The sequence below is a fragment of the Medicago sativa genome, chromosome 6, assembly GCF_051527215.1.
Source record: "Medicago sativa cultivar Bolivia chromosome 6, Bolivia_mono, whole genome shotgun sequence".
NCBI lineage: Eukaryota > Viridiplantae > Streptophyta > Magnoliopsida > Fabales > Fabaceae > Medicago > Medicago sativa.
The window spans coordinates 96507796-96560192 of NC_140754.1; the positions used below are offsets into that span (position 1 = coordinate 96507796).

Below are 52397 nucleotides of genomic sequence, written 5' to 3' on the forward strand. Positions count from 1 at the left end.
AGTAACCACTCCCTTTGTTTAACATTGCTTTATGCCAAGCTCCATACATGTTTCAAGAGTTGAGCTGAACCTTTTCAATGATTTCTTCTCACCTACATACAATAAACAGTTTGAACAAATGAAATTTCATGTTCTGCTATACCACCAGAAAATCCGAAAGCATCCTTCATTTTACCACTCGGCTCTTTCACAACCTTTGCAAATATGAGTGGCTGGCAAGATCATCATGATTGAAAATGGAAAAGAAGCTACTGCAAGTATCCAAGATTAGGAAGAGTGTCGCTATAAACTAGAGAAAATGCTAAGGTGAACCAAACAAAAACTAGTCTGATATCTGCTTCACTGTGCTTGAGGATGATAATTTGCCACATGATTCTCAAATGACTTTTACAACAATAGAGATAAAGCTCAATTATTAGTAATGATAAATATTACAACATTATAGCTCATGACACAACACTGATTGACCGAAGTACTACAAGAAAAATTGAAACCATGCCAAAAAGTAATGACACTAACTCTGGCAGGCATAGTCAGGTTGTTGTTTGAAAAGAACAGTATAGAGAACATAATTAAGTGATGAGAAAACTACATTGGGAGACTGGTGAAGTAAATTAGGAAATCCATATGCCATCTTGTTCAATACCTCATGTGAACCTTAGCAAGGCCAGTTTATTAATTTGGATATGGGATGTAAAGGAAAATATAAAGCAGAAAGCTAAACATAGTGGATACAAGCAAAATGTAATCAAAGTTCAAGCAGATATCATTCTTTCCATATAGAAGTTATTTCTACATAAAACTAGAGGGCATCTGGTGAAACTAAAAGATCATTCTTTTCATTGATATAAAACAAAGATACAAAGATTACAAGAAACCATAACAAACTAGCACATCCAACACTTACTACATAACACTACCACTACTAATCACTAGAAACAAGATACAACTATGATCCTAAGATTTGTTAGAATTGCTGCGGAAGAATGAGATCACCCTCTCCACCATAAAGCTAACAAAGCGCTAGAAGGAAAGTACCAGATGCTAGCAAAACACAAAGAAGTCTCCACTAGACAGTAAATACATACTGTTGAGGCACAACAAACACATATCAAAGTGCCCAGGACAAGGATACCCTTAACCACAATCATATACTCATTGTCATTTAATTATTTATTCCTTCAAGTGGAAGAATGCTTTCCTTGTAAATTGTTATCCGACATTCAGGTTCATCCACTTTAAAACCAAGCTCCTCAATCATTTGGGTACTCAAATCAAACCAAGCTAGTTCTTCATCTTTTCTTATGAAGAATATTTCCCCCTTCGTACCCACTCCAATAGGACGTTCAACACAAGGCAATGGTCCAATAGTGAAGAGATTGATCCATGATTCCTTCACACCAAGCTCACCCATAATTGATACGTGAAAAGTAGTCGTCTTTTCATAATATGAGATCAATGCAATGGTCCCATTTAGCACTGCCAAGTTTCTCCAATTTGTTTCAACATCAAAACAATCATCTACATCTGAGGGTATGGGTGTTATGAAGAACACTTCGTTGCTCAAGTAAAACGATACCAAACTAGGTTGAAATGGGATATTATGTTTTTTCCAATATCCATAATCCTTCTGACACAACCAATGACACACTCCATCCATGAAGACATGAGCTCCCTCACTATAGTCGAAAGAAGGCGGCATTTCAACATCAAGTTTCCTCCACGAGTTACTTCTTAGGCTATATATCTCCCATAAGGGTTCGAAATATTTGTTTCCCAGGCATCTGCAGTGCTGACTGTTAAGATCTGGAAAGAATAAATAACGAATGACTTTACAGTCATTTGCAACACGGTCATAACCAAATCCATGAAGATAAGACACAAAGGTAAAAGAACGCTTAACATCATACGGGACATATGAATCAACCGAAACTTGGAGGAAGGAGGTTGTATTTCTGAGTAGATGGGTACCATAATACATGTTCGTAACCACAACATTGATGGAGCAAGATTATGCCATTAATACTACCAAAACCAAAAAGATGAAAATAGGTTTTGAAATCAAATGGATTTGAGAAATCTAATTTGACCATATTCTGAAACCTGTCACCAGAAAGATTTATACAAAACTTGTTGCGGCTGGTAATGTGGCCAGGGCGTAACCTTTAGGAATAGAGATGATCTGTCATCATAACGAGAATTAGATGATAAGAAATTGTTGCGGAACATGTTCATGAAATGAGTATTTTCAAATAAGAGAGACCATGATTTGTGAACGCATTCAAAACGCTTAAAAGATTTAAGAAGCAATTTAGATAGAATGGAAAACGCAATATCATCAGGTATATAGGTGTTGCTCACCGTTGCAGACACTGATTTCTTCTGCTTCTTCATCTTCTCCATTGATTCAATTTTGGAATGTTAGGGTTTTGATTTTGGAATGTGGATTCGACTTTGGAGTGTCAGGGGTTTTGAGTCGAAACAGAGACAATCCGCTGAGATGAGACTGGACTAAATATACTAAGGCTCTATAACTGATAAGCTTATACTTATAGCGGATGACCGATGATAGCTTTTGGTTGCTGACTGATAGTCAAGCCGATAAGCTGATTAAGGTGTTTTGGTAAAATTAGTAGTTCAACTAACGGATAAATGTAAAATGACATAAAAAGACATTATTAATTCATAATAAAGTTTATTAAGTATTTAAAATTAATAATTTAAGTTTATTAAATTCATATATCTTTTATATATTATTATTAAATTAATTTGTATTCACAAAAAAAAAAAAAATTAATATAATTTTTTTATTTTATGGATTGCAGAAGCCCAATCATTTTAATATTTTGCAAAAAATTAAATGTAACAATAAAATTTACTTAACTGATATAATAGTAAAGAAAAGAAATAACGTAACAAAAAAAAAAGCTCAAACATTAATTTTTTTGAGTGGCTGGTACCCAACACCCACTGAAAATAAATACACTCGCTGTCAAGTATAAAAAGTTTAAACATTACTTTGGATTTTAATTTAAATAATAAGGGTAAAAATGAAATAAAAAATTATAAGCTTTAAGTTATAAGCTCAAACGCTACTTCGAATAGCGTCTGAAAAATAGCTTATAAGCTCGTGAAATAAGCTATAAGCTCGTGAAATAGCTTTTTTGGTCAAACGAGCTTATAAGCTATTCGCTATTCAATATAAGCTCATTTTTTGGTGTTACAAAACAGACCCTAAATAGTACTTGAATTATACTCCCCCGTTTCAAAAGACATAGTCGCAGACAACCACTTCAGTGGCGGAGCCAAAAAAAATAATTTGGGTGGGCCATTTAAAGTTTGACTAAAAAGTTCGGGTGCATTAAAAAAATAAATTATATAGTTTACTACTGTTATAAATTACGTATCTTTTTTTTTTTATAATACAACTGTTGATTGGAGGAATTTTCAGTTGACAAAACAATATAAAGGAGATTTGAAACCCCAAAAAATAAAAAGGTGTGTAAACCTCCGCTATCCAACCAAGTATAAGCATGACAAAAATCACATGTCACTTTTAGAACCGCCGAAAACCCAAATCATTGAATTTTTTTTTAAAAATTCGTAAAATAGACCTATGACTTTTAATTTTTTTAATTTTTCAGGTGGGCCGCTACACCAATTAATAGGGATTTAGATCAGTCAAATACTAAAACCGCAACAAAATTGTTTAAAATCTCGCAAAATAGACCTACGGTCGTTAATTTTTAAAATTTTCCGGGTGGGCTATGGCCCACCCCAGCCCATGAAGGGCTCCGTCCTTGAACCACTTCACTTTGACCGTTAATATCTTTAATTATCTAAAGTAAAAAATTATTAAAATTTAATAATTTGTAAATATTTATCGAACAACATCTTACATGTTAGCTTTTGTATTTGTATCTTAGTTAAAAAGTATGGTCAAAGTAAGTCCTGTGAATAGTGTATATTCCAAAAATGCGACATGTATTTAGAAAAAGGGGAGTATAAAATTCATCTATTTAGTCCTTGACATTTAGATGTTGTATACTTTAGGGACTAATTTGAAGGATTTTTATATACTTTAAGGACTGGTCTGACAAATTTTGTATAGTTTAAGGATTATTTAGTATATTTTTATAGTTTATGGATCAAATTGACGAGAGATTTATAGTTTAGGGTCTTAATTGATGATTTGTTCTTACTTCTTTGGGGTGTTAGGAACAATATCTTTTTAACACTCGTTATTTTATTAGATAGATTCTTCACTTTAAAAATAGATCAAATATAAAGTGGTGGATCTAAATAAATTTTACGATAAAAGAGTATGTGTTTGATAAATTATGAGCAAGAAAGTATTCTTACTATAAAAAAAAAAAAAAAAAATATTGAATGAACCATTAATTTAGTATATGAAATATCAGTCTCTCACCAGATTAGTCTAAAGACTATCAAAACATACTAAGTTGTCCCCAAACTATTTGAAATCCATCAAATTAGTCTGTAACATTAAGATGTTGTGGGCTAAATTAATTATAGATTTTCATATACTTAAAGGACTAAATTTACGGATTTCATGTAATTTAAAGAATTTTGTATACTTGTATTGTTTAGAAACTAAATTGAAAATACAATGATAGTTTTGAGATTAAATTGATAGTTTATTTATAATAAATTTCATAGTGACTAAGTGCATTTCTTTCAGCCTTTCTATTGCATTTAAATGTATCTTATCTTTGAAGTTAGGATTTATAACTTTGGATTTTAGAATTGATTTTCAAACACAAGTTTATAATTCAACTCACTTTTAGATGAATCTATTAAAAAAAAATAACTTTTAAACAAAATTAATAATACAAAATTAATTCTCCTCACCGCACAATCAAACACGCTAAGGTGTTTGTTTAGTTTACCTTGAAAATTAATTTTGGTTCTTTAGTTTACCTTGAAAACTAATTTTGGGTATTGAAAACTAATTTTGGGTATAGTAGAAAAAGTAGTATTTTTTTTTTTTGGTAGATAGACGAGACGAAATGGCAAAAGTATTTTTTTTTTTTTTACCTTGAAAACTAATTTTGGGTATAGTAGAAAAAGTAGTATTTTTTTTTTTTGGTAGATAGACGAGACGAAATGGCAAAAGTATTTTTTTTTTTTGGTAGGTAGATAGACGAGACGAAATTTTTTTTTTTGGTAGATAGACGAGACGAAATGGCAAAGCCATTATAAACTCACACACACAAGTGGAGGTACCAGGGTTCGAACCCTGGTCATGGCATCCGGCCTAACAATTTCGGCATTTTGCCAATTGAGCTAGGACTTCTGGATAGAAAATGTAGTATTTAATGTTTCATTTGTATTATAAAGCAATTTATAAGTTGTGACAAATTTGGGACTGAGTACTATTTACTCGATTATACAATTAAATAATTAACTTTTTTTGTTTTTATACTTTTTGAAAGAATTTTTTGTTTTTAGCTATGAAATTGACAAAAGTTAAATAAGTGGTTAAATAGTTTTGTATACTTTTTCGAAAATTCCATTAACACTAATAATTATAAACGGCCTGTTTCAATTATGTTTAAAAAAACAATTTCAATTATATTTTTAAAATAAATGAATAAATAAAATGCTAACGAGTGTCCCGGTCACACTTTTAGGACTTTAAACAATAAGCTTTTCACAAAAAAAATAAAAATAAGTTTTTATAAAAATATTTTATATTATAAAGAAAAATAAACCCAAAGCCTTATTCATTCTATTTTTCCATATTTTTTAATTACTTTTATCTTAAAGTCGAATTCGAGTTGGCACGCTATCTCTATATCTCTACAAATACGCCACAATAAATTCTTCACATTTGGCAGAATTTTAGCACGCTAAATACTCCCGTTGTGTCCTCCTTGGACAACAAATTTCACACTCTAAATTCTTCGACACAAATAGCTTAGGTTGTGGCCAATGCTCGAATCAAGAGAGTTGCTGTTTGGAAAGAGAAATAATATTTTGACAACCACTTTTTCACAACTTTTGGACAACTTTCTCTCTCATACTCACATGATGTTGTTATCCTCTCTCTTCCTTTTTCTCTCTCCATTGTTTTTGACCAATAAGAAGTGAGAAAAACAAGTTTGTCAACAAAGCTGTCATCAAATGGATGTCAAAATATCATTACTCGTTTGGAAAATATTTAGCTTTGAAAATCATTGTGATCAAACCTTTTGCATCAGTCATGAACTTCCAAGCATGTTTACAAAGCATTGCATTGTTAAGCTAACTAAGGCTCTTCTTGAACCCCAAGCCTCTGCCCTTGTGCATGGACAACCGATCCCAAGATAGCCAATGGATACCTTTGGATTTATTACGGTTATGATCCCAAAATTGTAAAATTCATAATAAAAAAAACCTAAGTAAAAAAAATTATTTCTTCAATCAGTTTGCTACGAGAACTCATATTTACAATCAATTTTAGAGATCATAAAATCACTACAGAGAAGTGAAGCAAAGGAACTAATTCCTGGAGCCAATATTTGGACAAAAAAGCAATTGGAAACCACATAAGTTTAAAACTAGAGGTCATTCGGTAAAGGCAAAAGATTAATCTTTTTATTGATATAGAAACTTGATTTTTAGTTTGAATACTTTCATTTTAAATGAGAGTAAACATTCAAAATAAAAATGCAAAAGCAAGATAAAAACCTGTTTCTTGGTTTACGTGACAATAATTGTGATAACCACAATCATATACTACTTTGTGAAAACAAGCTAAGAAAAACAATTAACTACTTATTCCTCCAATCGGAAATATGCTTTTGTTGTAAATTATTATCCGACAGTTAAGCCACATTGGTTTATAAGCAAGCTCCTCAATTGTTTGGGTGCTCAAATCAAACCAAGCTAGTTTTTTTTATCTTTTCTTATGAAGAATATTTCCCCCTTTGTCCCCATTCCAATGGGGTACTTAACGCAAGACATCGATCCAATAACGAAGATTTTTGTCCATGATTCTTTCACGCTGAGTTCGTTCAAAATTGATATGTGAAAAGTTGTAGTTTTTTCATTATATGAGAGTAAGGCAATGAACCCATTTAACACCGCCGAGTTTATCCACTTTGCTTTAACATCAAAACAATCATCAACGTCTGAGGGTATCGGTGTTTTGAAGAACACATCATTGCTTAAGTCAAATGATACCAAACATGGTATCATTTGACATCTATGTACGCACAACCAATGACAGAACCCATCCATGTACGCTTGGATGCCCTCCTCACAATATAAATAACCCGACATGTCAAAATCAAGTTTCTTCCATGAATTACTTCTTAAGCTATATATCTCCCATATGGGGTCTAAAGGTGCATCTCCAAGTATATCTTTGGATGGCACGTATTCAAGATTGTCATCACATCGTAAGTGTACACGACGAATGACCTTATAGTCACATGTACCACGGTCATCACCAAAGTCATGAAGACAAGAAACAACAGTGAAAATAACCTTAGCAGCGTCTGGAAGAGAAGACTCAACCGGACTGGGAGGAATGGGATTGAATAGATTGGTAATTGGGTTCCACAATGTAATTTTGCAAGAATTTAGATCAATTAGTTCATGAAGACAAAGAGTGCCATCGCTACTCCCCAGACCAAAAATCTGAAAATTGTTAAAATCTTCTTCAAATAGATTTGGGCAGTCTAATTTGATATTATTCTCAAATCTCTGACCAGAAAAAGTATACAAAACATCTTGATCTGATTGATCGGCATCATAAACCCTTAGCATGATAGGTGCTCCGTCGTGATAACGGTGAGAGTTAGATATGAAATTGTTGCGGAACATGTTCATGAAACGAGTGTCTTGTAATAAGAGAGACCATGATTTACGAACGCATCCAAATCGCTTTAAAGACTTAAGAGGTAGTTTGTGTAGAATAGAGAAGGCAATATCATGAGGTATATACTTGCTTACCTTTTCATTCGTGGCAGATTTCTTCTTATTCTCCATCAAGATGAAACGAAACGAATTACTGTGCAATGGTAAAGCTAAATAAAAAACAAAAACAGCGAATTAAAATTAGGAGGAATTTGGATCAAACCACAAAAAATAGTAAAAAAGAAAAACACACTAACCAGGAAGGGGAAGAATGAGATTTGTTGGAATGCTGCGGAAGAATGAGATTAAAAGCGTGTTTTTTGACGTAGTAGTTAAACAAATGGACTTGATTGGTCATCATTTGTTTTGTTTGTTTGTTAGGTTTTTTTTTTTTTTTAAAGAAAATAATTATTTGTTTTTTGTTCTAAACAATGGGATACTCATGGCACTTGTTCCTATGCAGACTACAACCAGTATCAATTTTTTGATTTGGATTTACTTTCGACACCCAATCTTAAAATCAAACCTGGTCCAACGGCCAAATATGTAACAAGGACGGTTTCTTATCGACTAAAGAGAAAAACTGGTTTATTCCCACGACTTAATTGCTATAATAATGGCCACTTGACAGAAATTGGCTTCTTTGTGGATGTAAATGGATATGAGATAGATTGTAACCCAATCAGTAGTAACTGTGGAAAAGAATTTTGTTGGTGGGCGCCGGCTTAACATGGTGTAATATCTTCTATGCAATGATTGGTAGAGTTTGTTACCAACTTGCATTTAGAATTGAATAATAATCATGGAATTCATGACAAAATTCTTTATTTAATTTTCTCATTCAATATTCTACTTGCATAATCTCTTGTATTCTAATTCATTAGAATTCCTACTTGAGACTTTGAGTTTTATTGGTTCGTCTCTAGAATATGTTTTTCTGTCTCAAAATGCAAGAAAATAAATCACTCTTGAATGTTGAATTAGAAAGTGATACAAATCAAAACTTATGTTTTGTTTATTGTACTCATGAATGTTGGATTAGAAAGTGAAACAAATGAAAACTTATGTTTTTGCTTCAACCTAAAAACATCATCAACTCTTTAGGTCATATCATGATGGGATTGATATTATCATATATAGAAGTTCAATATACCTTACACATTAACAAAGATACTCTGTACACAGTTAATAGGATCAATTAACTGCATTGCATTTTAAAACAGTCTTGTGAAGTTCACCAGCGGCGAAGCTAGCGATAATTTTATGAGGTGGCCACATATAATTTTTTTTTTTAAACTAATCTAATGCAGTAGGCAAAAAAATTCACAATAACTATTACTTATATAAAATGTTCTTAATAAAATATACACTTGATTCAACAAGAACGGATTATACCAAAAAATGCGGCAATAAACTATTTTGTACCAAAAAAGCCACATTAGAATAATAGATCAAATAAACATAAGAATTTTTGTTGTTTAAATCAAATATCACAACAAAAAAAATAATAAGAACCGGAAGTAAAATTCAGTATACGTATAACACAAATAACCTAATTTGTTTTTCCTCACCTAAATTCCAAAGCAAAATAGTGGTTTGTATCAATTCCTAACCTAATATGTATCAATTCCTAATTTGTATAACACAAATTTTAGTGGTTTGTGTTGCTATCTCTAAATTCCAAAGCAAAACATAAAAAATTGATTTCAAACTAAATGAGATTATTGTGAAATGTGAATTGAGATCATACCTGATAACCTGAGTGAACTGAGAATCTAATTAATGTTGCTTGTAGTTAACATGTAACTTTTAGGTCACCATGGCAGTGTTGCTATCACATGGATTGTTTGTTTCTCTCGTGTACTGTGTATTGTGTTGCCTGTGTATTGTGTTGCTATCGCATGGCAGTGTTAATTTTAGTGATTTGTGTGTTGTGTTGTGACTGAAGAGATAAAATGCACTTTACCTTGTTTTGTTTATTAATAATAATTCTGTGGTGAGATGTGGGTATGGGCCCACTTTGTATTAGATAAACTATAAAGATCACTTTTATTTATCTCTTTTGGGTGTTAATCTTCAGGTTCCTATACGACACGATTAAATAATTTGAAGTTCAATTGAAAGTTAAATAAAGATAGAAAAAATTAGTTCATTTAAAATAAAACTTGGGGTAGCTAAATATATATTATTAGGGGTAGTTAAATATAAAAATATACCTACTCACTCAAAAAAATATTTTTTTTTGGGGTAGCAAGGGCTACCCCTCCCTTATACTACCATTCGCCCCTGAAGTTCACACCAATTACGACATGCTTTATATCCTGCTATGTAAATACACAGTTCGCAAGTGTTGAATAACAAAAAAATAATATATACTTGATCAATAGGAAGTTTATTGAGTAACTTTATCCAAGTTCATAGACAACTATGAGTGTTTGGATTCTTTAAGTTTATAACCTTCTATGCTATGAAAGAATCAAATTCATGACTCAACTTAATTATCTCGTAACAATCCAAATAACTCTGTTTGAAATGTCTATATAATTATGTAACCATTCAAACAGTTATGTCTATAACTCATAAGTATATTTATCATATTGGTGGCTAGCATAGTGTTTCCATTAAACAATGTTTGTGATGTTGATTAATCAAGTTAACTAATAATGCCAACATTTTGTTGTATGATTGATTGATTGATTATGAATTTATAACATTTTTAAATATTTCTATTCAATTTTTGGAGGTTAGAAGTGATCAAATCATGAAGAGACTTATAATTTGATATTGTAAAACGATTTATAATTTGTGATAAAAAATTTCTCCAAAGATAATTATAATTTGAGACGGATGAAGTAATAATATATAGTATTTAATTAACACTCGATCTCAATTTTTTTCCAAAGAAATTATAAATTTGAGACAAATGAATTAATAATATATAGTGCTTCATTTACGCTCGATCTCTTCAATCTAGCACCTTTACAAAGTAAAGAAAGATAATGAGATCCCATTTTGTATTGGTCTAAAACTTGGATGAAATTCGAAATAACCATCCGACATTAATAAGTGATGTAATGCTAAAACTAAAGCTACTTATATGAAATCATAGGTGCCATTTAGAATGGACCATGATATGTATTGGTCCATGATGAACCAATGTGTGAGAGTCCTTTGATAAAGTACACTATATGATCTTATGATGCACTCTCTCTACCGTATACCATTCTCTTTTAACTAAAACTCATCTTCACATAAAAGGGCATTAGAAATTCATATAAATTAATATTTAGGATATTTGTTAATTTAATTTTTTTAGTTATATAAATGTTAAATTAATTTTTTTTGATAAAATTTTAGTTTCAGTTTCCAATTCTTATACTTTTAAAAAAAAAACTAAAATCTACAAATTTATTTGAAAAATAAAATTAATCAATTCATAGGATTAAGAAAATTGGTAAAAACAACGACGGATAAAAAAAAACAACAACGAAAAAATATATATACATAATACGTAGGAGTAGCCTAATGGAAAATAAAAGGTAAAATAAATTAGTCAATAGAATTCCTTTTTGTATGAGTAGTCTAATCCTTATTTATTAATTTTGTTACGTCTGCAGATATTTAACCTAATTTTTTCCGCTCATTTGCTTTATTTGGTTTGCAATTATTTAACCTAACAAATTCCATCTAAAAAAATGCATCGCACCAATTTCGTTCATATCCTCTTGATTTTTTTCTTTTTTTTTTTTGAAGAAAATATTTTCTACACATATTTGATGTTGCACGTTTGTTCTAGAAACTATGAGCATATCAATGATCACGTTTGATGCCTTCTATTTTATACTTTTTTTTTCGGCTAACCTAATTCTATTGTCACCTCTTAAAAAATTTGTATTTTTCCTGATAAAAATTAGTATTACAGCGTCACTCAAGTCATTTATTTTATTTTATAAAATCAACTAGTTTAGAGACCCGGCGTTGCCCGGGTTAGATATTAAATAAGTTTTATAAGTTTGTGTGCACGAATACACATGTCAGTATATTAGATTGAATTTATTTAAATTTACAATTATAATAATATCATAAAAATAAATATAAATATTTCAAAAAAAAATTAAAAATAAATATAAATGATGAGATGAATGTCCAATGCAAGAATAAAAAGTGTAACAAAATCAATAATGAATTAGTCCAAGTGGTAATAGTTTTGGGTCCTTTAAACATGGACTATTACTTTCCCACCCTATTGCCTTCTCCCGCGCCCTGTAAAATTTCTAAAAATGCCCTTGTGCATTCCGGATTTTAAAATTCGGATTCATGTTTACTATTTCGGATTTTATAATCCGGACAATTCTTATGTATAATCAGTCATCAGACTCTCTCACATTTCAATAGTTTTGAGTTTTCCTTTTAAAAACAAAAAAAAACTAAGTAAAAAATGCTAAAAACCTGTCAAATAAAATCATAAAAATATAAAATAGTACCAAAAAATTCTAAAAACCAAATAAAACTAATGGAAATTTTTTCGGATTTTTCTGAGAATATGAAAAATTAATAAAAATGAAAAATGGGTCTAAACGATGGAATTTTGGATTTTGAGGGGCGGAGTCCCGTAAGAAGTCCCTTCTAAGGGAGTCATGGTCCTTGAATTTTTTCTGATTTTCTGGGGATGTTTCGGAGCAATCCGATCAAGTAGCCCGAAAACCCGATTTTTGTTAAATAAAATATTGGTTTTTAAAAATAATAAAAATATTGAGAATGAATGTGGAAGTGACATGTGACATAAAAAACCTTACTTTATATATATACTATTGATTGATTGATGTGTAGTTTGTTGAGATATTTATGTTAAATAAAATAGAAAAAATAATAAAAAAATTGAGAATGAATGTGGAAGTGACATGTGGCATAAAAAAACCTTACATTATATATATACTATTGATTGATTGATTAATTGATTGATGTGTAGTTTGTTGAGATAAAAAATACTGAGTGCATAAGATCAAAAGTTTGTTGAGATATTTATGTTAAATAAAATAGAAAAAATAATAAAAATATTGAGAATGAATGTGGAAGTGACATGTGGCATAAAAAACCTTACTTTATATATACTATTGATTGATTGATGTGTAGTTTGTTGAGATATTTATGTTAAATAAAATAGAAAAAATAATAAAAAAATTGAGAATGAATGTGGAAGTGACATGTGGCATAAAAAACCTTACTTTATATATATATACTATTGATTGATTGATTGATGTGTAGTTTGTTGAGATAAAAAATACTGAGTGCATAAGATCAAAAGTTTGTTGAGATATTTATGTTAAATAAAATAGAAAAAATAATAAAAATATTGAGAATGAATGTGGAAGTGACATGTGGCATAAAAAACCTTACTTTATATATACTATTGATTGATTGATTGATGTGTAGTTTGTTGAGATATTTATGTTAAATAAAATAGAAAAAATAATAAAAAAATTGAGAATGAATGTGGAAGTGACATGTGGCATAAAAAACCTTACTTTATATATATACTATTGATTGATTGATTGATGTGTAGTTTGTTGAGATAAAAAATACTGAGTGCATAAGATCAAAAGTTTGTTGAGATATTTATGTTAAATAAAATAGAAAAAATAATAAAAATATTGAGAATGAATGTGGAAGTGACATGTGGCATAAAAAACCTTACTTTATATATATACTATTGATTGATTGATGTGTAGTTTGTTGAGATATTTATGTTAAATAAAATAGAAAAAATAATAAAAATATTGAGAATGAATGTGGAAGTGACATGTGGCATAAAAAACCTTACTTTATATATATACTATTGATTGATTGATGTGTAGTTTGTTGAGATATTTATGTTAAATAAAATAGAAAAAATAATAAAAAAATTGAGAATGAATGTGGAAGTGACATGTGGGATAAAAAACCTTACTTTATATATATACTATTGATTGATTGATTGATTGATTGATGTGTAGTTTGTTGAGATAAAAAATACTGAGTGCATAAGATAAAAAGTTTGTTGAGATATTTATGTTAAATAAAATAGAAAAAATAATAAAAATATTGAGAATGAATGTGGAAGTGACATGTGGCATAAAAAACCTTACTTTATATATATATTATTGATTGATTGATGTGTAGTTTGTTGAGATAAAAAATACTGAGTGCATAAGATCAAAAGTTTGTTGAGATATTTATGTTAAATAAAATAGAAAAAATAATAAAAATATTGAGAATGAATGTGGAAGTGACATGTGGCATAAAAAACCTTACTTTATATATATACTATTGATTGATGTATTTGTGTAGTGGACGTGTACAATGTATAAACTTCCCTCAAAAAAATGTAGAATGTATCCTTATTTATTAATTTTGTTACGTCTGCAGCAATTTAACCTAATTTTTTCCCGCTCAATTGCTTTATTAGGTTTGCAATTATTTAACCTAACAAATTCCATCTAAAAAAATGCATCGCACCAATTTCATTCATATCCTCTTGCCTTTTTTTCTAAATATTTTCTACACTAATTTGATGCTGCACGTTTGTTCTAGAAACTATGAGCATATCAATGATCACGTTTGATGCCTTCTATTTTATACTTTTTTTTAGGCTACCGTAATTTCCATGTAAACTTGGTTATATATACCTAAATTATTGATAGGATTACCGAATTTTCTTTTATAATATTTTTAGATTTCATATATTTTATGAAGTGTTTTATTTTGTCTACTATGGATTATCACATGTTATTTTTTCACCGTCACCTATTATATATTGCATTTTATTTTTCGTATATCAATCCCTTTACAATAAACCCGAGCGGAGCACGGGTCAAAAATCTAGTTGAAAATAAAAGGTAAAAGAAATTTGTCAATATAATTCCTTTTTGTATATACATAGCAGTAACCTAATAAAAAATGTATGTACCGTTCCTAAAAAAAAATATATGTATCGATTCGTATATGTCCTACAATAGAATTTTTTTTGGTTTTGTTTGAAGATTTTTTCCGGGTAATGATGATTTTTTTTTATTTAAGAAATAAAGGAACAATAATGGAAGGGAATAGTGTGTGGAATATGCATAGTATTATTTGGATGATTAAACCAATCTAACCATTGAAAAAATTGGCCCATCATAGACCAATATTTGCATGGGTTCATTTTATACGCGAAAACTAAAGCTACTTATATGAAATCACATTCTCAAAGACTAAGAGCAAAAGAAAATGCTTCTTTAGACATTTTTTTTAAGGAATGTTTCTTTAGACTTTTATGAAGTCCAAAAATAGAAATCATAAATTGGAAGCCAATAACAACCGAAAATCTTTTAAAACAAGCAAATTAGAAAACCAACATTCTGCCACAATCCAAGAAAATTTAAACACAAAGACAACTTTTGTTCCTTGTCAGATTATTAAGTTTCCTATAAATAACTAGTTACAAACCTGTGCTTCGCACGGGTTTAATAATGTATCTTGTAAAAAAAATTGTTTCAAAGGAAAAATGAGCAAATTAATGAATATTTCACAAACATTATAAATCTTTATCAAAATATTTATGAAAGTTTTACCAAGTCTTGAATAGAGATTAATATTTGTGAAATTGTGATGATTGATAAAATAATTAAAAAGGGTAAAGGATATAGAAATAAATTTATTAAAGAATTAAAAATTTGTTTAAACTTATTTTTGTTACAATTTAGGCCTAAAAAAAATATTGGACTTGGTTAAGTTTCTCTCTAATTTTGTTTTTATTATCAGGCTTAAAGCTATGACTCTGAGTTTGAAAACTGCAAAATTCACGAAAATTATTGAAGAAACACAGAAAAAAATAAACGACATCATAAAAAATTAAATCATATTTGGCTATAGTGATCAAACAAACAAAAAAAGCAACCATATTAAATACCTATAATCAATGGATTCTAATTGCATAGAGGTGGCACTTATACTTCACTACAAGAATTCCTCTATTTACTAACCAATTCAAAACTGCATTACTGAGGGATTTATTCCCTCAGTAATTACTGGCGGACTAAACCTTCAGTAGTGCAGAAAAAACCCTCAATAATATTACTGACGGAATAAACCCTCAATAATTCTGAAAATTACGTTACTGACGGATTTAATCCGTCAGTATTGTTAATGACCAATATGCCTTACATTAGTGACGGATTGTTTCCGCCAATAACGATGATTGCACATGAGATTGAACCAATGATCCGTCAATAATGTTATTACAGATTACAAAAACCGACAGTAAGATATAGGGATTACCCTTTTCTTTCTTTTTTAACACATAAACATATCACACCCTCACTTTTCTCTCAGTAGCTCTCATCTTCTCTTCACCTTCGCAATTCTCTCTCTCGTCGCCCATCTTTCAACCTCGACGCCATCTCTCCTCTCAAGCCTCATTTCGTCTCTGCCTCTCGTCCTTGACCTATCTGAAGACTCGATCTACTCGCTGCTGCCTCAAGTAAGCCAATTGGTTCTCCTTCCTTCCTCGTATTTTTCGATATGATGGATAATCAAAGCTATATATTTCTTTGGTAGAAAATGTGTGTGTTTGTTGATTTTGAAGAAATAATTTTTCCACGATCATCGAAGAAGCAAAATAGAAGATATTCATAACTAAAGTTTAAACTATATATATTTTATAATTTTTTTCCCAAATTTGAAAAATAATAATATGATTACTAAAATTTTAGAATTTTATCAAACTTGTATTTACCTGAACTAGTTCAAATGTGAGTCTAACCTGGATCAATATGATGAAAATCAAAGTGGTTTGTAACCTATCTAACATGGTCTAAAACTTTAATGTGTTGTCTAGAGTTGTCTAGAGTCTTTTAATTTAAAATTTACACAAAACTTTAATCTGTTGTCTAGAGTCTTTTAATTTAAAATTTAAACTGTAGAATAAAGTTTAATGTTGGATTATTTAATTTTTATAATGTCATTTAATTATATCAATTTTTAGCAATCTTTTAAATATTATATGTATCATGACTCGATGACCAAACATGGAATAAATTGCTCATCATCATAATGGGTTAGTTTTTGTGCAAAATAATTGAGTTTTTTTATATCACTTTTTCATTTTGGCCTACGCGTATTTGTTAAACAACAATTACTCAAGCATCAATTAGATGAAGAAGATAAACCAAACATTTACAATTACTCAAGTATACTTTAATTTCCATTTTCTTCAACAAATAATTCAATTCCCAAATCTAAAATAAAATTAATCATACTTCTATGCCAGAGAAATAAACAACAATAATCAACAAAATAAGAGAAGAGATGAAACTTATCGAAATTGATCAAAGCATGAATTAACACCGCGCATGAATTAGTAAGCTAGCCACTTTTGGATTCTCAAGAGAACTTGACTATATTATGCTTCTGCCATATTCTCTTTTGCTCTTCTGTAACTCGTCGTATCTCTTTTATGCACCATTGTCCTTTTATAAGCAAGAATAAGATACATATGTTAACCTTAAATGGTTTCTTAAGAATGAATCAATAGCTATGGAGCCTTGTTGCATGTGTTTTCTACAAAAAGTAGGTAATGAGTAGTTGAGAGTGCAACAAAACATTTGAGAGTTAGGAAGAGTGAAAACAATATTCATTGAGTCTTTTATCTACTCCCCAAAATCACCAATAGTTTAGTTTATCCACTTCAATAATTTGTTAGCCAGCAAAAACATAAGGTTAGTGTAACAATGAAGTACATAACTTAAAAAGTATGTGTTGGTTGGTGTCATAGAGATCACTTCATTATTGTGCAATGTGAATTCATTAGGAACTTGTTATATTATTTTGTAGCACAGACCCCTTGTATGCACAAAAAAAGTATGTGTTGTGTACTAAATTATTTATTACATGATAAGATGAATGAAGTCAACAATATAGTTGACTAAGTTAGCTTAGAGTACAAGTAACTCTATATTAGCTTAGTTTAATCTAGTTTACATGGATATGCTGCTTGCTACCTTAGAGTTTCTTTTTGTACAGCATCAACAATCTATAAATACCTATATTAATTACATCAATAATTTGTTAAAAGTACAAAACCAATATTTTGTATGCTACATCAATTATTTTTAATTGAATATACATTAGACTTATTTGCAATTATTTTTTTCAATTTATGCTTGTTAAACACGATAACAAAAATTATTATTAATAATTAGTGACATTAATAATCATTTTATGAATTGTTTCAGATAAAATTTGAATATGTCATTTGAAATTATAAAATCAAATTCTTATCACTAAGTTCTTTTTTTTGGTTACAAAAAGTTTAGGTGAGTTCGGCTCCGGTCACCACCAGGGTCAGGGCACGCCTCCGGACCCAAAGGGCACTTATAGAGGTACTTACAGATCACCCACCAACACTGCCCTCACATCGGCAGAGGAAATCGAACACACAACCTTCTTCAAGGAAGTGGCCCGTTGTAACACCCATACTAGACGTATCTAGAAAGTCTAGCACGTGCTTATTATTAGTACTGGATACATTGAAATTTACAACAATAAAACTTCGAATGAATGTTTATACAACAACATGGGTTCGTACAAGAGATTACATCTTAACTTTCCTAATACATAATGTATACATCCTTGAAGGTCCACATCATCCGGCATCGGGTACGAACCAACACTTGTCGCAGCATCCATTCGGCTACTATCTTGCAAACCATCCTGATATCTGAAACAAATAAGGATTGGGATGAGACATAATGTCTCAGTGAATTCCACCTAACCCTAGGCTATAGGCAACCTCGGGGGAAAACCTATAGTCGCCACGTGTCTACAATACAACCTGGCGGTTGATTATACGTGTGTGGAGTCTTGCTTTCCTAGACGGTAGTGCATACTAAACCCGTCATAGGCTTATCTTACTTGTTATAGGCTTCTCATCTTACGCGTGTCATGGCAGTTAAGGGAAAACTAAAACCGCAATGCCAAGATACGATCTACGCATCAAGGCCTTCACTTGCTAAAGTCATGACACAACACTAAACTGGACGATTAGGGGAAGCCTATGATCGTCGTCGGTATAACTCTCTTAACTTGCTTACTTGAATATGTTGCATCTAACAACATATCATCTCTTGTCACAAAAGTGACTCTTTCTAGCTTGCTAGTTCTTGACTATTTACTTCTAAATTCTTTCTAGTTCTTGACGGTCTATGCCAAGGCTCTATGACATAACACATAAATGTATGATGAATATGCATAGTCAGCTTCATTGATTATGTTAGCGTGTAACAAACAATTATCTTGAATTCATTTTATGGATTAGTCCCGAGTGGAGTAACCCCGGAAGATAATCCCTTACTACCGGTGAAATGCTTAGCAAGAGCACACCGGACTCCCTTAGTGAACGTGCGGGTCCCTTACGGCTTACCTCGTTCCCCTTGGAGAACCTTTTGTACCCAACCTTGGATGGAATACAAAAGACACGGCACCTTAGCTTAGTGAAATGCGGCTCCCTTGCGGCTTAACCATTCCCCTTGGGGAACCCCTTGAATCCAATTTGGATAACAAGAGACATGACACTCTTTCTTTCTTGAAAGTCTTAGTCTTATGCATGAAAATTAACTTAAACATGCTAACTCTTTTACCTCAGATCCCTAGACGATCCCACTAGAGGTAACTATGTGCTTGCTTAACTTACTTTGTGAATGGATATAAATCGATTCACACCTTACCATACTCGTATGGCACTTAACTTCTATGTGAAGATAATACTCACATTACCTCGCGTCTATTGAGCATATTACCAATGCAAAGCATTCTATTACTTTCTAACTATTCTAGTTCTCAATAACTATACCGAGGCTCTAGTTCTTCCCTTTCTTAATGGTTGACTTGCTACCCGTTCTTATCTTACTATTCTTTCTTTGCCATGCTTTGCTAACTATGCCAAATACTTGCTTCTTCTCAAGAAAACTTTACTCAAAATTAGCCAATAGAATCTTGGATTGAGGGGTTTATTTCATAAAAGATTGCTCGGGTAACACCGGCTTAAAGGACGTCAACAAGACCTGAGGCGAGCAAACAATGTCGTAAGCACTGTCTTGCTCGCGAGGCGAGCAGCATTACTCGCCGTGGCAAATTGGTTTGCTCGCGAGGCGAGCTAGAGGCGAGCAGTACCCCTGGTTCGACAGTCTTGCTCGCCATGGCGAGCTCACTTGCTCGCGAGGCGAGCTATGACAGTCCAGCCCTGCATAAAAGGTGTTCTTGACCCAAAAGCCTCAAAACCAAATATCTTTATGCATAGTATGATTCTAGAGGTCACAGGAAACTTGTAAAACATTTGAATTGCAAGTATTGGCAAGTATAGCAAGCATAACATAAAAAGGGGTGCTTACACACTATATGCAAATTCTAAAAATCCATTTCTTATCTTACAAGTCAATAACATAAACTCAAGGTGGGAAATCTATCTAAGGAACTCACCTAAAAGATTACACTTGATTCCCAAAAGCTTCCAAGCATCAACTTCCCTTCATGCCTCAAAACCCTAGCTTTGTGGTCCTTATTGCTTTCTTGATCAAGCCATCTCACTCTTGTTGTTTTCTTGCAATCCATAACATCTTCATCCTTGCTATCTCATCTCAAATCCAACCCAAAGTTTTATTCAACAAACCCTAGTTCTTGATTTGTTCACATCCATGGCCTTAGCTTACTAATCAATCTTCAATCATCTTCCTCTTTGTTTCTTAACCATGAATCAACCCTAGCTTACACCAAAGCATGCTTCAACTTCCAACTTGATCAAAACCCTAACTTGAATCCATTCTTGAAAGGAAGAAAAGAAGAATCAAACAAAACCCCAAGCTTATGAGATGTTGAGAAACATAATCTAGAAGCATGCCATGACAGGAAGTAGTTTTGATGAAGTGGTGAGGTGAGGAGAAGGAGGGAGAACCGATGGAGAGAAAGAGAGGAAGAAGAGAAGTTTTTTCCAAAGGCTAGGAGAGAGAAAGAAAATGGAAAATGAGATATTTTTGGGGTTATCCCAATTAAATATCCCCTTCTTGGGAAATTACCAAACTGCCCTTGCCTGTAGCGTGTTAAATCCGTCTATAACACTTACTCCGTAATAAGCTGATATTACGTAATGAATATTCTCCATTAAACTATCTTTCAAAATAAGTTATCTGGGACGATCGACTGATACAGTTCAAACACTGACAGGCGGGATGTTACATTATACCCCCCTTAAAGAAATTTCGTCTTCGAAATTTAGAGATCACCCACTAATTCTCATAACAGATTCTAACCAAGCCCACTCTAAAGATCTCGAAGTATACTTTCTTCGTTAGATCACTTAACTTGACTTCTTTCTTTATCCGCATTAAAACGAATAAAATCTCTCACTCTTATTATCTTTCTAAAATCACTGAGCTATCTCAAAACATCGCATTTGAACTACATCTTTACTGGATGCAACTTGGTCATCTTGTATCCACAACTTAGTTACTTGGAATATACCATTAATTTGAATAACCCTCATCGACTAAAATACTCGGACTTTACCCTGCAGTGCTCCTTTGCATCAAAACATCTTATCATGAACACATCTTACTATGCATACATAACCTTTCTCACTGTACTTCGAGTCACAAGCCTCTTACTTACGTTACTTACCTTAAAGATGCTACAAATTTCTTGTCTTTTCTCAGAGTCTTAAAGAGAACTTACAATCTCATTGCACCCGAACTCTTGGGTAACTCAATAACTTGTCTTGGAGAAATGTAAACAATTACACCGATTCCTCGGACAAACTACTAACCAGTCTGCTGGTTCACTTGCTCTTAAATTCTTGCCAAGTCCATTTGCACAGGTACTTGAACACTCTTGGCGTAAATTACATACATCCCAAATATTAATGTCATCAACGAACATCGTCGCCTCTTCATGAAATCTCATCTCCATAGCATTTGCATGCCTTCTAATACCTCTCCTTGTTAATTAACAACGATACTTGTTCTAGTATTTTGCTTCTAGAAATTCTAAACATTGGTACATAGGTTCTTGGAACGAACGATTACTTGATGAAAAGTAAATCTCATTTTGAAACCAAGTCTACAATAGTACCGCAGAACCACAGGACGAGTCTCTATAAATTTTAAGAAAAAGTTTTACATCTCGCCCCAAACTTGACTATAGCAAGTCGGTCCTGAAGTCTGTACACCTTAAGTGAGCTTGTTCACTTACGACATATCTCATCGGTCTCAACAATGTGAAATATTTTATTTTCTAGAATATACATCGTTTCCAAGTTCCTTAATACCCATTTCAGCTTTTAAAGCTATGAAATCATGACTTAAAAAAAAAATTTCTAGCAAGTATCGTTATCTTTCAACAAGTATGGTACAAGATGATATATACTTCCTCATGCTTATCTCATGAACCGTATCCTTACGGGATAAAACTCTTGAACTCCAGAAGCGAATGCTTCCCTATCCTTTCCTATCTTACTTATATATCTCAGGTACACTTCTCTAAATACATAAATCATACAAGATCCTTTTGTTTTCTTTACTCCCAGTACACGGAACCTGATTTCCTTAACGAAACATATTTCTCTTAACATAGTACTTACTTTTCTTGAACACATTCAACTTTACCAAGTGGGCAAACTGATTACTTCACTAGTGATATCTCTACTCTTCCTTATCATATTGAAAACTCCTTGCTCATTTCTAGATACTTCCCACTGAATTTGCATTACTATCTCAAACATTCTTCACAAAGATTCTTCTTATCAAATCCGCATTCCATGACTACCAATTGATTTCTGTTGCGCTACTCTGATTTCCACCGGTTAGCTTAAACCAATATCCTATTCCGTTGTGACGAGTGAAACACCACAATCCTGTTTACCTCATGGATTCTATCTTCTTGAACTATTTTCAGGATCTTCCATGATGCAACCTTTCTCTAACTCTTACCACTGCTTTGTAAGATCAAATCTCACGGTGAACTTATCTTATACTCTTAACACTTTACTTGGGAATAGACCTTACGTTCTTACTGGTTGTTTTTACCTTCCGATATACTCATTATTCTGAAACTTATTTCCGAGCAACCTTGACTTAAAAAGCTTATCTTGATTCTTGGTGTACCTCCTTGCTACTACATACCTGCTATTCTCATGAGTCGTCTTCACGACTTCCCATGGTAGACTCCTCTTGCTCTCGGCATATCTTCCTCGAACATTTAACCTTGTATCTTAGTATTCTCGCATACTATATTCTGCTTAAGCGTGCCTATGCTTGCTCGTTGGTTTTTCTTTTTAAGAAAACTTCATAAACTAGCACACGGGTCATTGACGTTGACGATTTTCCATTAAATAATATCTATACTGTATTTAGGTCCAAGTCGTCACTCTAAAATCATAGAACGAGTCGATAACACATATGTGCCATCAAATCTTAGTTCTAGTGAATTTAGCCCACTTTACGTGAGTCGTAACAATCTGGTACCTACAAAATTTTCTTTTGAATTTCGAAAATGTCAACCTCTATCACCCATATGCATATATCTTTCTAAAATCATATTAACTTTACACTTTAACATCGTAACGAGCCTTAGCAAGTCAATTAAACAAAACATAGATTCGGGGGATACTCTTAGTTCCACAAATGAGAACCTTGCGCGTTCAAGTAACCCTTCGCCACTTAACTTCTTACTTCATGTCTTCACATCCGTGACGTCCAATCATATTACCGAAACCTCTATATTCTTGGTCTAAGCTCATTCTTGACTCCTGACGCATTAACTTCCAAGGTTACCTCAAGCCGAATCAATTTCATTAATGGTTGCCCATGCCTTTTTCCTTGGAAACCTTAGAGTGTGATATGCATTTATTACTTGACGTCATAAAAGATTTTCGTAGCACAAAAGGATTATGAAAACAACCCTCCAATAGTTAAAGAAACCCTGGAGATGAAATAACGGTTTTCGGAAAATATGAAATCTCATTCCAGGTTTGCTATTGGCGAGTTTCTTCAGTTCAATTATCCGGAAAATATACTTGTTATACAATTATCATTTATCAAGTAATCCAATGCACATCAGTCACTCCTACCTTCATAAAATACTTTATCATCTATGCATGGAAAGCATCAACTTGATTCAATACAATTTTCAGTACGTTGGAAATTGATGCATTAGTCCCGATGACATAAAATTATCGCTTAAATTTTTAGCCTCTTCCGCTACAAGTAGCTTTCCTCTCTGCATGTTGCTTGACACAATCTTCCGAACGCTAAAACCTTGTCCACTCTGAGCACACAAGCTCTTAATTTCCATCATATAACTACTTCTTGGGAGCTCACTAACTCCGTCAACATACGTCGACTTCTCCTTATCTTAAAGCCTTGCGCTTACATCTCATAATACAATTCCTTCCTACCAACGCCATCAGAACGTTCCTTCTCTTCACTATCTTACATTTTCGGAGGATCCATACATCTACTACTTAGTTCACCAACCACCTTCTGACACGATAAACCTCTTACTAGCACTCATTCTGAGTTCTTACTTCTGATTTTACACTTTCCAGTGCATCTCCATCATATACTTCGTTCCTCCTTGGTCTTATTCAGCTCTCAGGCATCCGTTCTAATCGTCGAATGTTAAATTGAGTTGATCAGGCTCAACTAACATCAACAACTAGAACATTTACCCGGAACCCAATGGTCCCACTACCTTTGTTGTAACTTAATGACCCAAGGCACGATCTGAATCGACCTGCTCTGATACCAAATGTAACACCCATACTAGACGTATCTAGAAAGTCTAGTACGTGCGTTATTATTAGTACTGGATACATTGAAATTTACAACAATAAAACTTCGAATGAATGTTTATACAACAACATGGGTTCGTACAAGAGATTACATCTTAACTTTCCTAATACATAATGTATACATCCTTGAAGGTCCACATCATCCGGCATCGGGTACGAACCAACACTTGTCACAGCATCCATTCGGCTACTATCTTGCAAACCATCCTGATATCTGAAACAAATAAGGATTGGGATGAGACATAATGTCTCAGTGAATTCCACCTAACCCTAGGCTATAGGCAACCTCGGGGGAAACCTATAGTCGCCACGTGTCTACAATACAACCTGCGGTTGATTATACGTGTGTGGAGTCTTGCTTTCCTAGACGGTAGTGCATACTAAACCCGTCATAGGCTTATCTTACTTGTTATAGGCTTCTCATCTTACGCGTGTCATGGCAGTTAAGGGAAAACTAAAACCGCAATGCCAAGATACGATCTACGCATCAAGGCCTTCACTTGCTAAAGTCATGACACAACACTAAACTGGACGATTAGGGGAAGCCTATGATCGTCGTCGGTATAACTCTCTTAACTTGCTTACTTGAATATGTTGCATCTAACAACATATCATCTATTGTCACAAAAGTGACTCTTTCTAGCTTGCCAGTTCTTGACTATTTACTTCTAAATTCTTTCTAGTTCTTGACGGTCTATGCCAAGGCTCTATGACATAACACATAAATGTATGATGAATATGCATAGTCAGCTTTATTGATTATGTTAGCGTGTAACAAACAATTATCTTGAATTCATTTTATGGATTAGTCCCGAGTGGAGTAACCCCGGAAGATAATCCCTTACTACCGGTGAAATGCTTAGCAAGAGCACACCGGACTCCCTTAGTGAACGTGCGGGTCCCTTACGGCTTACCTCGTTCCCCTTGGAGAACCTTTTGTACCCAACCTTGGATGGAATACAAAAGACACGGCACCTTAGCTTAGTGAAATGCGGCTCCCTTGCGGCTTAACCATTCCCCTTGGGGAACCCCTTGAATCCAATTTGGATAACAAGAGACATGACACTCTTTCTTTCTTGAAAGTCTTAGTCTTATGCATGAAAATTAACTTAAACATGCTAACTCTTTTACCTCAGATCCCTAGACGATCCCACTAGAGGTAACTATGTGCTTGCTTAACTTACTTTGTGAATGGATATAAATCAATTCACACCTTACCATACTCGTATGGCACTTAACTTCTATGCGAAGATAATACTCACATTACCTCGCGTCTATCGAGCATATTACCAATGCAAAGCATTCTATTACTTTCTAACTATTCTAGTTCTCGATAACTATACCGAGGCTCTAGTTCTTCCCTTTCTTAATGGTTGACTTGCTACCCGTTCTTATCTTACTATTCTTTCTTTGCCATGCTTTGCTAACTATGCCAAATACTTGCTTCTTCTCAAGAAAACTTTACTCAAAATTAGCCAATATAATCTTGGATTGAGGGGTTTATTTCATAAAAGATTGCTCGGGTAACACCGGCTTAAAGGACGTCAACAAGACCTGAGGCGAGCAAACAATGCCGTAAGCACTGTCTTGCTCGCTAGGCGAGCAGCATTACTCGCCGTGGCGATTTGCTTTGCTCGCGAGGCGAGCTAGAGGCGAGCAGTACCCCTGGTTCGACAGTCTTGCTCGCCATGGCGAGCTCACTTGCTCGCGAGGCGAGCTATGACATTCCAGCCCTGCATAAAAGGTGTTCTTGACCCAAAAGCCTCAAAACCAAATATCTTTATGCATAGTATGATTCTAGAGGTCACAGGAAACTTGTAAAACATTTGAATTGCAAGTATTGGCAAGTATAGCAAGCATAACATAAAAAGGGGTGCTTACACACTATATGCAAATTCTAAAAATCCATTTCTTATCTTACAAGTCAATAACATAAACTCAAGGTGGGAAATCTATCTAAGGAACTCACCTAAAAGATTACACTTGATTCCCAAAAGCTTCCAAGCATCAACTTCCCTTCATGCCTCAAAACCCTAGCTTTGTGGTCCTTATTGCTTTCTTGATCAAACCATCTCACTCTTGTTGTTTTCTTGCAATCCATAACATCTTCATCCTTGCTATCTCATCTCAAATCCAACCCAAAGTTTTATTCAACAAACCCTAGTTCTTGATTTGTTCACATCCATGGCCTTAGCTTACTAATCAATCTTCAATCATCTTCCTCTTTGTTTCTTAACCATGAATCAACCCTAGCTTACACCAAAACATGCTTCAACTTCCAACTTGATCAAAACCCTAACTTGAATCCATTCTTGAAAGGAAGAAAAGAAGAATCAAACAAAACCCCAAGCTTATGAGATGTTGAGAAACATAATCTAGAAGCATGCCATGACAGGAAGTAGTTTTGATGAAGTGGTGAGGTGAGGAGAAGGAGGGAGAACCGATGGAGAGAAAGAGAGGAAGAAGAGAAGTTTTTTCCAAAGGCTAGGAGAGAGAAAGAAAATGGAAAATGAGATATTTTTGGGGTTATCCCAATTAAATATCCCCTTCTTGGGAAATTACCAAACTGCCCTTGCCTGTAGCGTGTTAAATCCGTCTATAACACTTACTCCGTAATAAGCTGATATTACGTAATGAATATTCTCCATTAAACTATCTTTCAAAATAAGTTCTCTGGGACGATCGACTGATACAGTTCAAACACTGACAGGTGGGATGTTACACCCGTTCCTTACCAACTGAGCCAACATGTGTTGGTTTATCACTAAGTTCTTTAACCCCAAGAACTTTGTATGCTTTTGAAAATATATTAGCAATAATTAATAAGAGTTAAATATTAGAAAGTTCGCAACTGTTTAGGTTTATTCCTTACGTAAATTTATTTTAACTTAATTTTAGTCCCTTTTATACATTATAGGAACTGTCAACACTTTTTTTTTTTTTGCTAATAATAATAACAATCATTTTATCTAAAAAGAATTCAATATACGGACTAAAGTTAAATAAAATGTATGTAGAGTCTAAACTTTAAAAATTGTTAAGGAAAGCTCGCGAACTTCTGCACACACTTGCAGGTTTTAAAGAGTGGCTGGTTGGTTGCCTTCTGTTATAAATACCTAATGTATTCACTGATTTACAGATCAATAATACATATTTTCTATTCTTCATAATATTATTATTAGTTTGAAAAGAGTGTATTAATTTTTTACTACGCTATATGTTTTAAATATAAATAAATAAGAGAGAAACTAAAAGTTAAAACATATTTTTAATACAATTGACTAAATGTAATTATTTTTTGGACAAAACAAAATGTAAATTTTTTTTTTTTAAAGGAAAATGTAAATTTTTAGTAAAGGTTAAAATTATGAGAAAATATTTTTTATTGATTATGACTATCTTCTCATATTTTGACCATCATCCTCTCCCAATAGTAAGGAGAAAATGTAAACTTTTTTTCTGTCTGATGTTCTCTCATGTGTATTCAATCTCACATTTAAACTTTTAATTTACTCCTATTTTTTATATTAAAAACTCATTTCAGCAGTTTCTACTTAGGTCTAAGAGAAAGTTAGTTGGTAATGGGGTTTAGGATACGTTTTTTGTCTTCGCCGCTTGTTTGTAGTGACAAATATGAGATGGTGAAATTGTGATAGACTGAAGCTTGTGCAGCAGGTGATGGAATTAGAAAAACGCTACTTCGAGTCGTGTGTTACTATTTGACTACCTTCATATAAAAACAACTAAAAGAAGTTTATAATTTCAATTGATATATCAATTTGTTCAATCAAAAGCGAGTAAACATTCTAATCTAAATTGATCAAGCAAGATCAAATGGTTTCTTATGTTACTTGACAAATAGTTTCTTAATGATAGGTGTAGGAATTGTTAAAACATGAACAAGAATAGGTTCACTATTCTTAATGATAAGTGACTTGAACAAGAATAAGCTTGTCTATAATATTCATAGTTTTTCCCTTGATGAATATATATCTCGTTCTCAGCACGAATGCAGATTCCTATTCCAAACCTACAGTCACTTTACTTGTAAAAATCGTAGCGTCAATGTTGCTATCTGGTACTATCTGGCTACGGTTTATGCCAGTTTTACTATCTGGCAGCAGTCCCCACGCAACTATCATCTGATCTGTTATATGTGCTGTTTCCCAATCGCGCCACAAACAAATTCAGCTGCTACTAAAATCTGAATCAGTTTCCTTCACTCCCAAGTACACTAGATTTGCGTAGGTAGCAGACTGCGATGCATAACAGACCATAAGTTCGCTTCTTTCTAGAACTGTTGATCGTGATTAAAACCAAAAAATAAATGTCACTGATTCTCATAGGCATGGTCACAGAAAGGACAGTGACGAGGACAGTTTACATGCCTGTTTTGCTGATTCATTTGCAAAGGTAAACACCCTCCAGCCTAATCGCACTCTGACAGTTTACATAATAATTTGAATGGATTATGCTTTGTTCAGAGATGTACACAGCATAATCCATTCAAATTATTGATCATACAAGTCATAAAACGAAAAATAATGAACTTATAACTATTATATTGATCAAGGCTAAGTTTAAGACACAGCACTAGTAGACGGGTGTGGTTATGGTTATGGCTTATCTTACTTGTTATAGGCTTCTCATCTTACGCGTGTCATGGCAGTTAAGGGAAAACTAAAACCGCAATGCCAAGATACGATCTACGCATCAAGGCCTTCACTTGCTAAAGTCATGACACAACACTAAACTGGACGATTAGGGGAAGCCTATGATCGTCGTCGGTATAACTCTCTTAACTTGCTTACTTGAATATGTTGCATCTAACAACATATCATCTATTGTCACAAAAGTGACTCTTTCTAGCTTGCTAGTTCTTGACTATTTACTTCTAAATTCTTTCTAGTTCTTGACGGTCTATGCCAAGGCTCTATGACATAACACATAAATGTATGATGAATATGCATAGTCAGCTTTATTGATTATGTTAGCGTGTAACAAACAATTATCTTGAATTCATTTTATGGATTAGTCCCGAGTGGAGTAACCCCGGAAGATAATCCCTTACTACCGGTGAAATGCTTAGCAAGAGCACACCGGACTCCCTTAGTGAATGTGCGGGTCCCTTACGGCTTACCTCGTTCCCCTTGGAGAACCTTTTGTACCCAACCTTGGATGGAATACAAAAGACACGGCACCTTAGCTTAGTGAAATGCGGCTCCCTTGCGGCTTAACCATTCCCCTTGGGGAACCCCTTGAATCCAATTTGGATAACAAGAGACATGACACTCTTTCTTTCTTGAAAGTCTTAGTCTTATGCATGAAAATTAACTTAAACATGCTAACTCTTTTACCTCAGATCCCTAGACGATCCCACTAGAGGTAACTATGTGCTTGCTTAACTTACTTTGTGAATGGATATAAATCGATTCACACCTTACCATACTCGTATGGCACTTAACTTCTATGCGAAGATAATACTCACATTACCTCGCGTCTATCGAGCATATTACCAATGCAAAGCATTCTATTACTTTCTAACTATTCTAGTTCTCGATAACTATACCGAGGCTCTAGTTCTTCCCTTTCTTAATGGTTGACTTGCTACCCGTTCTTATCTTACTATTCTTTCTTTGCCATGCTTTGCTAACTATGCCAAATACTTGCTTCTTCTCAAGAAAACTTTACTCAAAATTAGCCAATATAATCTTGGATTGAGGGGTTTATTTCATAAAAGATTGCTCGGGTAACACCGGCTTAAAGGACGTCAACAAGACCTGAGGCGAGCAAACAATGCCGTAAGCACTGTCTTGCTCGCTAGGCGAGCAGCATTACTCGCCGTGGCGATTTGCTTTGCTCGCGAGGCGAGCTAGAGGCGAGCAGTACCCCTGGTTCGACAGTCTTGCTCGCCATGGCGAGCTCACTTGCTCGCGAGGCGAGCTATGACATTCCAGCCCTGCATAAAAGGTGTTCTTGACCCAAAAGCCTCAAAACCAAATATCTTTATGCATAGTATGATTCTAGAGGTCACAGGAAACTTGTAAAACATTTGAATTGCAAGTATTGGCAAGTATAGCAAGCATAACATAAAAAGGGGTGCTTACACACTATATGCAAATTCTAAAAATCCATTTCTTATCTTACAAGTCAATAACATAAACTCAAGGTGGGAAATCTATCTAAGGAACTCACCTAAAAGATTACACTTGATTCCCAAAAGCTTCCAAGCATCAACTTCCCTTCATGCCTCAAAACCCTAGCTTTGTGGTCCTTATTGCTTTCTTGATCAAACCATCTCACTCTTGTTGTTTTCTTGCAATCCATAACATCTTCATCCTTGCTATCTCATCTCAAATCCAACCCAAAGTTTTATTCAACAAACCCTAGTTCTTGATTTGTTCACATCCATGGCCTTAGCTTACTAATCAATCTTCAATCATCTTCCTCTTTGTTTCTTAACCATGAATCAACCCTAGCTTACACCAAAACATGCTTCAACTTCCAACTTGATCAAAACCCTAACTTGAATCCATTCTTGAAAGGAAGAAAAGAAGAATCAAACAAAACCCCAAGCTTATGAGATGTTGAGAAACATAATCTAGAAGCATGCCATGACAGGAAGTAGTTTTGATGAAGTGGTGAGGTGAGGAGAAGGAGGGAGAACCGATGGAGAGAAAGAGAGGAAGAAGAGAAGTTTTTTCCAAAGGCTAGGAGAGAGAAAGAAAATGGAAAATGAGATATTTTTGGGGTTATCCCAATTAAATATCCCCTTCTTGGGAAATTACCAAACTGCCCTTGCCTGTAGCGTGTTAAATCCGTCTATAACACTTACTCCGTAATAAGCTGATATTACGTAATGAATATTCTCCATTAAACTATCTTTCAAAATAAGTTCTCTGGGACGATCGACTGATACAGTTCAAACACTGACAGGTGGGATGTTACACCCGTTCCTTACCAACTGAGCCAACATGTGTTGGTTTATCACTAAGTTCTTTAACCCCAAGAACTTTATATGCTTTTGAAAATATATTAGCAATAATTAATAAGAGTTAAATATTAGAAAGTTCGCAACTGTTTAGGTTTATTCCTTACGTAAATTTATTTTAACTTAATTTTAGTCCCTTTTATACATTATAGGAACTGTCAACACTTTTTTTTTTTTTTGCTAATAATAATAACAATCATTTTATCTAAAAGGAATTCAATATACGGACTAAAGTTAAATAAAATGTATGTAGAGTCTAAACTTTAAAAATTGTTAAGGAAAGCTCGCGAACTTCTGCACACACTTGCAGGTTTTAAAGAGTGGCTGGTTGGTTGCCTTCTGTTATAAATACCTAATGTATTCACTGATTTACAGATCAATAATACATATTTTCTATTCTTCATAATATTATTATTAGTTTGAAAAGAGTGTATTAATTTTTTACTACGCTATATGTTTTAAATATAAATAAATAAGAGAGAAACTAAAAGTTAAAACATATTTTTAATACAATTGACTAAATGTAATTATTTTTTGGACAAAACAAAATGTAAATTTTTTTTTTTTAAAGGAAAATGTAAATTTTTAGTAAAGGTTAAAATTATGAGAAAATATTTTTTATTGATTATGACTATCTTCTCATATTTTGACCATCATCCTCTCCCAATAGTAAGGAGAAAATGTAAACTTTTTTTCTGTCTGATGTTCTCTCATGTGTATTCAATCTCACATTTAAACTTTTAATTTACTCCTATTTTTTATATTAAAAACTCATTTCAGCAGTTTCTACTTAGGTCTAAGAGAAAGTTAGTTGGTAATGGGGTTTAGGATACGTTTTTTGTCTTCGCCGCTTGTTTGTAGTGACAAATATGAGATGGTGAAATTGTGATAGACTGAAGCTTGTGCAGCAGGTGATGGAATTAGAAAAACGCTACTTCGAGTCGTGTGTTACTATTTGACTACCTTCATATAAAAACAACTAAAAGAAGTTTATAATTTCAATTGATATATCAATTTGTTCAATCAAAAGCGAGTAAACATTCTAATCTAAATTGATCAAGCAAGATCAAATGGTTTCTTATGTTACTTGACAAATAGTTTCTTAATGATAGGTGTAGGAATTGTTAAAACATGAACAAGAATAGGTTCACTATTCTTAATGATAAGTGACTTGAACAAGAATAAGCTTGTCTATAATATTCATAGTTTTTCCCTTGATGAATATATATCTCGTTCTCAGCACGAATGCAGATTCCTATTCCAAACCTACAGTCACTTTACTTGTAAAAATCGTAGCGTCAATGTTGCTATCTGGTACTATCTGGCTACGGTTTATGCCAGTTTTACTATCTGGCAGCAGTCCCCACGCAACTATCATCTGATCTGTTATATGTGCTGTTTCCCAATCGCGCCACAAACAAATTCAGCTGCTACTAAAATCTGAATCAGTTTCCTTCACTCCCAAGTACACTAGATTTGCGTAGGTAGCAGACTGCGATGCATAACAGACCATAAGTTCGCTTCTTTCTAGAACTGTTGATCGTGATTAAAACCAAAAAATAAATGTCACTGATTCTCATAGGCATGGTCACAGAAAGGACAGTGACGAGGACAGTTTACATGCCTGTTTTGCTGATTCATTTGCAAAGGTAAACACCCTCCAGCCTAATCGCACTCTGACAGTTTACATAATAATTTGAATGGATTATGCTTTGTTCAGAGATGTACACAGCATAATCCATTCAAATTATTGATCATACAAGTCATAAAACGAAAAATAATGAACTTATAACTATTATATTGATCAAGGCTAAGTTTAAGACACAGCACTTTCTAGAATTTAAAACCTTCAACAACTTATCATAGAAATTCAATGCCAAAAAAATTTACATACAGTTATATATAAGCTTAGTTCCTCACCAACCTCTCCGGTATAATTTAACCTAGAACAATATAACAGATAGAACATTTCTACGCAAACAATTTTGTTCCTCATCAGATTATAAAATTTTCCTTACATAAGCTATTTCTACAAAAAACTAGAGGTCATTCAATAAAGGCAAAAGACCATTCATTTTATTGGATGTAGACGTGAGAAATAAAACAAGCAAAACATTCAAAATAAAAATGAAAAAGCAAGATCAAATAGTTTCTTAGTTTACTTGACAATAATTGTGACATCCCAACGAGCAAAAACAAGAAAAACAATTTACTACCTATTCCTTAATTGGAAGAATGATTTCCTTGTAATTTATTATCCTACAACGAAGAAAACTTCCTGCTTCATAACCAAGCTCCTCAATCATCTGGGTACTCAAATCAAGCCAAGCTAGTTCTTCATCATTTCTAATGAAGAATATTTCCCCCTTCGTACCCACTCCAATAGGACGATCAACACAAGGCAATGGTCCAATAGTGAAGAGATTGGTCCATGATTCCTTCACACCAATCTCACCCATGATTGATATGTGAAAAGTACTCATCTTTTCATAATATGATATCAATGCAATGGTCCCATTTAACACTGCCAAGTTTCTCCAATTTGTTTTAACATCAAAACAATCATCTACATCTGAGGGTATGGGTGTTATGAAGAACACTTCGTTGCTCAAGTAAAACGATACCAAACTAGGTTGAAATGGGATATTATGTCTTTTCCAATATCCAAAATGTCCATTATCCTTTTGACACAACCAATGACACACTTCATCCATATAGACTTGGGTGCCCTCAGTACGATCCAAAGAATAAGGCATGTCAACATAAATCTCTCTCCACGAGTCACTTCTTAGGCTATATATCTCCCATGATGGCCCGAAGTTTTTCCCCGTAATATGGTCTAATATAACTTCTTCAATGGCACGTCTACCTGAGGATTCTATAATAACTTCTATATGTCGAATGACCTTATAGTCATTTATAACATGGTCATAACCAAATCCATGAAGAGAAGACTTAACATAAATGCTAAGAGAATCCCTATGTTTATCAGGTATAGACGACTCATCTAACTCAACCTCACTAGGAGGAAGTAGCTTGAATGTTTGGGTAGCTGGATTCCACAATACAATTTTGTCACGATCGTCATCATCAGAATGATGGAGGCAAAGTGTGTCACCAATACTACCAAAACCAAAAATACCAACATCATTTTCTATAAACGGATTTGATAAATCTAATTTGACTTTGTTCTCAAACCTCTCACCAGTAAAAGAATAGAAAACTTCTTTCCAGTTAATGAAAACTTTTAGGATGATGGATCCTCCATCGTAACATGAACAACGGGGAGAGTTAGACAATAAATTGTTGCGGAACATGTTCATGAAGGGTTGGTTTTCAGATAAGAGAGACCATGATTTACGAACACATTGAAAACGCTTGAAAGATTTAAGAGGCAATTTTGATAGAATGGAGAAGGAAAGATCATCAGATATATATATGTGCTCACCTTTTCATTCATGACAGCAGACACTGATTTCTTCTTCTCCATTGATTCAAGATGAGAAATGCTTTGATTAGCGTTCATAGCTATGAAGAAATTTTAAATACTGGTGTTTGTTAGGGTTTTGAGTGAACAAGCCGCCACTGGTGTATGTTAGGGTTTCAACTAATACTACAACCTTCTGTTTTCAATCTCTCTGTTTTTTTTTCTTTCATTTATTTTTTCAATCCCTGTTAGAGTGAAGTTCCACTTTTGACCTTTTATATATATCTATACTGTATATAAAGAAAACTACCCCTTTCAGCACACTTTTGGGTTGGAATTTTCTTTCCAAAAATACCCTTAATTTTAAATACAAATAGCAATTATAAAATAACACATGGATTAATAATCAATGTCACTAATCGTAAACGTTAACTTTCTTTTACCACAGTTAACAACAGATCAAACTCACAAAAAGTTTAAAAATTATATTTGCATTCTTTATGTCTCTTCTCATGAATTCAAATCGATCCAGAATTCATCATAGTACCCTCTGATCACATCTCATCACCTCTAAAAATTAGAAAGTTCCAAGGCTCATGAACTTAATTAATACTTCTGAAGCACCATTGAATGGAATATCTTTAAGGTCCACTTCATGAATTGAATATCTTTCTGTTTTAACCTTCGAGCAATTTACTTTCCGCCAACATTACAATTCAAGCTTTGTTTTTACTTTTTTTTGTTAGAAGAATGAATGAATCAGAATTTGAGAAAATCAAAGTTGAACAATAATCACTTATGAAAAAAAATAATCCAAAGTTTATGTTTTTTCCTTCTTTATTTCTCACGAGTCTATTAGTTATTTTAATTTTTTATTAAACAAAAATAATAGCTGATGAGGATTGGACTATAAATCCTATAAAAAAATTAGTAACAAACGTGAGCAAAAAATATTGTGAGAGATTGGACTTTAAATCCTCTAAAAAACGATTAGAAGATTAGTAACAAACGTGAGCAAAAAAAAAAGATTAGTAACAAGCTAAGCAAAAAATAATGTTAAAAATTGGACTTTAAATCCTCTAAAAAAAAATTAATAACAAACGTGAGTAAAAAATATTGTTAAAGATTTGATTTTAAATCCTCTAAAAAAAGATTAGTAACAAACATGAGTAAAAAATAATGTTAAAGATTAGACTTTAAATCCTCTAATAAAAAATTAGTAATAAACGTGAGCAAAAAAAAAGATTAGTAACAAACTAAGCAAAAAATAATGTTAAAAATTGGACTTTAAATCCTCTGATAAAAATATTAGTAACAAACGTGAGCAAAATATTATGATTCAAAATCTTTTAGAAAAAGATTTGTTAGCACTATATTAAATGGACTATAAATCCTCTAAAAAAAGATTGGTAACAAATGTGAGCAAAAAATATTGTTAAAGATTGGACTTTAAATCCTCTAAAAAAATATTAGTAACAAACATGAGCAAAAAATAATGTTAAATATTAGACTTTAAATCCTCTAATAAAAGATTAGTAACAAACGTGAGCAAAAAAAAAAGATTAGTAACAAACATGAGAAAAAAATAATGTTAAAAATTGGACTTTAAATCCTATGATAAAAATATTATTAATAAATGTGAGCAAAATATTATGATTCAAAATCTTTTAGAAAAAGATTTGTTAGCACTATATTAAAAATATTAATAAGTAGGGTTCTCACAGTTCATAGTTCGTTCCCGCATTGTTTAGTTTTTCTCAACCTCTCTCCGCCCTCTGCATCAGAATTCAGTTTATTTCTTTGATGTTACAACTAATCAAAGTTGATTAATTTTATGGATTATTTGACTTTGCTGGTTTATAAGTGATTATGATTCAAATTATTTACGATTAATTTTAAGAATTATTTGACTTTGCTGGTTTATAATTGCTTATACAAACTATGATAGTGTGCTTTTTTTTATTTATTTATCTATAAGCACACCTTTGGGTTGGATTTTTTTTTCAAAAATACCCTTAATTTTAAATACAAATAGCCAATTATAAAATAATACGTGGATTAGTAATCCATGTCACTAATCGTCATCGTTAACCCTCTTTTACCTATGTTAACCAAAGATCAAACTCACAAAAAAACTAGCACAAAACAATAACTCATGTTACTTTTTTATCAGCCGCTTTTATGTTGTACATCTGTGTTGTTCCCCTCAATACAACCGACAAAGATTGTCAAGTATTTTCATATCCCTTCCACAAAAAACAGTATTCCATATTATTTTATTGACATAAATTACTCATCCTTAGTCTTTGATCAGTTGTAACAAACGTGAGTAAAAAATAATGGAAAAGATTGGACTTTAAATCCTCTAAAAAAAAAGATTAGTAACAAACGTGAGCAATAATGTTAAATATTGGAATTTAAATCCTCTAAAAAAAAATTAGTAACAAACGTGAGCAAAAAATATTGTTAAAGATTGGACTTTAAATCCTCTAAAAAAAGATTAGTAATAGACTTGAGCAAAAAATATTGTTGAAGATTGGACTATAAATTCTCTAAAAAAAGATTAGTAACAAACGTGAGCAAAAAATAATGTTAAAGATTGGACTTTAAATACTCTAAAAAAAGACTCTAAAAAAAATATTAGTAACAAACGTGAGCAAAAAATAATGTTAAAGATTGAACTTTAAATCCTATGAAAAAAAATATTAGTAACAAACGTGAGCAAAAATTAATGTTAAAGGGCAGACCGTTCCCAATATCAGAATCTATCTTCCACGACATGTTTTCAGTCATGGTCAATTATATGTAGCTTTATCGAGAGGAGTTTCTCAAAATTCAACAAAAATTCTCATTAATGAAGGGAAAATAGAAGGAGAAGATGGAGACTTTACGAAAAATGTAGTTTTTAAAGATATTCTTTTATCCCAATCATAACAATGTTCCTTTTACATAAAATGTCATTTATACATTTATGTTATGATTTTACTAATTACTATTAGAATAAACAATAAAAGATCATTATTTTTTCTTTATTTTATATGCAGACAAACTAAAATATGTTGTGTTCATAAATAATTGTTATATAACTTGACAATATTTTGTTTATAAATCAATATATCAATAATTTCCATTAATATTTAAAAATTTAAAAAATTTAATCAAAATTATACAAACAAACATAATAAAATAATCACATGCGTTAGCGCAGTAGAAAGAGCGGACAGACGGGCACGATAGTGCCCGTCTTTCCGCTAGTATATATAAAAATACCAACTCGAGTTTAGTCTGAAAAAAATAAATAGGATTTTAATTCTGTCACAAAAAAAAAAAAAATACAAACACATTAGTAATTTTATCACATTTTACACTTAGTTTTTTTGTGTTATTGAACACTGGCAAGGTTAATGTGATGCTCTACTTTGTCATGTGGTTGATCACATATATTTAAGTTCTTCCTATAAAAATATATGGGGAAGTTTGGTCCCAATTTATTTATAAAAAAAATAAAAAAAATCCTTAAATCTCAATATTATATACTTCATTCGAGGTTCGTACACATTTGCTCAATACATGCGTTTTCAATTCATTTTTTTTCTTTCACATTTGTATGGTTCAGATTTTGGAATCCAAAATGTATGCATCATGTTTTCATATTGTAGAATTTGAAAAAAATTGGAGTAGCAAAGTTGTTGATTTTTCATTCATTTTCATGATTTTCTTAGCCATATGTTCAAATTATGGACATGGAAGGACGAAAATGATAACTCTAAAATATATACTTCTTATAACGTATTAGAAGATAACAGGGAGAGAATAAAGATTAACAAGCAATTGCGGAGAAATTGCGGCTAATGTCATCAACGGACGTCTCTACTGAAACAATGAGTTATCACAAATTTACACAAGTATATAAGCTTAGATCATCTGAAACTGTTCCTGTCAAATTTCAAAAGTTAGATTAACCTAACAGATAATAATATTATATCACGATCATTATATTAGTCGAACAGACAAAATTAGAAGAAACTGTAAATCTACACCATCACAATTCATTACTATTTCCCACAGATTTACAGACTTCAAATTAACAGATTACAACCAAGCCACCAGGCTTGAACAGGCGCAGTTTGTTAATTTCGATTTGGAATGCAAAAGAAAATGATACTATGTTTATGGGTTGAACTCTCTAAACCATCACTGCCACAAGTTGTCTTCTGACAACGTGTGCTTCACACTTACAGCTCAAAATGTTGTTCAGTGGAAGACAAACTTATATACCCTTCTAGATACAGACATTTATTGGTTCCTATAGATACAGACGAGTTATTGCAGCTTTGATCTCATTCGGGCTGCATGAATTGTACGGTTGCTCACTCATATTTTGTTGCATTGATATGCAGAAAAGCACAAAGAAACTTAATCACAGCTAAGAGCATAAGACATAAGACATAAACTTCAAAAAGAACAAATAACAATCAAACCTTAATCTTTTGGAAAATTCATAGCCCAAATAGAACAAACCTCCATCAAACCTGTTTCCAGAAGTGATCAAAGGCTGATTACAGGCTCATCACTGCATTCTAGAAAACCCATTATTTGCACTTATTGCCTATGGTGAATTCTGTTCATAGAAGAAACTACAGATTAAGCAAAAGTGACGCTCCCTACCCTACAAACCTACAGATTAACCATGATAAATGCAAAGTCTGAATAATTTACTCTTAATAACATAAGAAATCCAAGGTATTTTCCATTTATGGACATTTAGCTTAAGGTCAAAAGCATGGTGAAATTGATGTAGAACTTCTTAGACAATTACGCATAAGAGGATTTTGCTCGAGTGAACAAGAGAAATTCATCGACAAAGACAAGTGGGAAATAGCTAGCCCATTCTTAGAAATACAAATTAACTTGTGTTGATTGGATTTCACCTTTTCCTGTATCATAAGAGAAATCTTTTCCACAAATGGCACAGAGAGGTAAGGATACATTGAGCCACCTTTTCTCGGTCAAACCCTTTCGAGGAGTGAAACTCCGCAATTTCTCATTGTTGTTTTTGGATTTCCAAACTATTGTATTTGGATTTCCAAATTCTATTATCTACCGAAGTTGTTACTAGGTTGAGTCACGACCAGGTCGCTCTCTTTAAGACGTTTCGTGGCACTACCCAAAGTTGTGCAAGGTAGACTATCAACCACGCCGCCTCCAGGATAAAACAAGCCCAGCTACAACTGTGCGGTTAACTACTGCACCGTAGAAAACCGTTCGAGATTTACACCTTCAAATATGGTACTAAGACCACTCTTTAATATTGAAACCACTCAAATTAATATGGTATTATTACCATTCTATTATGGTGCTGAGACCACTCAAATATGGTGTTACCACCATTCTAACTTTAACTTCTCCAAAACATCAATATGGCACTACGACCACTCAAATATGGTGTTACCACCATTCTAATTAAATAGAAAATTATTGAAATAATTTATATATTGTTAAGATCATTCTTAATTCCGACGGGACATTAGTATTACGAAAAGGGACTATCACTAGTACAAAAAACACTTATTAAATCAGAGATTTTAAATGGGTGGCTATCCACCTGATTTAAAAACAGTCATTGTGATGAGCATATTGACTAAAAACAAATTTAAATCGGGTTGTTTGACTTAAAAAGTATTTTAATTAAATTAAAATAAAAATAAAAAGAAACACGGTGGCAATTTGGTAAATAAAAGAAACTTTATTCTATGATAACTTTACTCTATGTCTTCTCTCTCTTGAATCAATCTGAAGCCCATCTCTTTCTCTCTCGCGACCACAATGTTTTGCACCGTCCAGGTCGCGTTGTGTTGTTCCATTGTCGCCGTTATGGTTCTATCCATCTCCGGGGGTGAGTTTCCTTCTTTTTTTTCTCTTGTCTTTCATTTCTCATATGAGTATTAGGGTTCATGGATTCCTAAGCTTAAAACCTAATTTCAAATCTCTCAAACATTGGAAGTGATTCGTATGACATATGAAAAATGTTGCTAGTTTCAAATTTCACTTGTTAATTTTCTGATTTCATCTCCAAGTTGCATTTTCTTTCAATTTTTCATCCAAACCCTATTACTCATGAACCCAAAATCCGAATTTGTTCTCATTTGTTAAAATTTCGGAAGTTTGTGGTCGTACAGGTGGCACAATCACTAGATCTGATATTGATGAAGAGGATACTTACGAGACTAGAGAAATTGAAGCATGAAAGAAGGTGAATATGACCATAGAGAGCAGGGCAGTTGAAAATATGTAATTTTAGAATGTCAAGGCAGTATTGAAGAACTCTCAAGCAATATACTTCTGTTATGGTTACATTGGTATAGGTGAGTATCATTACCATGTTGTATACTTGAAGAGTTTATTATTACTAAAGTCAATTGGATATTTACTTCATTATCACACACAATTACACGTGACACGAAACTTTGACAGCACTTGTTTGCTTGTTACCTGTCTACATATTTTTTGAACCCTTGGTACACCAGATGAGAAAATATAAATATTGCCAGGATTATCCTAAAGAAAATTTTGTTAAACAATGGTAAACTTGTCTTTTCTATTATCATTTTTATTGGGAGTACTTTATTTCATTACTGATAATAATAATACTTATGTTAATTTACAAATTTCTAGTATATAGAGATTCAGTTTAGTCTTTGCATATGATTTGATTCACGTAATCCAATTTATATGTGGATATCATCTACTACAAGTCTACATCTAATGAAGCCATATCGATGCTTGTGGGTTCTCTTTTTAAACCATTGGATCCAAGTTCTTTTTTTCTTTTTTTGGGTGAAAAGTACAAATTTCTATACTTGTAAATGTTAATGATCTAACATCCTTTTCTATACGGGTATTCCATTTATTATAAGGTGTTGAACAAGTTTTTTTACTTTAATTTTCTCATGTCTGAAGCTTTGTGTGGTTGGAAATTAAGTAATTCAATGTTAGTAAGTTATTACATGTCTTAATTACATCTTTGTCTCTGAATCATGAAAATTGTACCTTCTCTTTTGTGACAAGTAGTATTATTTTTTGGCATTATTCCATTAACTTGATAATGATGACTTTATTTTGGAAAAATGGTTTTGGAGTAAGATTTTATTTTATTCAATTTGGTTTGCGTGTACTTGAAAGTATGAAGTACCACTCACTGCGAGCTTAAGGACCGAATTTAATTAAATCTAACAAAATCTGGATTTTCTTGATTAGTTATATTTTGAACCGTTTGCGTAGTTACTTTTTGAACCTATTATATGTTCATCTTGAACTGTAAGTTGTTTGGTCTCAATGCAAAAAATGCGTGATTTAGCTATTGCGTGAAAGCTGATTATAAAATTGCAAATAGTATTAATATTTTTAGGTATTGCGTGAAAATTTTAAATGGTAATGTTTGTGTCATGATTACTAAATTGAATGGATCCTAGTACCAAAAACACTTATTGCTGCTATGAATGAATGAATTAATGAGTATTGTCTACTACAACTCCACAAGTAGTATTAGTAAGCAAGATTATGTTGTGAAAGAGCAGATGCATCCTGAGACTTAAATTGGTGAGCAAGATTAGAGTCAATGAATGGTTGAACCATATTAATTCTTATTCTATCAGCTTTGAAAATGTCCTGCTGAATGATGAACTTAGTGGATCATGCTAAAAGAATTAGCAACATTAGTATGTTGCAAAGCTTGCTTTGATAAATGATAATGCATTGGTCTGTTGAAAGTAGTTGATCCTTACTTGCGTATGTTTTAACACAATGTTACATTCTAAAGGTTCAACAGTGTTGCATTATTAGAAAGTCTTGCTTTAATAATTGATAATACATTAGTTTGTTGAAGGATCATTTTATCTAATGGTTTTTGTAAATTGCAGATATTGACTACTTGCCTTTTATATGAAGTGGTTAAGGGAATGACTTCAAGATGAAATCCTTACCTCGTGCATTTGCCGCAATGTTACAATTTTTGGTAAATTTGAGAAACTTGCCCTGCATGTTTCTTTCATGATTTTTTGAGGTGAGTTGCTGTTATAATGCTCAATATATGAGTTTTCCTTTCTATGGAATCTATTTGAAGGTAATATCTATTTGAAGATTGAGTTCTTTATATGGAATCTGTTGTTTTCATATCAGCTTGATCCTCTTTTTGTAGGTTTATGCCCATTTTTAAGGCCGTTTTCATGTATGTATGTGTGCCATGCATGTTAGACATATATGTTATAATTGTACCTCATGTTAAGCTTATAGGATTCACAAGTTTTCTGAAGCAAAGTGGTAAATGGTTGCTTGAATGGATTGTAAATGGCAATTTGAACACAAACCTTAGCTCAATTTGAACACAAATTTTGATGTTTCAGATACTCTTTACTTTTCAGGTTCTTACATGAATAAGTTTCAGCCTTTGAATGATCTATAATTAAACAAAAAGCTGCAATTACTTGGAGGGGCAGACCTAAGTCTCTCTTGCGCTAGGAAAAGTGTTGTAATACCAACATTAAATAGGCATTTTTAATCTCATACCAGGAGGAGGCTAAGGTTCATTTTGACAAGGCAATTGTACATGCACTTTTAACAAGTTGTTTAAGGTATGTTTTTTATCTTCTTCTTCAATGAGATAATCCATATATCATTACTTATTGCATATTGTTAGTAATTATTGTTACGGTATTGCTAATAATGGAGACTATTATGAATCTATTCAATTTTTAATAATGTGTTGCATTTCTTCATACCTTGAAAGTCCACCACCTATTATTCAAGGCTATTAAAATGATATTAATTTGTGCATGGTAACCAAAGAAAGAAGCTATGTTAGCAAAATACAAAATGACATCAAATTCAGTTGCTGGAAAATCACTTGTGTGATCCTTGACGACCTTAAAATCACATGTCCATGTTCACGAATGCACTTTAAGTATCAGTTAGTTAGGTTATGTTAAGTGTTAATTTTACTTGAATGTGAAATGATTATTTTTTAGCAGTAGTGGATGACAAGTGTGTGAGAATGGCGACAGATGAACTGAATTTATAGATTAGACGCATCAATTGTTCTACTCACAAAATATAAGTAGAATCTAAAACATGTTTTCTTTTTGTACAGGTTCAGGTAATGATTATTGGCAAGGAGCAAAAATTGAAGGTTGTTGATAACAAATTCTAGGTTCTAAAGCTAGTGAATTGATTTCTTCTAGTTGTGAATTGATATGTAATGAATGAAATGATTAGATTGAAATTATAATTTTGACAGTTGGACGGTTTTCAATATTTTGTGCAAAACTAATGAATTTGAGATTTGAGAATTTCTTGTCTTAATTATGTGTATGTAGAAACGTTGTAGATGCAATACAAGATGGATAGTGATTTTGGATGAGCTTGCTCAATTTATTAATGCATGATACTGATTTTTTTTATCCCTTTTGAGACTTTTTAAGTGGGTTCATCCGATTTAAATTAAAAGATTTTAGATGGGTTCATCCGATTTAAATTAAACGATTTTAGATGGGTTCAACCGATTTAAATTAAACGATTTTAAATCGGGTAAAGGGGGCTGACTTAAAATCAAATCCACTTTTTAAATCGGCTACCTATAAATCGGATGTTCACCCGATTTAAAAAGTCATATTCACCTGATTTAAAAAGTGTTTTCTGCACTAGTGTATGATCTTAATAGTACTCTATATTCCGAAGGGACTATGAACTTAAGACCACTCTTAATTCCGAAGGGGCATTAAACCGAAAAAGGGACTATGGTCTTAAGAACACTCTTAAAATATGGTTCAATCGATTGATCGAAGCCACTCGATACGGTACGTAACCGCTCTATTTGATACCGAAAGGGACAGAAAGGAGTAGAAGTAGAAGAAACTTGTTAACACAAGTCGGAGGGAGAAGAGAAGAAAAGAATTCCCGACAACTCAATGAAATTCTTTTCGGTGTGTGGAATGCACTGTGTGAGCTCTCTATTTATAGAGAAAATTCACACCTAATAAGTGAGAAACTTTGGGAACAAGTAATATGAGAAACTTTGGGAACAAGTAACATATTACTTTGCGATTAAGTAATTCACATATTAGATCTAGTACAAAAATATCTTAATTGAGTACTAAAATATATTAAATTTAGTACAAAAATATATTATATTATGTACCAAAATATTTTAGCAAAACTTGGGGACTAAGAAAGCACTTTCTAATAATGATTAAATTAATTATTTAATTTATCATTTCCAAATAATAAAATATATATCAATATATATTTTTTCTCTAGTGCTTACTTCGTTCACACAATTATGTACCCCCATTAATTAGAGGTACACCCCCAGTATATAAACACTACTAATGTGTGTGTTCCATCCGATGTGGGACTTCCACTTTTTTCAATTCACACAACACTAGTTCTACCCAACATGGGAATTTGTGTTTAGTCTTTTAACTCAATTTCCACACATGTTCCAACACTCATTATTCCGCTTTAAGGTCAAAGAAGAATTTATACAATTCATGATAAGATTTATAATAGAATAACAAAAATAAATTCTTTGAATTAAGCTACTTTGAAGTCAATATAGAATCTGGAAGCCAAAAACAGATGGAAACATTTCTTAATCGCGAAAACAGAAATCAATAAGTTGTCACAATCCTAGAATATAAAACGTCTTGATCGGCTTCAAAAACACTTAACATGATAGATGCTCCGTCGTGATAGCGGTAAGCATTCCCAAAATCCTGGTTTTTGCGACTTTGCGTAGCTTCAACGACTCAAATTCATAGCAAAGTCCCAAAAACAAGCAAAATCCTATCAAAATCGCACAAAATAGTGAAATCCTTTCAAAATTGCAGGATTTTGATAGATTTTGAAGGATTTTGTTCATTTTTTGATAAGGGTCAAAAAATTCCATGACTCGGTTCTATAAATACCCAAAAGGGCCAAAAAATTTCATTATTTCGCTTCCCACACTTCCTCAATATTTACACGGGATTGTTCATTTTTCATCTAGTTCAAAATGAACTAAACCTAACTAGACTGCCTCCTTCCTTCAATCCATCATCCCTTCCTTTAATCCATCATCGTTTCATCTACTAAAGAATATTTGCATCTAGGCTTTGAGTCATTTATGTATATGTATTTTGTGGACTTTGAACTTAGTGATTTATGACTATATGCAATTTATAACATATATTTAACATTATTTTTGTTTTGGTAGAATCCTCGATTTGCTATCCTATATCGATTATACAAAAGTCCTTAAGTAAAATCCTTCGGTTTTGATTGCAATTTTACAAGTCCCGATTTTGCTACTCCCTTTCGACTTGAGAAAGTAAAAAGAAACACTCACACTAACTAGGAAACAAAAGAATGAGATTTAGAAAGAACGAAACTGTTCTTTTTTTTTTTTTGTGGTGGCCGAGGCTAGAAACTGGACCTTGCACATTGTCCTTAACGTCACGAGAACACGAAACTGTCCTATTTGAAAGTGATTCGGTTGTGCAGTTATCATTTTTTTTAGAATCATTCGTTTTTTGTTTACAACTTGTTAATAAATGCGTCAAAAAAAGTAAGGTTATCGATTTGTTTGTAGTCTATTTTTTTTTTTTTTTACAAACCATTTGTTTGTAGTTATCATTTAACACTACCTTTTGGTTGAACTCTTCTTTTATTTTTTCTGAAAATTATTATAAAAATCTGAAAATTAATTGTTATTTTTAGTTGAATATTTAGGTTAATTGTTCAAATTGATCGTGCAATATACGCGACGTCTAACAAATGATCTTAATGAAAAATAAAAAGAAACACATATTCTATTTTGTAATTTGAGATTCCTCCTATTCTGACCCTATAATATATACATAGTGTTAAAACGTGACCAGGTTCATTTTTTTCATGATTTTTTTGGTCATGTTTAGAACGTTAATTTTTTGGTCATGTTTAGAACGTTAAAATATAACTTTAGACAAAAAATAGATTTTCCAACAAATGACAGATTAATTATAAATCTTTATTCCTCATAATTATGAATTTCTTAAGCAATTTGTAATTAATTTGTTTGTTGTTTTAAAATTCAAAAATGTCATGGTGACTGTTCTTATGATGTCCTAACCATACCTATAAAATTGGGAACATAATTTGACCCGTAAGTATACCTAACTCATAAGAAAATTGCAATTTTATCTCTTCTTTATCTAATTCAATAAAATTTATGTTTGGTCACGAGGGGAGCCCGGGCGACCACCCACATCCAGGCCAGAGTAACTATACAACCGAGAGAGACCCCACATGTACACTCTTACCCAAAACCTTAAGGCAACGGATTTATGGGTCCTCTCACTTATAAAGTGTTCAACCTCCAATTTTCTATCCGATGACATATAACTCACACTTGCACACAACAATTTACTCATTCTCGCTTTCTCTAATCCATAGTTTTTTATTATGTAGAAAAGGTTGAAACCCAAGTATCCATAATTTAGGAACTAGATTACAAATCTTTTAGATTAGGGGACCTATTTGAAATTTCTCAAATAGTTTAGGTACCTACACATTAATTAAATATATCAAATAGTTTAGGTACCTGCAAATTATTTAAATATAGATGTATATTTTTGCCTAAAAATATGTATCGTTTGTTTTTAAGAAGGATTGAGGATTTAAGTTCTTTTATTCAGAATATTATGAATCTTAGTAAATATTAATTAAAAATTAATTAAAATAATATAGCGATGTGAAAACTAAGTTAACATGTCATTTTCCACACCAATGTTGACGAACAGTTTTTTGACGGTAGAATCTAGTTGAAAAAAATTATTAATTTAGGAACTAGATTAAAAATCTTTTAGATTATGGGACCTATTTGAAATTTCTCAACTAGTTTAGGTACCTACATATTAATTAAATATCAAATAGTTTAGGTACCTGCAAATTAATTAAATATTCTCCTTTTCTCATACTATTAATAAATTATACTTTTTATAAGATAGTCACAAATTCTCTTTCTCATATAAAATGAAGTATATATTTTTTATATATAAGTGAAAAATGTGTAGAATTAAGTGTATTTTTTTTTATTCGGTTGCAAATTCTTTTTGGTTATTCATTGCCTCTGCCAACTGAACTAAGGGATATGAGACATTCGGATGCAATTTGCTAAAGTGGCAAAATTAAGTAAAATTATTAGATTTCCTTCAAAAAAAAAAAAAGTAAAATTATTAGATAAGGATTAACTAAAGGAAAAAACAAAGTCTATATCGTAATAAAACCTATATATTATGAGATTGAAGAAACAAACAGAACCCAAAACCCTATAGTGGCCGCTTGTTCACTACTACTCTTTCCCTTGCGAAATCCTAATAAACAAACAGCAGTCTTCAAAATTTCTTCAAAGCAATGAACACTAATCACAAGCGAAGAAGCTCTTCTCATCTTGAATCAACGGAGAAGAAGAAGAAATCAGTGGTTGTTGCGACGAAGGAAAAGGTTAGCACCTATATATCTAATGATATTGCTTTCTCCGTTCTCTCAAAATTTGCCTCTTAAATCTTTCAAGCGTTTTGAATGTGTGTGTAAATCATGGTCTCTCTTATCTGAAAACTATCACTTCATGAACATGTTCCGCTACAATTTCTTATCCAATTTTCACCGTGAAGGTGCATCTCTCCTACTCTTTGTTATTGAACACCACCAAAGAGCCTTGTATTCTTTTTCTGGTGAAATGTTCGAGAATAAAATCAAATCTATGTAAAATTTATAACCATTTTCGTATTTGTGGTAGTATTGATGGGACACTTTGTCTCCATCAAATTGAATATGATAATTATGGCAGGACTGTATTGTACAACCCAACTACCCAAACAATCAAGCTCCTTCCAGCCAGTGAGGATGAGTTTTCTATCACTTTTGATTCTACAGAGAATTATTTTTATTATTTTGTTACATCTCGTCTTCATGGATTTGGTTATGACCATGTTATAAATGACTATAATGTCATTCGATATGTAAAAGTTTCAATAGAACCAAAACCATTTTTGGACTACCCTGATGACTTTGAAGAAACTATAAATCACCGGTTTGGAGATATTGTTTTAGGGCCTCTATGGGAGATATATAGCCTAAGGAGTAATTTGTGGCGAAAACTTCATGTTGACATGCCTTTTTCTGAGAACTGTACTGAAGGCACCCAAGTCTACATGGATGGTGTGTGTCATTGGTTGTGTGAAAAACATGAAGATAACCCCATTGGACCATGTTTGGTATCATTTTACTTGAGCAATGAGGTGTCCTTCACAACACCCATACCCTCGGACGTTGATGATTGTTTTGATGTTGGAGCAGAGTGGATAAACTTGGTGGTGTTAAATGGGTCCATAGCATTGATTTCATATCATGAAGAGAGGACTACTTTTCATGTATCAATTTTGGGTCAACTCGGTTTCAAAGAATCATGGATCAAACTCTTCATGGTTGGACCTTTGCCTTGCGTTGAGCGTCTTATCAGAGTGGGAACAAAGGGGGAAATATTCTTCATAAAAAAAGATAAAGAAATAGCTTGGTTTGATTTGAGTAAGCAAATGATTGAGGAGCTTGGTTATACAGCAGAGAATCTTCGTTGTAGAATAATAAATTACAAGGAAAACATTCTTCCCATTGAGGAATAAGTAGTTTTTTTTCACAAAGAAAGTATATGACTGTGATTGTTGGGATTTCACAATTATTGTCAAGTAAACTAAGAAACTACTTGATCTTGCTTTTGCTTTTTTATTTTGAATATTTACTTTCGTTTTATTTTCAAACTTACCTTTCCTCTATATCAATAAAATGAATGATCGTTTGCCTTTGTCGAATGACCTTTAGTTTTATGTAGAAATAACTTATATATGGAAAACTTTATATTTAGATGAGAAACATAAGAGTTTTGGTAGAAATAACAGTTAGAGGATTGGTAGAAACCATATGTTTCTCTTTCACCGGCGATAACACAACATGGTTGAGAGAAGGAAGAAATCGGGCACAAAAGTAGTGCAGGATTAAACTGCTATGGTTGCAGGGACTCTCTCCTTCTCTCCCTTCCTCTCATTGCTGATTCTATTTATTTATCATTGTTGCTATTATTTTTTATTGTATCTTTCTTCATCTTATTTTCCAATCTTATTGTCGCTAATATTTTTTACTACTTGATTTCTTAAAATGTTAGCTTAATGATCAAAATCATGGTTCGAGACAAGGGTTGCTGTTAAGGTGGTGGAACTGGAATATTAGTTAGAATTGAGCAACATTGGAGTAAATATATTTCAATGTAACATACTAGAGATTCTGAGGTGCATTTTATAAGAAGATTGACAATATAAAATGTTAGTTACATAAGTTGCTCTGTACATAGAAAATCTAAGATTGGATTAATGCCTGAATCCCCTGCCAACAATACAGTTTAAGCGCCTTAGACAATTGGTTAAACTTAAAAAAAAAGTTTCAATATGTCTTGTCGTTGTATCTTTAGGTTTTGGCTCTTGTAAACATTTTTTCGGACTCCCTCTCTGCCAAGTTCAAAACCATAACACTTTTGGTCTTTGACATAACCTTCTATTAAAAATATGTCGACTCGGTATTTAACATTTTAAACCTTAATTAGAATTCCAACTAAGGACAATCTTAGATCAAGAGGGATAAAATTCAATTTGTCGGCATACTGTATTAGCTATTGTGGAAACCTTGAAACCGTAAATCATCACTTTTTTAATTGTCCTATACTATCGGTTGTGTGGAGCAAGTCTTTGAAGTGGCTGGATTTTTCGTGCGCCCTCACATATGGGGGGCCCGAGAACCTCTTTCATTTCAACGGTCTACCTCTTTGTGGCAAACAGACCAAGAGAGAAGTTGGCGGTAGTACGGTTTTCCAATATTTGGGTAGTCTTTGAAGTAGGAATATCTTTTGAGAATCCTTAAATCTAAGTCAAAAGGATTTATTTATACATTAAATCAGTAGCTTGAGAATCCTCTGTGTTCAATGGAGAATCCTTTTGTTTATGTTGCTTTTGTTTGGTGGGATTGGTATTTTTGTGGGGGCCATGTTTATTTGTTTTGTTTTGTTCTGCTCTGCTGATTTATCGGAGCAGATCAATCCGCTTTGGCTTCCTGCATAATATGTGGTTATGTACTTGAGAATTCGTTTTGGCGTGGCAGAATTCGTTTTGTCTTGCTCTGGAAGGTCTGTTAGCCTTTTTATTGGTCTGCTACTGTCAGACTATTTCTTGGTGTGATTTTCATTTTGTGAGCAAGTTTTTGCAGATTGGTTTGGTATCATGTTGTCTTTTCCTACTACTGTTGGATTATTAGGGTGAAGCTTATTTACTTCTTTTACCATCGTATCAAAGCATTTCTATTAGTGAATCGGGCTGTCTGTTAGCAGTGTATCAGACATTTGTTTTACACATTCTTCGCACAGCCGTTGGCATAATGGCGGCCAAGACAGCCGAGTGCTTTTATAATCTGTTAGTTTTTGTATGTACTATCCACTACTCGCATAATGTCTAAAACAATGAGACTATCAAGTTAGAAAACCATTGATTCTATATAGACTAGACTGGTTCTCAATTTGAATAATTTAGTGACATTCAGCAAGTATTTGAAACCCTTGACATTCATAATAATGCAACAAAAGTACAAACCATGAGAGTTAACCAAAAGAATCATTCTTACAACAAACAAATCTCATGCTCAGTGAACTCACAAAGTAATTAGGCAACGGATCACATCTCTACTTCGAAGATCAATAAATTGATTCTTAAACACCATACTGAGTTGTTCCTTTCTTTAATAATTTTTTCATTGAGACGAGCATAGTTATTTGATGACTGAGATAAAGTCAGCTACCTACCCCTTTTATCAGGTAAAATGATCCTCGAAGATCGAAACGTTTAAAGTACACAGATCAAAGTAAGAATCAAAAGTAAAAGAGTGAATGTAACAAGAAAGACCCATGCACATTAAAAAGCAAAGGAATTGTGATGCCTAAGCAGCACTTTGCGATGCTTTGCCCTTCAAATTAATAGATTTCAACCAAGCCTTCAAGCTTCAACAGGCGCACTTTGTTAATTTCGATTTGGAATGCAAACGAAAAAAATACTATGATTGCTGGTTGAACTCTCTAGACAATGACCTACTATCACTGCCACAAATTGTCTTCTGACAATGTGTCCTTCACACTTACTGCTATCAATGACATT

The 52397-nt window shown here is 32.7% G+C and overlaps 1 long non-coding RNA gene and 4 pseudogenes across 3 annotated transcripts; 2 read left to right on the top strand and 3 right to left on the bottom strand.

Annotated features, from left to right (window-relative positions):
* Positions 1-817: 817 nt before the first annotated feature.
* On the bottom strand, positions 818-2412 carry LOC146918604 (F-box protein CPR1-like; annotated as a pseudogene).
* A 4166-nt stretch (positions 2413-6578) lies between these two features.
* On the bottom strand, positions 6579-8167 carry LOC146918605 (F-box protein CPR1-like; annotated as a pseudogene). Its single transcript, XR_015016279.1, has one exon. The product of XR_015016279.1 is annotated as an F-box protein CPR1-like (transcript).
* A 25686-nt stretch (positions 8168-33853) lies between these two features.
* Positions 33854-35223, bottom strand: LOC146918606 (F-box protein CPR1-like; annotated as a pseudogene).
* Positions 35224-40893: 5670 nt separating this feature from the next.
* Positions 40894-44551, top strand: LOC146918607 (uncharacterized). Of its 2 annotated transcripts, none has more exons than XR_015016280.1 (4): positions 40894-41035; positions 41319-41504; positions 43059-43769; positions 44285-44551. It is a non-coding gene; the product is annotated as an uncharacterized LOC146918607 (long non-coding RNA). The 2 variants fall into 2 exon arrangements; XR_015016281.1 differs by having other exon boundaries at positions 40900-41035; positions 41304-41504.
* Positions 44552-48564: 4013 nt separating this feature from the next.
* LOC146918608 (F-box protein At4g22390-like) lies at positions 48565-49925 on the top strand (annotated as a pseudogene).
* The last annotated feature ends 2472 nt before the right edge of the window (positions 49926-52397 follow it).